The following is a 72,089-nucleotide window of genomic DNA, read 5'->3' on the forward strand; positions in this document are numbered from 1 at the left end:
GCACCAGGACTTCCCAGGAGGTCACCCATCCTAGTACTAGTCCAACCTAAGTGTGCTTAACTATGGAGTTTCCTCCATGGTTAAACCCAAAGCTTGCAACCCCATTTGCAAAACCTTCACCAGGTGTTTATTGATGTGGGTAGAGGCAAGGTGCAAGCTACAAGGGAGAGAAATCTCATTTCTATGAAGAAAATATCAAGAAATGTTGCAAAGACCATCAGAGTTTTAATGTGGGTAGAGGCAAGGTGCAAACTAAGAGGGAGGGAAATCTCATTTCTATCCAGAAAATATCAAGAAATGTTGCAAAAACCATTAGAGTTCCAAGCAATAGCCTATGGTCTATATGGGCATCAACAAACCTAATTGAACTTAATTCTAGATTATGGAGGAACATAGGAGGATGTGGGATTTCTTTTTGAGTTCATTTCTCACTCGCTCATTTATTGCTAGTGGAAAACTAGTCTAAAATATTATAAAGCTAAAGATAATGCCCCTCTAAGTGAGCATGATAATAAATACCATGGACTTCTTTTATATGAATATGGAGGATCTTTGTTAAAATAGATGCCTCTTTTAGGCATTTAGTGAAGTTAATTCCCTAATGAATCTAAATCCAATACTAGTGGCCAATCTCATTGTTGTTTCTAGGAAAATAGTGAGTGTGTCATGATTTGCAAGTGTCATTATAAGTAGATTAATGTGCCCATATTTAAATAATCTTAATGAACACAATTCTCCAACTATGTTTGACAGTGGAGAGATTCTTCCCCCTTATAGGTATCAATTTTATATTTGTCACTAAGGAGCATAGTCAAGCCATTCTCACTATTATTTGTGAATTCACATACAAAATGTACCCCTCCCTATCGTTAGGCTATGTTTAAATAAGGAAAACAGTGTTAGCAAAAGTTACATTACCCCAATATATGATTCTTAAACATGACGTGATAGATAAAGTTCAATCATCGTAGTTAGATTTTACTTGTAGTAATCCTACATATGTTTATATACACATGTAAGTTATTTAAATATTGAAGGGGCCAAATACAAACCAATTTATAACGAGTATACAATGCACATAGTATGAGGGAGCAATTGAACCCAAATGAAAACATAGAGATAAGATCCCCATTAAATAGACCAAATTAAACATTGCATATTGTAGACACCTAAAAATAACTAATGCATTTTTATCTTGCAACTTCATCATTTTCTTATCAAATATTCCATTTTATTAATTTAATAGTGTAATGTCCCCTTTCAAGATCACTTTATACTTTGCCCCAAATTCATAAATCCAAAAAGAAACAAAATTTTAAAAAATGTAGTGAGATTAAATTCTTACATGAATAAGATAAGTTGTATAAATATTTGAATCCTAATTTCTCATAGCTGCATCATCAAAACATTATTTCCCAAGTTGTTCTAGCTTAGGTGTTCTTAAATGAAACACTATCCTCTATCTTCCAATGTGGAGGAGAATTACACCCCTTCATGTTTGCCCTTTGCAAAGGTCACAACCTTCCATAATTATCACCAATTGGATGAGTCTCAACCCTTAATCATTTATGCCCTTCAAAAGAGTCACAACCTTTCATAATTGTTCCTCTTTGAAAGTCGCAAACCTTCATAATTGTCGTATTTTTGAAAAGTCACAACCCTTCATAACTTTTACCCTTTGAAGGAGTCACTTACTTTCTTCAGATCTCTTTTTATCTTCTATTGATTCTTCCTTAGTTCACCTTCTCTATTTTCTTCTTGTTCTACTTGTTTTCGTTTTGTTTTGTTGTACTCAGACATCATTTGGTGGTCTAGCTGCTTTTTGGCCCCTATTTGTATTCTAAGTCCCTTAGACCCGCTTGTGGTCTCCTATTGGACATTAATAAATTATCTTATCTTATCTTATCTTATCATTCTCCTCCTCTATTTTCAAATGAAGTTCTCTACCTTTTTATAATCTCATGTTTGAGAGAATCACAAATTTATATTTCATGCCTTTTGATCATTCATTAACTAAGTTTACCAAATTTAAATTCTATACTTATATTTAATTTTTAATTTAAATTTTATTTTTATTGATAAGTAGGAGATATTTCCATAGCAATCAAATTGAGATATTGCTATCAAGATTTAACCGTGTAGTTTTTTAGTCAAGCTCATTGACCCATATTTCATGAGTAGTGATTCACATGAATCCATCTCTTGTGTAAATAAATAGAACACTTAACACTCATTGGATCTAGGAAATGCTCAAAGAGGTTAAGCATCAAACTTCCCAGGAGGTCACCCATCGCAGTACTACTTCAACTTGAATACACTTAACTACAGAGTTTCCTCCATGGTGAAACCCACTCTACTTGAAACCCCATTTGCAAAACCTTCACCAAGTGTTGTGCCTTATGTACCATTCATTAGAAAGCCCCAAGCTCTTCAATTGATAAGTCAGAGATATTTCCACAACAATTCAAATTGTGATATTGCTAATAGGATTTAGTTGTGTAGTTTTTGAGTTAAACTCATTGACCCATATTTCTTGAGTAGTGATTCACACGAATCCATCTCTCATGTAGATAAATGGAACACAGCACTCACTGGGTCTAGGTGATGCTCGCCGAGGTGAAGCACCAGGACTTTCTATGCGGTCACCCATCCCAATACTACTCCAACTTGAGCGCGCTTAACTACAGAGTTTCCTTCATAGTTAAACCCACTCTGCTTGAAACCTCATTTGCAAAAACCTTCACCAAGTGTTGTGCCTTATGAACCATTCATTAGAAAGCCCCTTAGTTCTTCAATTGATAAGTAGGAGATATTTGCACGAGTCAAATTGTGATATTGCTATCAAGATTTAATTGTGTAGTTTTCGAGTCAAACTCAATGACCCATATTTCATGAGTTGTGATTCATACAAAATCATCTTTCATATAAATAAATAGAACACTTAGCATGCATTGGATCTGAGAAAGGCTCACAGAAGAGAAGCACTGGGACTTCCCAAGAGGTCACCCATCCCAGTACTACTCCAACTTGAGCAAAATTGCTTCTATTGTTATTTATTTTTAAATCATATTTCAAAAAAGAGATATCACATATATTTTTTATTGTTTGATTAAACTAACAAATTCTTTTTAAAATGTATATTACTATTTAATCATCGCAATTTTCCTTAGAGCTTTATTTACTAGAATGTTTGTTATATTTAATTAATTTATCAATCCAACCACTACTAATAAAATCATTTTAATTACTTAATTCATTCACCCAATATTTATAAAATCTTATATATTCAATTAAATAACCCTATTTAGAATTAAATTTTCAATAATTTATTCAATCCCTCCTCCCTGAAACTGTTATTTATTATGCATTTAAATCCTAATTTCACCTCAAAAATCCAAACCTGTCCTTTCATATATCTTTCATCCATTGATTGCTAATCAAATATCAAGTGAAGCATTAAATAGAATCCTCTATTAATTCATTTTTCCTTTGCACATATCTTAAAAGGCTATCTACTACATGAGCAAGTGTTATATCTTTGCACGCTATTATTGCAATCTTGTTCTGTCACACTATTATTATGCTATTTTGAAGAGAACCCCACATATCAAGCATTCAAATAAATATCAAAGAAACAAATAGAGCAAACTAATTGTTCATTGTTCATAGGCTTCTCTGTTTTGCAACAAGCTCAGGCACTTTCCTGAAAAAATATGTAGCCAAATATACTCTTCCAGCCATCTCTATCTCCTGCATAATTAGTACCAAATTTCCTGCTGCATTATTTAATCTCAAGTCCTGTACCCTTGATGTATCGAAGAATTAACTAAGCTTCATGAAGCCAACATGAATGAGGTATCTACATGAACCTCAAAACAAAACTAACAGCAAATGACATATCAGGTTGTGTGTGTAGATGAGACTCCCACCAAAGGAAATAGAATGGGGGAACAACCAAAGCATTGAAGCCTAATGCTGATAAACCATGGGTAGAGGAGTGAGGGCTGGACTATAACCGTAGGAATAATATCCAAGGATACTTTGGTTATCATGAAATAAGAGTACCTATTGTTCTCTTACGATTTGTTTTAATAAGATGTAATGTAGAGAACCCATATTAGTCATTCCAACAGAATCATTAATTTTTTCTCTAAGCTATATGATCAAGTCATCGAAGTACAACACAATTATGAGAACAAAGCTAGCCATCTTGATAGTGCATGTAGAGAACATAGCTACCATCACACCAAATCAAAGCTCAAGTATATTATGAAAATATTAATCTTTCATACCAAGCCCTAGGAGCTTCCTTGAACCCATGCAAAGACTTTTCAGTACTGTACACAAAAGGGATGTCACCTGATTTTTGAAACCTTTGTGGCTAAAATAATCATTGCCTTCATGGTTCTCTGAGGTGACTCCAGCTTGACAACACTTTGCAATTTCAGTATAACCATCATAGAGTATAGCCACAGGAGAATGGAGAGTTCCGTGTTTGATTTTTTTATATGTTTAGAATCACATAATGGAAATTATCATGTAAACAATCTGAAGATACACGGTGAGTAGACATTTAGACAGTAGGACAAATCACAAAGGGTAATCGGTCGTAGAAACAATCTGAGGCAATTTTTGTAGCATCTTGTGATTTAAGTTTTTACTAACAATGTTTTATAGAAATGAAATGTTAAAAATTGGAGTCAAAAATATGATGCACACAAATAGATAATCTACTGGACAGTGATATAATTAATTATTTGATAATAGCCAGGGCTATAGAGATTCAAGTTTCTTATTGATGTGCTATGGAAAAAAGGGTGGGATATTTATTGAGACGAATGAATCAATTAGACTTACATGGAAAATGTAGACATGGAGTAGTTAATTATCCTAATTTCAAAAATATATTTTAATCCTTAAGAACGCTAGCCAGCAGACTGTTAGAAATAGTATATGTATAGCTAAGGATCTTTTCCTCTCATGGATTCTTGCTTTTGCCAAGGATTCAAAGCCTCCCTGATAGCTTGGTTTCTAGGATCAAGCTCTTCAGCTCGTTTCTCTGCCTCCAAGACGGTTACTTTATCATCTGTGCAGAATAAATCATAATAAGTCATTCACTCGGCAACTATTCATAAAGAACAAGATATACAATCATCTGAAAGAAGATAAAATATGAAGATTACATGTGTGCATTTAAAGCAGCGTTGCTCACCCAATTAGAGTACAATTTAGAACTATGAATTAACTATTCAAGCCTTCAAATACAACTTTAAAAAAGAACTATTACTCCAGGAACCTAAAATCTTCTCTCTTCTATTTATGTGCTTGCAACTAATGAACTGCAATGAAGTGATGCTGATTGCTAAATATATCTTGTATGGTTTTTACTTGAGAAAGAAATTAGAGTGACAATGGAAGTTAAGGAGCATTTATGGTATAAATTTTTCATGATTACACATAATAAGGTCGTATTCTTGCTTTATAAATATTATTCATTTTATTTCTAGATATTCTATTTAGGTAATTCCAGGATTATCTTGATATATTTTCTGATTTTCTCTAGAGGCATGAAAATTTTATTTTCTTTCCTAATTTTCTAGGTAGAGATTTAAAAACTATTCTATTTAGAGAGAAAATTTGTATCCTCGTCTCTTTCTTGTACTCACTTAAAATGTGATGTTATTGTATTTTATGCTATGGAATTGGCAAAAAATACGCCAATTCTAGGTACAAAATGTCCCAAACTCGGCCACACTTTTGAATGCCCTATGAACTTCACTAGGATTTCGGATTTCTGTAGCCATAATGTTCTTAGTCAATAATAGACGAACTTAATTGATTCCAATAGTGGCATGGTGATTCTGGAGAAATTCATCCTATTCTAAATGCGAATGTGATTTTTATGCTGTTATTTTTCACGAATGGCCAAGAAAACCCTAATCATGTTGCATTATATTTATTTCATCATTTCCATACACTACAAGAGGGAAGAATGAAGTTTTGCAGAAGAAACCATGATGAACAAAAATGATTTTCAAAACCATATACTCAACTGCTATTTGAACACCTGAAGACTGACTACATTGTACACAACTATGATTACCACACGTCCATGTTGTTTGGTCAAGCTTGCACCAGCTGCTGCCAATTGTTTTTTTTTTTGGATTATTTAATATTTTATGCCAATTCAAGTTTGTAACTCTCTAAGTGGGCAACCGCATTCAATAACAATGACACTAAGCGAAACTACAATTATCATTAGACACTGAAAGTACACTGAATGAAAATCTAGAAAGGAAATTATGATATTCATATTAAAATTATAACTCATCTCTATGAGTCTTACATTAAAAAATATACTAAAATAAAAAAAATCTATATTAAATTTTAATGTAAACAGGTGATCAATCCATAGTGTAATGGTTTAGTACGGCATTGTTGATGTTGCCACCAAGACTCAAACATCTGTTGGGCCCTTGTGATCACAAGCTTGTGGCTTGTGATCCATAGCATTGATACTTTTGGCGTTCATGTCAATTGACACTGCAAGTGTTCATGCCTATGATCAGCTTCATTGTTGGACTTGTGTGCTTGTGAGCTCTCTACTCCTGCTAGGCTAGGGTGCACAGGTATGTGAACAGTTCTCTGTGTTCCTGTCGGGGATGAGATCCCTCGATTGTGGCCTCAGCTAATGCAAGACCAAGCTAAAAATCCCGAATTGAGCCATCACACACACACACACAATCTAATTTATTATTTAAGTTGGAGTAATTGATTTATAAATTCAGTTTTTTGGACTCTCGATTCTAGAACATATTGTTCACCCATCAAGGTTTGTTTTCCAAACTTCTTGCTATAGGACCTTAGGGAGTACTTTTATTACAATGGCAATCAGGCCTGGCAAACCATCCTTCAGAATTGACCCAAGTTCACCTTCATGAAGCCATGCAGAAATGATAGAAAAAAGTCCAAGTGGTAAGATATATGTTTGGATATGTACTCAGAGCTATAAAAATTCATGCAATGGTGCGAAAGCCCATTATGTGTCATCCATATAAGAAGCATTAGGAATTTAAACTATGGCAACACATAAAATAACAAAATATATCAAAAAGTAGAAGGAAGAAAATGTAAGGGTAGTTCTTAGAATAAGGGATCCCTTGAGAAGAGGAAGGGGGTCATAGGGGGAAACTCATTCATCTCATAGTGTAGTCCTTAATGTTGTAGGAGAATACCACTTGGTCTTGTCTAAAAAAGAAGAACCTACTACTATGAAGAAAGCGATAGGGCCACTGGCCAGGTCATCTCAAAATGATGCTACATAAATTGTTAGGTGCCTCTATGCAAATAATTGTTACAAGGTTCATAATTAGCTCAAACTCAACTGACTCATACCCAGACTCAACACTCAAACTGGGCTAAAACTCAACAAATTTTAAAAACCATGAAATATGAAGAGTTTCACATATGTAAAGCTTTTACCATGCACCTTCCAATAAATGAAGTAATGTATGCTAGGATATTGTTGGGATTATTGTAGGAGATTGCATCATATGTGCCAGCATTAATGTTTTGTCATTAATGTCAACATATTTCTTTTTCCCGGCAGTGTTCTTAGTTTGTTAGTGGAGACATTGAATCCGCATGACTCCTGCTTTACATATCAGATTTTGCGCAGTTGCAGATGCTTGCTTGCATATTTGTAGATGATCATTGTTGGATCACAAAGAGTGATACTATGATTTGAGTGAGCTATAATGTGTTGGTCAATAACTGGTTACTACCCTTTTCTGGTTATTCTAGTAAAGACAATGTTGCGGTATTTGGATCCATATAGATCAGTTATGCTATAGCCTATGCTGCTAACCTAGTGGTATGTTTGGGACTTGGATATGTGTCCTCAACTGGAGTGGTTCATTGTTTGGAGACTAGCAAGCTACTTTTTCTCTTCCAACAGAGATTTCTATGGGATGTTCACAATGAACAGTGCAGACTTGTTTGTCAATTTGTAGTCAGATATGTTCTAGCTCTTGTGGTATTTCACGATGCTTGTTGTTTCCTAATGGTGCCCTATTCTTGTTGTTAGATAGCACTAAGTAGAATTCAGAAGATTTCATGAAGCACGTTGAAGTGTTCTTGGCCAACTTGCTGATGTGGCGTGTTGTATTGGATCTTGAGCATGATCTATGGATTGTGGTGTGTTGGAGATTTATTAGTTTGGGTCCTAGTTGTGTTACTTGACATGTCTTGGATAGCAATGGTTATTGCAATTTATTTTTGTAATTAAGATCATGATTAAGGTCGACCAAGTTCATGTTGATGTAATGTATGTAAAGATGAAATCATTTGTGTAATTGGACACGATGGATGATGCAGTGAGTGTATGGGATGCGAAGATGTGTAGCATGTTATCTCAGGGATTGAGAGTGGAGGTATGAGTGGAATCTATTGAGACAGAGAGTTGATGTACTTCATTGGAGTTATATTGGCATATCAGATGCTATCAATCAGTTCATAATTTAGTGGATTGTTGTCAACAGTGGATTGGAGTCCATCTCAAGGTTGTTTCCCTTGTCGTAATCTCAAGGTTGTTGTCCTTTTGTATCTTTGAGCAGTGAGCTCTAGACAATGTACCTAAATGCATCTGCATTCCCTTTCTACCTTTAACAGGGTTTTGGTGCTAGTACATTATCTAGTGGGTTGATCCCCACCATGGTTTTCCCTCTAATGGGGTTTGCATGTAAAAAATCTGGTGTTATGTGTTATGGTGTTGCTATCTTCTATTCATTAATGTTTATCTTTCAGGGCTAAGTTGTTATGGTCCTGAATTGTTTAAAACATCAAGTTTAATCAAATAACTGATTAAGACCTACCCCCCACCCTCTCTCAACTGTGAGTGTTGCCTTGTTGTTCCTAACAAATGGTATCAGAGCTTAGTCCTCTTCCGGAAGCTTGACACCTTAAGGAGATCTATGATGGAAGCCTTTAAGGACAGTCTTAGATTTGATGGAACTATGCGCTATGGAAAGGAAGGATGATAACACATTTGATATACATGGGAATGGAGTGTTGGGATGTGAAGAACTACAAACTCCCTAATCTAGCCACTGCTACTACTGATGAAAAGTAGGAATTTGAGAACAATATGAAAGCAAGAGTAGCGTTAAACATTGTCTTATCAGATCCTGAATATACTAATGTCATGGAATTGGAAACTGCTCATAAGATATAGTTGAAATTGGAATCATTGCAAGAAGGAGACACTTATGCAAAGCAAGCGAAGCTGCAAAGTCTAAAAGGAAAGCTTGAATCTTTGAGGATGGGTGAAGATGAGAATTTCAGTACCTATGTGCAGAAAGTGACAAAACTTGTTTGTGGGATCAAATGCGCTAGTGGAACCATGGATGAAGACGAAATAGCACGAAGATACTAAGATCCTTTTCACTCGTGTATGACAACAAAGTTGCTACAACTGAAGAAAACAGAAATATATCGAAGTTATCTGCTTTTAAAATGATTAGATTTGGTGACAATTTAGCTAAAGTTTGAACCACATTTAAAGCTATTATTTCTAAGGGTAAGAAAAGATATGAATATGGTTAGAATACTTCAAGTTCTTCTAAGTATGGATCTAGATATGCTAAGGATTTGGAAGAGATAGAGGAAGAGGAAAGAAAGTTGGTTGAGCCATGTTAAAGTTGATTAGATCTATGGCAGATATGAATATGTATATTTTCCATTTCTTGCACAATATACTTATTGATAAATGTTTTGTTGCAGATGACAACCAAAATGGGAAAACAATAATGTTTTCAGAATATAAATACTCTTGATCTGCTAATGCTTCAATTATTTCAAACTGAGGAACAACTTTCTGAATATATGAATTGAATCACACTAATGGATTTTGGTACTTGTCAACATTCGATCTGCATTGAATATTTATGTATGTTTAGAGAACTGTATTGGTGGATAGACATGTATCTCCATGTGGAGAGACATGTCTCTCCACTAATAATGATACTATTTCATTATCGATGGCAACATATGCACCGTTTCAAATAGATAACAATTTCTCCCATGTCTGATAATTATTAGCATTATAACAAAGCCAATCTGATTCTTAGTTAATGCTATATTTATCTCTATCGATTTGACATTGATACTTATATATTGCAATGATAATTTTTAATCAATACCAATCATAATGCAGATTGAAAATCCAGATTATACTCGGAATCATATAAATGATAATTTGATCATTTATGGATGATAATTAATTTTACAAATATGATCAATAGAATGATATTTGATTCAACATTCAATATGTATGTATGTATATCAATATACACAATGTAAATTGATATATATATATATATAATTCTATTGATAATACACTCCCTCTTAGCTAGTGAAGATAAAAATCTATCCAAGTATATGTATACAACAAAAGTGAGAAGAGATATCACCTTACTCATGATATCAAGAAGTATGGTATACTTAAGAATATTAAGTCACACAACATTCTTCATTACTCAAAAAATCCAAATTATGATATGTGCACTGACATCAAGCCTCGTGATGTCTACCATAAGGATGATAAATCATGGTATATCCATGGATACAATATCTGTCACGTTTCTCTTAAATATCATTATGATCTACCACATGATATTAGTCTCATGATATCTATCAAAATGTCTAAGAGATATTAACTATCATGACATGTCCACAAATATCCGCTCACATGATATCCATAATGATAGTGAAACAAATCACTGTAAAGTCGTCACCTTACAACATCAAATACAAGTGTTCATTATTTGAAAATTCATCACCTTTCAACATGGATGCGTGGCGTCGAAGTTCCTACCCATGTATAATTAGGTTGTAGTCAAAGTGCTAAGTATTGTTAAAGGAAATGTCATATTAAAAGAAATCAAAAAGCCTAACTACGATGTAGATATCCTAGAAGAAACCAAAGATGTGAAAATAGTTTGTCCTTAATTGATGCAGGAGCATCCTGGGTTGACATGTTATCCTACTCATTTGTGTTCATTCTACCAGTTGTTGCCAAGTTGCAGCAATTGTTGAGTTCCAATATGTTGATGCGAGTTTTGTATCACTTACATAACATATTAGTAATTGGATATCCGATACGAAGTATCAAACATACAATTCCTCTCTTGAAAAGTTATTGCTCATGAGACATGAGTATAACTCCAATGTTCCTTACACTTGTGGATACTCAGTTAATTTTATCGATGTGATTTGTTGATTATCACGTAGGCGGCCTTACGCAAATTGTTGAGGATGACTTGGACTTTGGTGGTATGATGGAGATGGTTGTTCGGTTTGTGAAATATGCGGTTGGCAAATAATGTTGATGGTGGTGATGATGGAGGGTGTGTCTGCCAATGATGATGTTAATGGGAAAGCGATAGTAGTGGAAGGTGAATGGATGTGTTCTAATACTTGACTTACTTCTCTAAACTTCGACTACCCAGCTACTCACTATTCTACTCCTACTCCTACGAATGGAAGGTTGGCAAGTGGACGGGGATCGAATCTAATGAAGGCTTACCAGTGGCCCTACCTCCATAGATGCAAGGATTCAAAGGAAAGTAAACTAGTTTGCCACACAAAGCTTCCCAACCAGCCGCTAGGATGCTAGTGCTCTAGTATTGATCCCTATCAAACATTTACCAATGCTACCATACAACTATCCATCTACTTTAACCTCACTTAAACAACTTCAAATGCAACCAACTTTAACAACTCGAAAGGAAATCTAACTATGTGGAAGTAGAAAACATGCAATAACACCCAATGTTCTTAATCACCATGCAAGTCACAACAATGAAAAAGAGGGGGATTTTGGTATTATTTTAGCAACAATTTCTCCAACAGTTTACAAATGAGAGCAAATGGCCTTATATAGGGGCCAAAAATACAATGGATGGTGGAGATCAAAACAAGATCAACGATCCAGATTGGATCCTAAAAACCCTAATTAGGGTTGCCACCCCATCGGCCAATGAGAAGATGCCACCTCATCAATGGACCAATGAAAAAAGTGCAAAAAGTGGCAACCAATGAGAAGGCACCAAAATGGTGGCCAATCAGAAATAAACACTTGTCCTATTCTAGAGGAAAGAGAAATTGCCACTTGGGCTTACATCAAATGATCTTCTAATATAACTCTTCCCTTTTCTTTCATTTTCTTAGCTAAAGCAATGAACTTAGCTAGCCTTTCGTTAACTTCTTCCATAAGAGGACAAGGTGTGTGCTTCGCCCTAAGTTCCGCTGACTTCACCACACTGCTTGCTACTTGTAGTATCCTTTCATGGTCCTTCTCATATTCCTTCACAAATCCAATAAAAGCATTGAGAGAGGAAAGGGTGCCCAAATGCCTTTTCTTGATAGCAATTTTTCCTAACTCATCCAACCTCGATTCAAAATCTATCTCATTAGCATCCTCTTCTCTGATATCCTCAAAATCAAGTGCCACCCCAACGTTGTTCATCATGGTTGAAATGGAAGTATCGACGCTTGGGCTGTGTCGTGCAATCTCATTATGTATTTCTTCAAGTGTTCTAAATCTGGTAGTCAATGCAACAAACCAAGATTCCACTGTACTCAATCCTCTCTCGTCCACCAACTTGGCCCTCTCCACATATGCTTATGGTAGCCCAATGAATGCTTGTAGCCTAGGAATAGCCAAATCTTTGATGGGAAGGAAACCTTTGCACTCCTCTTCGAGCAATTTGAACTTGTCTCTGACAGTCACTGATGACTGGAATGTCGAGACGAAGGAAGGCAAGAAATTTCGCCCATCTTAGACTGTATCATGGATCCAATCCCTGGCTTCATGTAGCTGAGCTAATATCTCTTCTGAATTGCTCCCACTGTCTTGAGGAAGGGTTGCCTGGTGCAGCTGTTGGATGGGCTGGCAATCTCTCCAATATTTGTTCTCGGCCTCCAACTTTACTATTCTTTCATTTGCCTTCCTCAACCTTTCTCTGATTGATGCTATACCTTCCTGGATCTCCTCACATTCCATATCATCCGTATTTCTTCCCAAGTTGTGTTCTACTATCTTGTATTCCTGGGCCGCAATCTCACTCATTGCCTTATTGACTGTTGGTATAGCAATCTAAACCTTTCGGTGACCATCATTGTCGTTCCTAATTACCTTTGCCACCATTTTTGCCATTTGTTTTTGGTTCTCACTATCACCTTTTTCTATTGATCCCTGGATGTCTTCAACTGTATGGGCAATTACCACCTCCCCTCTTGGCATAAGCATTTGCCTTAACCATAGTGGTGCAATGCATCTCCCCAAGTCTGGATTCAGTTCAACTAACAAAGCATCACCAACGGCCTTAGGTGCCTGACTTGTTGCCTCCCATCTTCTTCTCTACTAGTTTCTGCCATATCATTTCCTTGTTGGTTTTCCAAGAGAGGGGAGTACTCAGTACTCTCACTGTAGCCACTTGATTCTAAATCAAAGCTCACCTCTATCGTCGCCTCTTTATCACTTGAATTGACCTCGACTTCTAGCCTCAATTATACTCTCTCTTGACGGCACTGTGTGCTGTCTCTTGGCCGGAGGTTCCGGATGTTCTTTGCCCTTCTCTACCTCCAAAATTTTCTTCTTGCCGTTTCTAACCATTTTCTGTTGCCAACTACTTCCTTCATTCCTTTATCCAACTGATTATGTTCGTCTCTCCTTTGGCTTCATCATCTTGTAGGTATGTTCGTCTCTCCTTTGGCTTCATCATCTCGTAGGTAAGGGGAATCCTTTGCCTTTGCAGCTTCCTTAGTCTTTCATTATACCACAACTCAATATGTAAATCTACTGCCCTTGTAAATGCCTCCAAGGAAGGATCTTGACGGTCATCCCAATCCACTGGATTCAATTTTGTTCCTTCTACTGTATCATAATCTTCTCTCAGCACATTTCCATCATCCTCCAGTTGATCGGGAATATCAAGGCCCCTCCATCTGATATCTCTCATCATGTTCATCGATAACCTTGAGAAAGCTAGCTTTCTCACATGAAAGTCATCCTTGGCATTGGCCCAAAAATCTTCTATGGTGGGAACATGCTTGAATTCATTTCCATGAGATACCTTGATAAGACCATTAGGATCAAATCTTTGCCTTGCTCTGTACCATCCTAGATGATACCATTCCAATTCCTTCTCCGCAGCTGCAAAGGAGGCCCGATTGGGGCAACTATCATTGCCAATTATGATTGAGAAGGTAACGCCTGTTTTTCCTTCGTTTCTCATTATTCTATCATAGTGCTCAAGTTGCCTAGCCAATTCCATTAAAACTACCTTGTCGGGAGGGTACCTTGGAAGCCTCTTGGGACAAACTGTACTTCCTGCCACTCTAATGTATGTAAATTGTGGAAATTGGATGAACCAACTCCCATACTTCCTAGTTCTTGCTTCTACTTCCAGTGAAAGTCTCTTAGTAGGTGTCCCTTGTAATACCCTTACTGTCTTCATGGTGAAGGCATCACAAAATATCTTGTAATCCTTGTTGTTGTGCAAATGGAGCTGCCGATAGCATTCATGCACCAAATATTGCCCCAACCCACTACCAATTTCTCCTAAAGCCTTAAGTCCTGGATTTTTATACAATCTAGCAATCAAGTAAAACAAATAGGATCCCATGTAGAATTGCCTTTGGTTTTGCACAATTCTAAGTTCTCGCTTATGATCCTAGCCCAATCAAATCTTCCTTTTCCCTTTTCAATTTCATCAATGAAGAAGTACATCCAGTTTTCGAATTGCATACCTTGAGCTAGGCCCATGATCCAGTTGAGAAGAACAACGAGATCACCATATTCTGGTTTAATATCTGCCATTGTGAACCTTGATGATCTGTTAACTCCTCTCTTTCCCTCATGAATCCAATTCTACTTTAGGTGCCTAAAATAGGCCTCTTGGTTATCTTGGAATGATTTAGCTGCTTGGTCCATCATCACAACTGTCATGCTTTTGTACTGAGGAATGTTGAATGTTTCTTGGACTCCTTGTTCGTCGATGTTGGCCAACACTCTCTTCCCTTCATCAAAAATGATGGATTTACTGTTTAGATCAAATCTGGATGCACATTCCATAATCAATTCCGGACACAGTAATGTAGGAGGAAAAGTTATTGTGTGTACAATCCCGCTTTTGTAAATCTTCTTTGCCAAGGGGGACTGTCCTTCTTTTAGTCTGTCCTTCATCAGTATCATGTCCACTATATCGATATTGGTGTCAGTTATTCGCTTCATTTTCGAGAAGAAAGTTGTTTTGAGCATCATATCCTCTTTGTCTTTCTTAGTGTTTGTCCGCTTGGGATTCTTACTTGTACTAACATCCTCCATACTCATCACCCTATTATGGGATGGTAGAGTGGTGGACCAGAAGGCAAGTAGAACTGAGGGAAGCAATCCTTAGACTAGAATGAAAGAAAGATGTCAGCTTAAGGACCCCTTTCAACTATAAATGATTAAAATTCACCTTAACCAATAACTGGACAACGACTTTTCGAAATTTGGGATAAAACCTCAAGAACTTCAAATCCACTTGCAAATCAGAAATTTACCATGTAATTCATCGCCAAATAAAATTGCGCAACCTAGGGCAAAATCGCAGCTCCTTGCAAAAATCAGAATTTGCATAAAACCGCCAACACCATGAAAAATCTGCCCTCCAATAAAAATCGCCAAGCAAGGAAGGGCCAAATCTGCCCAATGAAGAAATCGCTAATGGAAGATAAATCTGCCCTCAAGACAAGATCGCCCAAAATGGAGGAAAATCTGCCATGCAAGGAAAATTGCCCAACACCAAAAGCTGCTCCAAGAAGAAAATTTGCCCAACTTAGGAGAAATCTGCTCTTAAAAAAAAAAAAATCGCCCACAAGCAAGGAGGAGGAGATGAGAAGTGAGGAATGAAGAGGAAGGGGCTTCCTCTTATAGCCAACTCCACATGTCTTCCCAGCTGGCTGACTTGGACCTGGAGGGGAGAAAAAACAAAATTTAAATCAAAATTATGGCCCACAATTAAATACTTAGCTGAGAATTAACTTTGCCAAATGAAAATTGTCTTTTAAAATTTGCCAATTAGCTCTAAATTGCAAAGAGAAATTAAATAATGCCTGGGGGGGTTAAATATTTCCATTTAATGAGGATTTAGTAATTAATACGTCATTAAAATTGGATTTTGGCTAACTAAAAAGCCATTTTTCAATATTAAATTACCAATTTCATTTAAGGAAAAAAGTTTTCAAGGCAATTTTAATCTATTAAAACAATTTTTTGCAATTTTATATCTAAATCGATTTTGCTATGCCATTTAGATTTTTTTTTTTTGACAAAAAAAAAAAAAAAAAATTGCCTCTAGAGTCAAAAATCAACTTTTGCAATTTAGCCTCATTTCTACAAAATTAAATTTTTCACCAAAGAAAAATTTAAGATTTTCCAAAACTCAAGTCTAACAAAAAATTCCCTTTTGAAAAATTATCCAAATTTACACAGTTATATCCAGATTTCAAAAGAACACGTCTAAGTACAAATTTACAATTTTATCCTGCCAAATGTTGCCTGTTGAATTTTGTCCGACCTAAGTCTTTCCTGCATTTGGCCTGAAGGTGTCCAAGGCTCAAATTTTTTGAAAAAATCAAAATTGTTGGACAATCCGAAAAGTTGCCAAGGCGACTAAAAAAAAGGGGGTCCCCAACATTTTGGGGTGATGGTGTGAGAACCTCACAACACAATACTATAAAATATAAGCCAAGTTGAAGTTATCCGACGTCATGTTAACACTCGAGTTAGTGTGTTATCCCATCTCACTCTGCAATGTGTGTCAAGTTCCACAGTGTGTGCCGAGCTATCCTTCATGTGCCAAGTGTTCTTGTTGATGCCGAGTGTTCCTCTTGATGCCGAGTGTTAGCATTTTGGACGGGTTTTCTGCGTTTTGATTATTAATGGGAGCCGACTTGCAGGATTAATTTTGATCGTGACTTTTATGTTTAGATCTTGTCTTGAGATGTGTGCAAACTTGGAGATTTAGGAGGACTGAGAAGTCTATTGCATATGTGTCTAGAAGTGTGAATTTGAAGCAAGATCTTGGATCTTGAATGTTTATTGTATCTAGCTGTAACCTAGAAGACCTTACAGTTGGGCATGCATGCTGATATTTTGATGAATCAATAAAAGTTTTGTTTTCTCTATCTATGGTGTTGTTCTCTTTATGTGTTTGCTTCCGTTGTGTTAACTTTGCAAGGGTGGTTTGGATTGTTGGGTGTGCCTTTGGCCCTACTAATTTCCCTCCTTGCGTCAGGCGGTATCAAAGCTTGAGATTTGTCCTTGTGAAGATTGGATCGTGTAAAACCCTGATTCAGATTTGGTTGTAGGGTTGCAAATCTGCGGATTTGACCTATAACTTGCAGAGGGTTACAATCTTGCAAGAACCTGATTTATAAAGATGGTTCGAGGTAGAGGAAATGCTGACAAAGCCATGTTAGATATACTGAGACAAATTACAACCAGATTAGATGCTATGGAGACAACCCAGAGGAGAGGAGCGCATATTGATGATGTGGGTGATGATGAAGCAATAGCACCAAACCCTAATCTAGAATCGAAAGAAGATCAAGATGAAGAAAGATTGCTAACTATTGTTTAGGGCACATTCGAAGCCTACTGTAGAAGTTGTTCCTTATGATGGAAAATTGGACACCAATGTTGTGTTGGATTGTATCTCTGATATGAAGAAGTTCTTTGAGTATGAAAACACTCCTGATAATAGGAAGGTGAAAATTGCAGTTACTAGGCTAAAAGGTCATCTTCATTGTGGTAGGAGCATTTGCAAACTGATAGACAAAGGAGAGGAAAGGAAAATATCAGAACTTGGGTGAAAATGGTGAGCAAGGTAAAGAACAAATTCCTTCCTGCTGATTACCAAGTTCGCTTGTTGAGAAAGATGCAAAATTTGAGGCAAATAGACATGACTGTGAAAGAGTAAACTGAGGAATTCTATAGATTGGACATCAAATCTAGACATGTGGATAATGATGTTGAGAAAATTACAAGATAGTTAAATGGATTGAAATCTGGAATTCAAGATGAGATGAGTTTTGTGAAATTGGAAACTGTGGAAGAAGCATATCAATATGCCTTGAAAGCTAAGGAGATCTTGACAAAGAAGCATGAACAAAGACAAAGAGGTAGATGTGGTAGATTCCAGAGAGGCAAAGGTAGATCTTATAGTGAAGGTGGCAGATCTAACAGTTCTGTGCAAGATAAAGGAAAATCTGAATGGAAGAATGATGACAAAGACAAGACCGAGTGGAAAGGTGGTAGTTCATACCAAGGAGGTATTGGCTCTTACCAAGGAAGAGGTAATTCTTATGTTAGAGGTGGTTTTCATGGTAATTGTTTCAGATGTGGTAAAGAAGGGCATAGATCTTTTGAATGTAGATCCTTTGAAAGTGTCATGTCCCCTTTCTAGAGTGGACATCAGAGACGATAGAGTTGGCCTATCATCAGAGTCTCGTAGGCTGGCAGTGGTGTTTAGGGACTCAGTCAGGGTACACAGTGTTCGGATCTGGAGTTTCAAACAGTAGGAGAGCAATTGAGAGCAGTTCCTTAATTGTAGGAGTTTCCTACATTTTAGGAGGTGGAAATGAGTTACATTCTTGAGTCTCTACGAGATCATTCTATGGTTTTAGTTTTGGGAGATTCGAAGACATTCCTTCTTTTTAGGAGTATCTCTATTTTTTGAGGGATGAGACTGTCAGTTATTTCAGATTATCCGGCATCAGTCACAAGAGGTGACGAGATCAGTTTCACCTTGTAGAGGTGTTTTGGGCTATCAATTCGCTATTTGGGAAATATTTTAATATATTTAAATATTACCCTAAGTTAGCATTTTAATAATTTAAATAAGGCTAAGTTATAGCCATTCTGGAGTAATAAGGGGTTTTTTGGCCTCATCTGGATAAGTATCCCTTGGTGTAATAGCTCATTGGAAAGGTCCTGAACTTTTCTAAATATTTCTCTTTTGACTCAGAGCATTTTGGTGAACGGATTTCTTTCTATTGGGAAAAAGGTCAATTTCTGGATACTTGAACACTTTAAAAATGAGAAATATATTATTTTATAACCCAATGCCACATGGAGACATTTTTAGGGTTCGAGCTAAGTATGGTGGGTTATAAGGAGGTAAAGAGAAAGTTCTAATTCATTATTGACATATTACATCTTGGATTTGTGATTTGGGCTTTGATTGAGCTTTCAACACTTGGGATGCCAACCCCACTTGCTTTGCTTGTTTGGGACGTAGCCCCCCAAAACAGTGGTTTGGATTTGTTGCTGCCAGAGGCATCTTGGAGATTGTGCATTGTTTCTTCTTGGGAACGCAATATTGAATCAGAGTTTTAGCTAGGATTTGGGCATTCTATCTACGTGTGGGCACTTTGCAGCGATACGACAAAATCTGGCAGCCATATTCTTTCCCACGTGCAACACTGGAGAGCTGGAATCTGGCTGTATCTTCTTTTTGGGTTCATATTTCTTCTTCACGCCTTCAGATTGGGTTTATCCTTGGTTGTAATCATCTGGATATTATTGTAAATCTTCATTCGGTTACAAACTAGGTTTTATATTTAAAAATCTGCTTGAAGCGAAATTACTTTGGCTGTATTTGAACTATATTTTCACAACTGGTTCAGGTTATTGTACTTCTGTTATTACTCATTGCAAAATCATCAAAAACATAAAACACTCAAACCCTTCTGCAACTTCTGTCTAGCTTTGCAAGAAAATATTATTAAACAAGGAAAACAAATTTAAAAATAATTATATTACAGCACATCAACAGAAGAGATCCATAAGGGATCTTTCAGTGGTACCAGAGCTTACATCCTGCCTACCTGTAGGGTTTGTGAGAAATTGTCACAACAGATTTCAGCAAAAGTCTTGATATTTCATTTCAGCATCTAGGTACTAGCTAAAAAGTTTTGATAATTCATTTTGGCATCTGGGTATTGGATAAAAAATTTTGACAATTCATTTTGACATCTGGGTGCTAGCTAGAAAGTTTTGATAATTCATTTTGGCAAGGGTTTGGAATAGACCAGGAACCTGCCATGGCTAGAAATAAAAATGAGTGCTCTAAGGTTTCATCTTCGTTAACAAGCACAAGTAAGATGCCTCTTACCAAGACATTCAATGTTGCAGTTATGAGCAGCTACCATCAGTATTGTTCTCTTCCTAAGGAGATACGCAACCTCCTTTCCTTTACAGAATTTATGGGTGTACCTAAAGTTGATGATAACTGAGTATCTACAAGCACCTTTCAACAGCAAAAAGAGAAAGAAATATTAAATAAAAATAAAGAAGCCATTGGTCACAAATTGGAAGAAGAGGTCAACGTTGATTTGGATGGAACAAGTAAAACAGAGGGTCAAGATTATTTTGGTGAGTTTGCAAGAGAGAGTAATCCAGACATAGGTATTTCAGAGGCATTGGGTGATGAGACTTCATGTCATGATGAGTCTGATTTCTTAGACCATACCCTAGAAATCAGAGTAGTGTGTATTCATAATGACACTGAACCCCAAGATCGTGATTCGGTTGTATGTGCAGACACATGGGGAGTTGATGAGAGTGAGCATAGTGTGGTGACAGCAGTTTCATCATTGACAGAGGAGGTGGTCTTAGAGGTACAAAGTTGCAGTACTATAAATGAGGATACATGCATTAGTGAATGCATACTGGATACTCTTACAGTGATGTACATGACTCCGACATAGTATTCTACCATATTGCAGATTTAGAGGAAGTACACATGCCTGAGAACTATCATTTTTTGACTCCTCATCGCTTGATTAGACAACTCAGGGTTGATGACAGGAGGGTAGACGTAGTGGTTGAGCACTTTGATGTCAGTCGATTGATGTTATCTACACTCAATTGGAGTGCTCTTATGATTGATGAGCAGGATAGTGGTGGATTTTCCATGGCAGATTTCCATGCTCTTCATAAGGCTATGGGGATATTGAAGCAGGACTTATACTATCCCTGTTGCGATAGTGCACTTCCATCTTCAGAGGATAGAGTTATTGACTATAGGCACCTGACTCAGCAGTTTGGGAGGATTGGTTGGTGGGACCAGCAAACAATCCGGCAGTATGTCAAGCAGTTTCTAACATGGGCTATCACATCTATATCACAGAGACTTCATCGGGGATCATGGTTACAGGATGATGTGGGTATTAGAAGACATGATGCTTTGGACGATTATTACTTTCGTGGTGGTATCACAGTGGTTGCGGAGAGATATGGCATGATAGAGGTTTCCAGTTATCCCTATTTATACCTGATGGATGGGTTTAGATGGTGTTGGAATCCAAGTGTTGTTTTGTTTGACGCCGTGTCTCATAGGGATTCCAGTATGTTACCACCTTGGTTGTGGGAACACTCTCATCCAATGTGGGATCCTAGTATTATCCTATGATGTGCATTTGATTGGGTGATCCTTGATGTGTTGCTTCATTTCACACACTCGGGAGTGTATATTAGAGTGGCACAACAGGAGTTTGTTCATTGCTTGTGGACAAGCAATCTTCGGGAAGGGAGGATTATCATGTCCCCTTTCTAGAGTGGATATCAGAGACGATCGAGTTGGCCTATCATTAGAGTCTCGTAGGCCGGCAGTGGTGTTTAGGGACTCAATCAGGGTACACAGTGTTCGGATCTAGAGTTTCAGACAGTAGGAGAGCAATTGCGAGCAGTTCCTTAATTGTAGGAGTTTCTTACATTTTAGGAAGTGGAGATGGGTTACATTCTTGAGTCTCTACGAGATCATTCTATGGTTTCAGTTTTGGGAGATTAGGAGACATTCCTATTTTTTAGGAGTATCCCTATTTTTGAGGGATGAGACTATCAATTATTTCAGATTATTCAACATCAGTCACAGGAGGTGACGAGATTAGTTTCACCTTGTAGAGGTTTTGGGCTATCAGTTCACTATTTGGGAAATATTTTAATACATTTAAATATTCTCCTAAATTAGCATTTTAATAATTTAAATAAGGCTAAGTTATAGCCATTTTGGAGTAATAAGGGGTTTTTTGGCCTCATCTGGATAAGTATCCCTTGGTGTAATAGCTAGTTGGAAAGGTCTTGAACTTTTCTAAATATTTCTCTTTTGACTCAAAGCATTTTGGTGAATGGATTTCTTTCTATTGGGAAAAAGGTCAATTTCTAGATACTTGACCACTTTAAAAATGAGAAATATATTATTTTATAACCCAACGCCACATGGAGACATTTTTAGGGTTTGAGCTAAGTATGGTGGGTTATAAGGAGGTAAAGCGAAAGTTCTAATTCTTATTGACATATTACATCTTGGATTTGTGATTTGGGCTCTAATTGAGCTTTCAGCACTTGGGATGCCAACCCCACTTGCTTTGCCTGTTTGGGACGTAGCCCCCAAAACAGTGGTTTGGATTTTTTGCAGTCAGAGGCATCTTGGAGATTGTGCATTGTTTCTTCTCGGGAATGCAGTATTGAATCAGAGTTTCAGCTAGGATTTGGGCATTCTATCCATGTGTGGGCACTTTGCAGCTGTACGGCAACACCTGGCAGCCATATTCTTTCCCACGTGCAGCATTGAAGAGCTGGAATCTGGCCGTATCTTCTTTATGGGTTCATATTTCTTCTTCACGCCTTCAAGTTGGGCTTATCCTTGGTTGCAATCATTTAGATATTATTGTAAATCTTCATCCGGTTACAAACTAGGTTTTATATTTAAAAATCTACTTGAAGCGAAATTACTTTGGCTGTATTTGAAATATATTTTCAGAACTAGGTGGTTGAAATATATTTGACATAGCATCTTTCCATACTTGATGTTTGAAAACTTCTTCAATATAGGTTGGTTCTTATTTTTATGATCTCACTCATCAAGGTAACATAACTACAGAATTTGTGGGGTCTCTTACTTTCTTTGCAAGTTCTTTTGGGTGCTACATAATCTTCAACCTCTTGAATCATCTTTCTCACCCAAAGTGGTCTCTTTTTGTTATTGTTGGGTTCATCTAATGGAGCAATCTGATTTTCACTTAGGGCCCGTTTGGTGAGCGGAATAGGAATACGTATTCTGGAATACGTATTATGGAATAGAACATATTCCTGTTCGCCGTTTGGTTCAGCCAATATTTGATGGGAATTCACGGACCCAAAAATTTATGTTTTCTAAAATTAAAAAAAATGGAATAAGAATACGTATTCCAATACCACCTATTTTGGTGGAATTGCAAAACCCCATTTTTGGGCCAAAAATGGAATACGTATTCCATTTTTGCTTCGTATTCCAATCCCGTTTTGGTGCATCCAAACAAGGAATTCACAATTTTTGGAATATGTATTCCTATTCCGCTCACCAAACAGGCCCTTATAGTCTCTTTGGAAGACTCCCTTTGAACCTTAGAAGCGTGATCCTACTCCATATCTTTCAGAGGATCTTGAACTTCTATCTCATGAGAGCTCTTGGATCTCTTGAAAACAATGTCATCCTCAAAGATGACATCTTTGCTAAGTTCAATCAATTTTTATTCAGCTATGTATACTTTGTAGGCTTTAGATGTTTCACTCTAGCCCACAAATATTACTTTCTTGCCTGAGGGTTCTATCTTAGACATCTTTTATTTAGGCACATGAATGTAGACATGACAACCAAAGATCCTTAGATGACTTATATCAGGTTTGATGCCGGTGAATGCTTTGTCAGGGGTTTTATTGTCGAGAAGTGAATGAGGACATCTATTTTGGATGTAGACTATTGTCCTAGAGGTTTCAACCCAAAATGAAGTTTCTATGTTCTAATCATATCACATAGATCTAGCAATTTCTACAATGGTCCTACTCTTTCTTTCAACTACTCCATTTTGTTGTGGATTATAAGGTATAGTAAAGTCCCTCGATCCCAGCATTCACACAAAACTCTTTAAAAATGTCTAAAGTATATTCCTTCCCATTATCTATTCTTAATGGTTTGCTTTTCTTCCTATACATATTTCTTGCAAAAACTTTGAATTCCTTGAGCCTTTTAAGGATATCTTCAAACTCTTTACATTTAAGAAAGTATATCCAAGTTCTCCTAAAGAAACCATCTACAAAAATTATATAGTATAAGAATCCTTGCATGGAGGTTACAAAAATGTGTCCACATAAATCAGAATGAACTAGTTCTAGTACATTTTTAGTTTTACTTATACTATTTTGAAAAGTCACCTTTGTATTCTTTGTCAGAGTACAACCTTTGCATGCTCCATGAGTTTGATTTAGTTTGGGCAACCCAATCACCACTTTCTCTATTGAAGATAGGGTGTGAAAATGTTGATACCCTAGTCTTTTGTGTCAGATCTCATTTGAGTTAAAAGTCTCATGGATTAAGGCTTAATTTGAATCACTACAAAGTTTGTAAGACATCCATGTCTCATTCCTATAGTATGTGTTGTCTTGACAGTGGAATTCTTTCATCATATCTGAACTTTTCTATCTATAAAGGTTATTATATACCCTTTGTCTTCAATTGCAGAAATGGAGACCAGATTTCTTTTTATCTTGGGCACAAATAATACTCCAGTGAGTTGTGTTAAATAACATGGATTTTTTTTGCAAATGTAATAATATGACCATTGTGATTGATATGTTCCAAATGCAGATTTGGATCTCATGTAAATATAAGAGGAGGAGACATGTCTCTTGAAGAGGCATGTCTCTAAGGTTTAATCATCATTTAATTAATACATATATATATCATAATATTTAGAATAATATATATGTATGTCTATATATGCATATACATATGTATGTATGTATATATTTGTATGTGTGTGTGTGTATATATATATATATATATATATTATTACATGAATATGCATATATATAGAGAATGATGATTTACCAATAACAACAATGTATCTCAGATCAAATTTATCCGACTGAAGCTACAACTTTTAACACTCCCTCTTAGCTAGGGAGGATTTCAGAAATTATAATACAAGATTTGAATACCACCTTAAGTGTGGTCTATGATAGATTTAAGTTAGGGTTTCCAGCAAGATCCAGCCCGAAGAACCATAACAAATTGATTTTCATAGTGTCCAGCAAAATCTAGCTCGAAGAACCATGATGAGTTGATTATCAAGGTGTTCGGCAGAATCCGACCCGAAGAACCAAGATAACGCTTGCTCCAACACATTTTGGTGTTAGGAGATAGGTCAACTATTGATAAGATTGTCACCTTACAATAGTTACCTTCTGTTCGTTATCATAACTTCCAGCACTCCGGAACAACTTAATGTAGTCTGTTATGATAACAGGTCCAGCTATTGATAAGATCGTCACCTTTCAATGGCTCCCCTCTAAATATATACATCAATGAAATATTGTCGCCTTTCATGACATAATTACAACAGCATCATGTAGTGACTCACATGATATCCACCATGAACCAAGTCAGAGGGTGGACCCACGATAGCTGCTACTAGAGGGTGGAACAAGGGTTTTCACCTCAAACTTCTCTCTCATAAAGGAAAGCACATTACAAAAAATTTCACTTCAAACTTCTCCTCATAGAGAAAATATCATCCACAAAAGATTGCATTTCAAAATTTCTCCCTCTAAACAACGATCCTGGGAAGTCAGGTCTTGTAGTTACTCCCTTTGAGACTCTCTTCACCCAAGGATGCCTCTCGGACTCTCTTTGAATTTGATGTTAATCTTTCAACCTTCAATGATAAGTCATTATTTCCTCATGATGCACTCAAGAGAAGGCCCATCAAATTCATGCAGTCATACACATGTATTTCTAGACTCCCTCTAAGTATTAATCTTCTAAGCTCCCGCGTTGCCTTAGAAGAAGTGACATACTCCCTTTTGATGTAGAAGAATCTCATAATCTCAATAATCAAAGATGTTTGCTTTAGGAGCCTCCCTTATCCATCTTGATCATCAGTCTTTGGAGCTACTGTTGATTAAGTCTACACAATACTGGTAGCATATGTAAAGTACCAACCTTCTTTTCCTATAAGAATATACTCAACCACAAAGGAAAATATCAAGGCAAATAACCCTTATAGTATGTATAGAATTACAAATAAGAGAGAGACTACAATAAATAGATAAGTATAATTGATAAGAATACTTATCTGCACATAAGGATCCATAGACATTTGAGAACAGAACATCTCCTTTTTAAAGATGGTTCAAGTGGGAATGGAACATTTGTTATTATCCCCCCCACAATGTAAGATTCCCACTCATTCAATTTTATAGAGTTTCAATTTCGACCAAGTATTCAATATTTATTGGTCAAGGCAGATAGGGTTGCGCCTTTTAGAATTGTCAACTTTGGCTATCTCCCTTTCCAACTTTCCACTATACTTTTTGCATCTGTCTTTGCCAATTCTCCAATTCACAATGATTTCATATGCCTTTGTAGTTATTGTTTGAATCCAACGCCAAACACTTGTTTCTCCATAACCATCTCCAATAGAAAGTTATAACGATTATAAAAAAATTGAAGTTCTTCATCCGTATAAATGAAACATAGCTCCCCAAATCTTCATCATCAATTTCATGCTTTAGAAAGTGTGTTGTATCCTTGCGAATGGCAGAAAAAATTATTCCATTAAATGTGTTCAATAATAGCTTCTCTCATGTGGTCAAATCATTGTCATAAGATCTTCCACTAATTTAAGTCAACCCATTATTGCATCAAATAGTATGAACAACCAACACAAGCCCATTGTCTTGTCCATATCAGCATTCAATATGGTACAATATATCCTCTGTGGATCAAGCATCTGTTTGGTGGTTTCATCTACAATTGTATGGAAGACATAGTCCATCACCTAAGTACTCCTCCTTACTTTGTCTCTAATACGTTGATTGAAATGATGATATATCTCATTATATACTTTATTCATTTCCACTGTTGGGTTGTGAGCTCTTCTAGATTGTGCATGAAATAACTAACAATGTATGATCTTCCTTCAACCTCCATCCTTTATATATTTTTCCGATGTCAAAAGAAACCTCTCGATTGTCGATTTGAGGGAAGATTGTATATTGAAGATGGTTTGGATAGGTGTTAATATCAGACACTAATTCTGAGGTATTTTAAATGCACGCATTTCGATCGTATACTTAAAAAAGGTGTGATCTAGAAATGATATGAAAGATGTCTAATTGCGACAATTCATAAGACCTCTTTCCCTTGTTTGTGATTTGTCTCCACACCTCTACTTTCTTATTAGTTACTTATTATTAATTTTCTTTCCTGGTATAAAAGCATTGACATGGAGGATCATTATCGATTATATATGATCGATGTAGAGAGAAGATCTTTATATGTATATTCTTTGTCAACATGTCGATATGTTCAACCTGTAGTTGTTACTTATATGCTTCGGAGTCTACCATATATACATGTGTGATATGTATAATTTTCTCATTCCACAAGTATAGGGTTTGGATGCTTTATGTTGATTTCCCTATATCCTTCAATTACTGGACTATTACGTGTCCATTGTGTTTGTCACACACTTTTGCATCAGTCACCTGTTACTATGTAATCCATTCTTTAGTTTCCTCTCTAAACAGTAGCTTGTATGCAAAGTTGTTCTAAACTCCAAAATACAGATCTTTTAGATTGGGAGAAATCAATTTTGATGATATTTTCCTTCCATATTGTGTTGTTTGAGAAATATAAATATTCTTGTAGCGTCAATGACTATTGCCATTCTCCAAATGTGCCAATATCTGAAAAATCTATCAATTTTGGTCAATAGTAATATCTAGGAGCTTGCTACATATATCTATCTTCCTTGTTAGCAGTTACTATCTAATTAAATTAGTTTATGTCGCACTTAATATTACTTTTCAATAATAGTTGTAGATAAATTTCTGTATAAGATTACGATGCAAGTTTGTTTGTCACCATCTACTTCCCTCTGGTTAATATCTAGAATGCTTCCTTTGATTAGTTACCCAGATCATATTTACGAACCCATCTCCATGCTTGCAAATCCTTCAGGATCTTTTATGTGATTCCCGTGGGTGTGTCTTTGGCAACGAAAATATATGAAGAAGACCAATGAATATGCCAAGTGAATATACATACTCCAATTTCATAAATAAGTGTGAGATTCATTAACTCTGTTGTAATTGATATTGACAATTCCTTCTAACATTTCTGATAATTCCTCCTTGCTCAGTGGTCACCATCAGCGCCCTAAAACATAGTCAAATGCGATAATATTGATCTTCTTATCGACTCTTCCTCAGATGAATAGGACAAGGTAAACTTTAAACACAAGTTAATTGTCTTCAGACCTTCTCCATTCTCATGACTGTCTATTTAATATTAATAGTCATCCAAAATCAAAGACATGAAATGTCACATGACACGTCCTTTCTCTTTTTGTTTCGTCTTTTGTTGTTCGAAACCGTGTAGAGATTTAATGATTGATACTTTGATGACTTCACCATTGAGATGAAGATGACTTTTCTTATATTCTTCTCTCTATGTATCCTATTTGGATGATTTATACTTCATATGAACCTTCGTATCATTGTGACCTTTAGCCACTCACACTCTATATCAGGACCCATTCTATACATGCAGGAGGATGATATCAAAGGTTTCATTGTGGATCTATCGGCTATTTGCCCTAACATATACATATAAATATGAGAGGAGGAGACACGTCCTTGAAGAGACATGTCTCCAAGGTTTAATCATCATTTAATTAGTACATATTTATCATAATAATGATTAGTATAATATCTATGTATATATATATATATATATATATATATATATATATATATATATATATATATATATATATATGTTATTACTACATGAATATGCATATATATAAAGAATGATGATTTACCAATAACAACAATGTATCTCAGATCAAATTTATCCCACTGAAGCTACAACTTTAACAAGTTGAAGGGATATGCCTAATTTCAAATTTATGGTGCACGTTCCAATCCCCTTTACCAAACAGATAGAATCATCCCCAATAGTTACTTCTTCGTCAAAATCCTCTACCAAAGTGTATCGATGTTCAATGAATCCTGTAATATGTTGTTAGGAGCCACTATCAATCACCTACATGTTGAGTATATTTGAAACTAGGCTTTGTCAGGCTGAATAGAAAACAAGTTTTCTTTGAATCATTTTCTATGTTAGCTTTTCCAACTTCAACAAAGGAGGGTGGTTGTTTTGTTCCATCAAGGCACTTTATTGCATAATGTCCATATTGGTCACATTTGAAACATTGTATTTGAGATATATCCCTCCTCTTCTTAGAAGAACCTTTTCCATGGGTATTTTTCTTCCTTTTGAAATTCCTCTTCTTTCCTTTCTTATGAGAGTTAGTGTTTAATACATGAATATCCATCTAGATTCTTCTTGTAAGCAATCTTCTTTTAACCTATCAAATTTGGGGAGTTTATATTGTGCACTTATTCCCTGAATATATGGTTCCCATGATGTTGGGAGGCCCCCTAGGGCTATCAATGTCAACTCCTTCCTGTCAATCTGATGAGCAATTGTCGAAAATTGATCTCTTAATTTAGTGATCCTCATAAAGTATGTTGTGACAGTTTCTCCTTTATTCATCTTCACATGGTGAAGTTGTCTTTTCAATGTGAGGGCTCTACTAGTGTTGTTTATTTCATATTTATTTTCACAAGATTTGAACATGTAGCATGCAGTATCACATTTTGATATAACTAGTACTATATGGTCCCTAACTGCATCCACAATTATTTTCATAGCTTTTTCATTGGTCTTCATCCATTGAGTTGTCTCACGATCATTCACTGGTTCAAATGTATTTCCTTTCACAAATGAATCTACTTAATTTTCTTTCAATATTAGCATGGCTCTGAAACTTTCATGATACAAAGATGGATGCTCCTTCAAGATGATCCTCAAATCCAATTACACTTGTCATTATGAAGAATGGAATGTGATTACTCTGTCAAGAGAAAATTTATATCTTAAGTAATCTGTACTCTCAAATCTAATCAGATCTTCCTTAGCAACGCTTTGATACCATGTTAAAGTTGATAAGATCTATGGCAGATTTGAATATGTATAGCTTTTGATTTACCATTTCTTACACAATATACTTATTGATTGATGTTTTGTTGCAAATTACAACCAGAATGGGAAAGCAATAATGTTTTCACAATATAAATACTTTTGATCTGATAATGCTTCAGTTATTTCAGACTGTGGAACAAATTTCTAAATATATGAATCGAATGCTTATGACTTGCACTAATGGATTTCAGTACTTGTCAACATTCGATCTGCATTGAATATTTATATATGTTTGGAGAGATGTATTGGTGGATAGACATGTCTCTCCATCTCCAATAATAATGATACCCTTTCATTATCGGTGGCGACATATGCACCGTTTCAAACAGATAACAATTTTTATCATGCCTGATAGTAATCAGCATTAGAACAATGCTAATCAGGTTTGAATCTGATTCTTAGGTAATGCTATATTTGTATCTACCGATTTAACATCAATACTTATATCGTGCAATGATAATATTTAATCCATATCAATCACAATGCAGATCGAAAATCCAGATTATACTTGGAATAATAAGAAGATTATTTGATCATTTATGGATGATAATTAGATTTACAAATATGATCAATAGAATGATATTTGATTCAACATTTTACATGTACGTATATAAATCAATATACATTGTATGTATACATGCATATAATTATATCAGTCTATTGATAATTATTATCCATAATTATCTGAACGAAGCTATCATTTCAACAAGCTGGAAGCATTGATTGCTAAGAGAGTATTCAAAGGTGCAGGTAAGTATGAAGAGAAATTACCTTTGAAATGCTTTTCATGTGATCATTTTGCCTCTAGATGTCCAGAGAGAGTACCGAAACATAAGCCTAAAAAGTTTCAGCCCAAATATCACTAAAAGACGTTACTGTGCTAGTCGAGGATTGCTGATGATGAATCTGAAAAGAGTAAAGATGAGATTGAATTCATTGCTATTAGAGATGAGAATCCTATTTTTCAGAATAAGGAGAAATCCCTAGCAAACATGTTGAAAAGAAAGATGAATGGATGATACATAGCAGATGTTGACGTCATATAACAGGAGATGAGACCAAATTCTGTGAAGCTGGATAAATATGATGGTAGTGTTATTAAATTTGGTGATAACACACCCTGCTTAATCAAAGAGAGAGGTCCTATTACACTTGATGGTAAAAATAGTATTGATGATGTTCTATATGTTGAAGGATTGAAGCATAGTCTTTTAAGTGTTGAACAACTTGTTGACAAATGTTACAACTTACAATTCAAAGATGGAATGTGCCAATTATTAATGACTCTGGAATTGACGTTTCATCTGGAACCAAGACAAGAGATAATGCTTTTCATTTAAATAGTGCAGAGAAAAGATGTTTGATTGCTAATATTGATGACAATTGGTTATGGCATAAGAGATTTTGTCATGAAAACTTTGATAACATTGTGCAGATAAGTACTACAAATGTTGTCAAAGATTTGCTTAGATTGATAAAGCCTACTAATACAATATATAAAGAATGCTAGTTGGGAAAGCTAACAAGATCTACTTTTAAGAGCAAGATATATTCTTCAAATGGATTGTTAGAATTGGTGCATATAGATTTATGTGGTCCTATAAGAACAAAGAGCTACAATGGAAATAAGCATTTTATTGTTTTCATTGATGATTATTCTAGAATGATGTGGGTTACATCTTTGGAAGAGAAATCAGAAGCTTTTGACAAATTCAAAAAATTTAGAGCTCTGGTAGAGACTGAGACAGGATTAGATTTAAAATGTTTGAGATCAGACATAGGTGGAGAATTTACATCAAGTAAATCAACTATTAAATGTGAGGAACACAAGATAAGGAGATAGATGTCAGCCCCCCAGACCCCTCAAAAGAATGGGATTCGAAAGCAAAGGAATAGAACTATCCTTGATACAACAAGGACTTAGATGCACAGGAGAGAAGCCATTAATACCGCAATTTACATATTGCACAGAGTTCAAATTGAGCATGGAATTGGTAAGACACCTTATGGGCAATGGTATGATCATATCCCTACTTTGAAAAATTTTAGAATCTTCGGAAGTAAATGCTATATTAAGAGCAATGAAGATTTAGAAAAGTTTGATCCTAGAAGTGATAAAGGAATTTTCTTGGATATTCAACAAAGAGCAAAGCCTATAAATGTTATAATTTACATTAGGTGAATTTGTTGCTTACTGTGGCAAACATGAGATAAGGGGACAAATGTCAACCCCCCGGACCCCTCAATAGACTGGAATTGCAGAGTGAATGAACATAACTATCCTTGATTCACCAAGGACTGTGATGTTGGAAGGAAAAGTACCTCAGATGTACTACACAGAAGCAGTTAGTACTGCATTTTACACATTGAATAGAGTTCATATCAAGCATGGAACCGGTAAGACACCTTATGAGCTATGATATGGTCATATCCCTACTGTGAGATATTTTAAGATCTTTAAAAGTAAATGCTATATTAAGAAAGACGAAGATCTAGGAAGTTTGATTCTAGAAGTGAGGAAGGAATTTTTCTTGAATATTTAACAGAGAGCAAAGCCTACAAATGTTATAATAACATTTTGAGGAAAATAATTGGAACTGCTAATATCAAAGTGGATGAAAGCTATTAGATACAGGACAGATTTTGCAGTTATGGATCAGATGATGAAGAAGAGAATCAAATTGTGGTTGCGCAAAATCAGATGGATAAGTTGAACAAATTGAGGGAGATGCTCATGACAATGAGATTGGCACACAAGTCTACCACAAAGGTCATCCAGAAGACCCCAAGGTATGTAAAGTTGAAAAATGCAGAAAATTAGATTATTGGTAATAGGAATCATGAGTTATGACTAGAGGAAGGATTGGTAGGAATGAAATTTGCTTAATTTTTCAAGTTGAACCTAGTAATGTTCGTGAAGCATGCAAAGATGAAAATTGGATCAAAGATATGAAATAAGACTTCGAACAAGACATGGATTTTAGTTCCCATACCTAAAGAAGAGAATGTAATTGGAGCTAAATGGGTTTTTCAAAATAAGTTGAATGAAGATGGATTGATAATAAAGAACAAAGCAAGGTTAGTTTGAAAAGGATGTTCACAGATGGAAGGTATAGATTTTGAAGAGACTTTTGTCCCTGTTGCTAAAATTGAAGCAGTTAAAATGTTTCTTGCATGCGTTACTTAAAAAAATTATCAGATATATTGAGTGGATGTCAAGTCAGCATTTATGAGTGGTGATATAGAAGAGGAAGTTTATATTGAACAACCGGATGGTTTTCCTTTGACTGATTAGTATGATATGGTTTGCTGATTAAGGAAAGCTTTGTATGGATTAAAACAAGCCCCAGGAGCCTGGTATGCAAGGTTAGATAAATGTTTTTTAAGACTTGGTTTTAGCGAAGGAACTGCAGACAGTAATTTATACTTCAAGATTGACACTAACAATATCTTGATTGTTGAAGTATTTGTGGATGTTATCATTTTTGGTGAAAATGACAAGATGAGCAAAGATTTTGCTGATGAGATGCAAAAAGAATTTGAGATGTCTACGATAGGCAAGATGAAATTTTTTTTTTTTGAGATGTCTATGATAGGTGAAATGAAATTTTGTCTTGGTTTACAGATTATACCATCTAAAACTGGAAATTGCATATCATAGTGTAGATATGTGAAGCAAGTGTTGAAGAAATTTAGTATATAAGACAAAAAGCCTGATGGCAAAGAATGATGATTTACTTAACACTTATTAGACAAGATACAGATCAATGATCGGTGGATTGCAATATCCAACTCGCACTAGACCTGACATATCTAATATTGTTGGAATTATTAAAAGATTTGAAGCCAAACCTAAGGAATCACATGTTGTTAAGAGGATATTCAGATATTTGAAAGGTACAGTTAACTATGGATTATGGTATGGTAAATATGATAATTTTACTTTAAATGCTTATACTAATGCAGATTGGGCAGGAAATGTGGATGACAAGAAAAATGCTAGTGGTTGTGCATTCTTTTTGGGAAAGAGGCTAGTTTCATGGTCAAGTAAGAAAAAAGATTGTATAGCGCAATCTACTAAAGAAGCTGAAAATGTTGTTGCTGCTATCAATTATACACAAGTGGTTTGGATGAAGTAAATGTTGAAAGATATCAGAGTGAATATTGATAAGTCTATTACTATTCATTGTGATAAGTCTAGTGCTATTAATATTTCAAAGAATCTTGTGTTACATTCAAAGACAAAGCGTATAATCTATCAAGAATCATTTCTCAGGGGATAAGGTGAATGATGAATGAGAAGGAAATGAGATTGGAATATGTGGCTACTAAAGAACAGATTGCAGATATTTTCACGAAGCCCTTACCTAAAGATGCCTTTAAATATCTTAAGGGTATGCTTGGGGTGATGGCCCCTCTTGATCAGAGCTATGCATAAAATTGCATCATTCTAGTGATTTCAACAAAATTGTCCTTATTCTGGCTTAGTATTTTTGGATGCTCCAACTCAGGGGGAGTTGTCAGTCTTGTGAGGTAGGATTTTTCAGTTTGCAGAGTTTTTTATAGTTGCTTTAATTTCTTTGACTTAGTGCATACATGTGCCTTTGTTATTGATGTTAAAGGGGGAGAGATATCAATATGAAAAACATGAAGATTGGGGAGAGATAGTGGTAAGGGAGATGATGAATTTCTCTAACTTTGAAAGACATATCCTACATTGTTGATGAGTTTGATCCTTGTGCATTGACTTGGTTTTTCACATCATATGTTGCCATCAATGCCAAAAGGGGGGGATTGTTAGGACATTGTTGGTATTGTTGCTGGAGATTGCATCATATGTGTTGGCATTGATGTTTTGTCATTGATGTCAACCTATTTTTTTCTCCCGACAGTGTTCTTAGTTTTTTCAGTGGAGAGATTGAATCAGCATGACTTTTGTTTTATGTATCAGATCTTGCGCAGTTGCATATGCTTGCATGGATGTTTGTAGATGATCATTGTTGGATCGTAAAGATTAATATTATGATTTGAATGACCAAAAAATAGTTACTAGCATTTTCTGGTTATTCTGCTAATGACAGTGTTGCAATATTTGGATTGGTATGGATCAGTTATGCAATATCGTATGTTGCTAATATAGTGGCATGTTTAAGAATTGGATATGTGTCTTCAGTTGGAATGATTCATTATTTGTAGACTAGAAAGCTACTTTTTTTATGATAGATATTGCTATGCAATGTTCATCATCAGAGTTGTCCATGGATTTGTAGTTAGAGACTGTGTCACAGGGTTTCCCGAACTGTGTGTATGAAGTTCGAAGATCAGCGAACTTGTATAAAATTTAAAAAATTTGTTCAAGTTCAGCGTTAAATTCGTATGCCACAAAGTTTGTGTGCTTTTGTATTCAGGATTCACAAAAAAATCCATTTCTAATTTCTTTGATAAAATATGAGCCCATTTGAGATCCAGAATCTGCGACAGAAATGAACAGTTCACAATTTAATTTTGCCCAGAACAATTCTAAGTAGCTTACATGAGAGACAATTTTGGGCAGTAGGAAAATAGTGAGGGCAAAAATTGTTACAAGATTCAAGAAGAGTTGGCAGATTAACGGATTTCCGGATGATTAATTGATTAACAGAGGAACAAATGTGTTCCTTATAAAGAATTACAAGGACGTTGTTTCTAAAAGAAACAACGTAGACTGAAGACGGAATTAGAAACAAAACTAGAGACAGGATAGGAAACATTCCTATCTGGACTGAAGAAAAAAGAGACAGGATAGGAAACATTCCTATCTAGACTGAAAGACGGACTACAGACAAGTAGTTGACTATTATAGAAAGTATAAGATATTATCTTAATACCCTCCCTTAATGGTCAACATACGGATGTCAGAACATTCTGTGATAATTGAGACCCTCCCTGGATCTATAGAATGTTGAAACCAAGAAGCTTTGCCAGAAGAGTGCTATGACTCAAAATAGGTTGCATTTACAAAACTTCGTTTTTGTGGAAAAAACGGTAAAACCCAGAATCTCACACAACCTTGCGTATTACAGACAACTTGAAATGATTTTTGAGGAGAAAATCAACAAACCCAGAATCTCACGCAACCTTGTGTATTACAAACAACTTGAAATGATTTTTGAGGAGAAAATCAACAAACCCAAGAAAAACAAAAACAAATTCAGAAGGCAAAAAATGCAGCTTCGCCTTGATCAGGACCCGGAGAAGTCGGACGTTGCTTAACACCCAGAACAAGTTGATCAGTGTTTCGATATTCGAAGATTGCGATGATGCGCTGCTTCCAGGTTCCATAATTGCGACTATTGAATTTGGAATTATGTTCGAGCAGAATATTTGTCAGAGATGCCATGGCACGTTTTCCAATGAAAACTGTGAAAATCTGTGAAGGCACGTTCTTCGAGGCAAAAATACGAAAGACCCAGAAGAATCAGAGAATGACTCAAAAGAGAGCTTGAAAAACCCAGAAGGAATCTGCTGTCATTTTTTGGATCCGCTGGCTCGAAAATCGAGGCACAAAAATCGAGGCACCCAGGAAAAACAGACGACAACCCAGTTGAGCTCTCGAAAAACCCACCAAGAATCTGCAAACAAAATATTTTTTCGACCCCAAAAATTAGGGTTTCGAAAAAAAAGGCCCTAGCTGAAAAAAGCTTGAAAAAACTTCAGATTTCTTGATAAAAAATGGCAGATTTTTCTTCAAGGATCGATGTGCATGGACAAATGGGGATAGAGTGTGCTGAACAAACACAGGCAGACCCGAGTTCGGGAATTTCTCTAGGCCGAAAACCCTAAGCGGGTTTTAGAGAAATTCAACAGAAAAAATTTTGAAAAAATTTAAACAAATAATTTCAAGAAGAAATTATAAATTTTTTCGAAAAAATTTAAGTAATAGCTCTGATACCATGTTACAAGATTCAAGAAGAGTTGGCAGATTAACGGATTTCCAGATGATTAATTGATTAACAGAGGAACAAATGTGTTCCTTATAAAGAATTACAAGGACGTTGTTTCTAAAAGAAACAACGTAGACTGAAGACGGAATTAGAAACAAAACTAGAGACAGGATAGGAAACATTCCTATCTGGACTGAAGAAAAAAGATACAAGATAGGAAACATTCCTATCTAGACTGAAAGACGGACTACAGACAAGTAGTTGACTATTATAGAAAGTATAAGATATTATCTTAATAAAAATGAAGTACTCCATGGAAGTTTTCATCATGCCCTCTACAAAAATACTTGCCGTGTCATGGACCATATGACGGAAAACTCCATCACACTCTACATATGACGGAACTGAATATCCTTAGCGACCACTTCTATTAAAACCTTAACATATTATTACTGGTATATTACTTTTGACTATTTTTATATTACATAGTTTTTAAATTTATTATTATATATCTAAATTTAATAATGTTATTTTATTTCTAATAATTCTTTTATAAAAACTTTTAACATATTCTTGATACATTAATTCTAAAACTTATTATTATGTATCCAAATTTAATAATATTGCTTTATTTTTTATAATTATAATTGAATAAGGGACTTATATTCATTTACAATTAATATAGTATTATTTTATTTTAATAAATAATACATTTGACTATTTAATTTTATAATATTATATAATTTCATATTAGTAATTTTAAAATTATTTTGACAACTTAATGGATTTATTAATTATATATTTTTAAAATATTCATAAATATATATATATATAGCAAATTTAATGTCAATTTTTTTCCCCTTGATGAACTTCATCCGAATTTCATTGTTGTCGAACTCGAACCTTGTGACATAGGTTAGAGAAGTTGTGGTATTTCAAGATGCTTGTTGATGTTTCTTAATGGTATCCTATTCTTGTTGTTGGATTGCATTGAGCTATGTGATCGAATTTAGAAGATTCCATGAAGCGGGTTGAAGTATTCTTGGTTGACTTGGTGATGTCACATGTTGCATTAGATCTTGAGCGTGGTATTAATTATGTCTTAATTGACATGTCTCGGAAAGCATAGGTTATTATACTTCACTTTAGCAATTAAGGTCACAATTAAGGCCGATCTTGTTTATGTTGATGTAATGTATATAAAGATGAAATAATTTGTGTAATTGGAAGCGATGGATGATGCGATTGAGTGTATGAGATGTGAAGATGTGAGAGCATTTATATCAGGAATTGAGAGAAGAGGTATGAGTTGGAATCTATTTGAGACAGAGAGCTGATGTACTTTATTGGAGTTGTACTGGCATATCAGATGCTATCATTCAATTCATAATTCAGTGGATTGTAGTCCATCTCAAGCTTGTTATCATTGTTGTAATCTCGGGGTTGGTCTCCTCAAATTTGTTGCTCTTTTGTATCCTTAAGCAGTGAGCTCTAGGTTGTGTGCACGCATATGTATTCCCCTTCTACCTTTAACAAGGTTATGTGCTAGCACATTATCTAGTGGGTTTGATCCGCATTGTGGTCTTTGTCCCCAACAGGGCCTCTACATAAAAAAAAATCTAATAGTATGTGTTATTGTGTTGCTATGTTCTATGCATTAATGTTTATCTTTTAGTACTAAGTTGTTATGGTGCTGAATTATTTAAAGCATCAAGTTTAATTACGCAATTGATTCACCCCCGTCCCACCCACCCAATTGTGAGTGTTACCTTGTTATCACTAAAAACGTAATCAAATAGAATCTACTTTGACCACATACACAGGTGTTCATTGTTTACATGACCTTAAAAATGTATTTTAGGTCAAGGAAACAACATTTTAAATATATTATTCAAGTGTTTTAGGTATACAAACTCATGGACTACGATATCCATCATATCAAAAATGAAAATGGATATAAGGCTATGAAGTATGAACTATAGTAGAGGGCCTTATATCACTTGGCCCAGCATTGTGGATTCACACACTTGTATGTCAAGGAAGTATGCAAATGGTGCTACAACCAAAGGAGCGGTATTGAGGATCGAATTGACTCAACAAACAAAAAATATCAATATGATCCGATTATTTGGGACTTTTGTCAAAAAAAAAGGAACAAAAGCTTATTGCTTTTTCATCCAACATGACCCATAATGATTTTTATTTTTTGGGCATGCAGACAATTGTTGTCACACCACGTACCAAATTGTTACAAATCAAAGCATATATAGTTGCCCATTCCAGTGAGTGGTAATTAAAAATAGGAGCCAACTAAAATCCTAACAAGTGGCACTAGCAAAAATAATGGATTAAAATTGAATTATGTATTCAAAAGCAGCAATGGTGTAAGAAATGTTGTGAATCTCTCTCTCTGGGTGTGTGTGTGTGTGTGCACGCACATGCACACGTGCGTGTGTGAGAGAGAGAGACATTCCATGAGAAGGTGTCAATTGGAAGAAATATTGACTCGCAAATATATTATAATATAACCAAACAAGATCCATACCCTCCAAGGATAAATTAAAAGATTTAAGCATGGAAACCCTTACTTCTCATATCAAGTTACTGGGACAAAAACCCATAACTTACAATAAATTGGAGTTGAACATTTAAGAAAAAATAACTACAAAATGAAGACAAACCTTGCAGAAAATCAAGTTATTTGCAAAAGCATCTGAATAATATAATAAATTTTATGATTTTGAATTTAATTATATATATATATATATATATGCAATTATCATTCTACAATATCAAATATTGCTTTGAGCCAAAAATAAGCAATGTCTTAGAAACGTACATTACATTCAGGTGCACGCCATTTTTCATTATTTTATCACTTTTAATTATCCTCAAAGTATTCTAAACCCTTTCAAAAAATTGACTTTCATAAATATAATTTCAGGGTTTCAAATTTTTTATTCTCTTTTTTCTAAACTTTTTCCTTGTGTGGCCAAGTTTGTTAATGAAACTTGTCAAGTCCGGCAAGTTTGACAAACTCAGCAAATACCCGAGTCACAAGTCTACAGGCCTTGTCTACACTTTCTCACCTCAAGACTCTCCAACTCTCTACAAGTATAGGTGAGCCTTGAAACATTGATGCAAATGATACCCTCGATGTTGTTCGATCACCGAATTTACAAGATATGAGGAGAAAGTAAACGAAGCTCCAAAAGTGTATGTGTGCACAAGTTATGAGAAGCTTCATAAACCTTGTTGTCAAAGGAGTTCAAGATATAGAAAATTTATCAACTCCATTAGGCATACATGGAAACAAACAAGAGTGTCCATCATGTCTAATGGATGGAAGGATGTAAAAAAGATGTCAACACTCAATGTGATTGCAGTGTGCCCCAAAGGGGCAATGTTTATGAAAGATGTAAATAGTAAATGACAAGTGAAGGATTCACAATTTATAGCTAATGTTCTTATGTGTTGGAATCAAGAAGTGGGTCCTTGGAATTGTGTCCAAGTCGTAACAGACAATAAAAAGAATTGCAAAGCAGCTAATATGATGCTTGAGACACATATCTCATATATATATTGGACAACCTTGTGTTGTCCACTCACACAACCTAGGCTAGAAAGGTTGGGAGGGAAAATAGATTAGATCAACAAGTCTATGTGGAGACCAAGGAGATTCAAAAACACAATCATCTTGAAACACCCAAATCTAAACACACAATCATCTTGAGACACCTTGTAAGGTGCAAAAGGTGCATTCTAGCATGGTCATCAACCACTCTTGGTCCATATAGAGGCAATCCAACAAAGAGAGAAAACAAAATGTAAATCAAATGAACGCAGATGACACTTGTGGAATGGCATAGAATATCTTCTTAGTTTCAACATGCCCATAATGAGTATTGTTTTCTTTACTGCCATATTTGTAAGAGGTTTCCAGAAAGATCCACACAACAATTGAGAAGATGAAATCTGTCATAAGTAGAAAGGATAAAATCCAAAAGAATCATTCTTCAAAAAATTGCAGTTGATTTGTGTTGAGCAATGGAACTAAATCAACACCCTACTCCAATTTCTTACCTTTGTATCAAATCACAAATATTTAGAGAACAAATCCTTGCCATGCTTATGAGGGTACTGCCACTATGGCATGTAGAAGTTAACCAAGGGTATAGGAATGCACTTGCTAAACTCTTCCTTGATCCTGATATGGAGAATGTAATCACGAGTGAGTTTGTTGATTATGTAGCCCCCACAAATCGAAGTGTTTCTTCTCTTCATGACAAGTAAAGGTAGTATACTTGCTTTTGGTGGTACCTCAATGGCCATAAATTTCCACATATCCAAACTATTGCAATCAAAATTTTATCACAAATTTATTAGTTTTTACCATTCTAAATCAGATTACTTTAAAATTGTGAAGTTCTACTTACAATTCATTAAATCAATAACTCCAACATTTAATTTGCTTCAATAGATTGCCAGATCTTCTTCATTTGACTAATGGAGTACATCCACTGAATCAAGTGCACTAATTGGCATCAAACAAGCCGGTTTACATGCATTCCAACTTGTGCCTTCTAACTCAAAGATAATGACACAAGGGACAACAAAGTTGTGGGATGTAGACCCAGAGTGAACTAACTTGGATATGTCTGTTAGAATCATCACTTTTTAAGGAGTTGAGGAGCCAAAATGCTTTCACTACAAGTAGCAGTGGGGTTCCATGTGTCCTTCAAATCTACATACATCAGCTAATGTCAGTAATGATGACAAGTAATGGTATAATTTAATATGGAACAATGATTGTTTATCATGACAGGCAAGTTTGACAAAATGATATCGAACTGTTCTTAATTATTTTAATTTTTGAAATGTCTAATAGTCTTGGTGGTTTTGTGATGAGCATTACAAATGTTATTCTAAAGGTTGTTCTATTTTTTGCTTGCAAATGTATATATAGAATTTTTATATTTATTTTATAGAAATGTACTCAACCTCACAAAAAAAAAAGTGTTGCACGTACCAGCATATTGTACCCATAATTAGTACCCAATCTTAATTCAAGTTTGTGGATATGGATACTCAGCTTGCACATTGTTGATGAATATAATTCCTTGGTTGTTCATTATTATTTTGCTAAACCTTTTATTTATACACTGTATTCTTCTCTAATTCTATTTTATCTTTGAGCATGGGTTATTTAACCCCACTGTTAGGTCAACCATAATAGCTATTCATTAACTCTAGAGTAAGAACTCAACTGCATAATTTTATCTTACTTCATGGAATCTTTGTGGTTGAAATGTAAGAAATCAAGAGTGGGTAATTAAGGAAATATAGCAAAAACGGTGAAAAGTAGAATGGAGGTTCCTCACACAAAAGCCAGTTCGTATCATAAAGTACTCCATAGCAGCACCAATTGAAGTAAATCCAACGGCAAGCTTTACGTACCAATCCAGAAATTTCATTTTTCAAATGTTAACCCAGATATTCTTTCTTTCCTCCTCACTCTGGAAATTGCTTCTGAAATCAACAGATTGAATAATTAGAATCCAAAAAAAAATACAGAAAATTGAAGTCAATAATGAATGTCTATATGCAAAAATCATGTAACATGTTAACATTATAATTTAGAGAAGGAAGATGTCCCTAATATAATTTGTGACACATAACAAAAAGTAATTTAAGGCAGTGAAAATTATTATATTATTACATGTTTAAAATCCCCCAATCTAACAAAGAAAGAGAAACTATATAAATGTCCATGGATTACCAATGCAGCTCAACAGGACTTAGAAGTAAATCCCATAAAAGAACAGCACATGGACCAATCAACCAATAGAAGACAAATAGGAAAAAGAGGTGTTGGTAAGAGCTAGGAGGCATTCAATAGAAAATTTAGGATACAAAATGATGGAGATTTTAGTGCAATTTATATCCATGAGAGAAGAACAAGGAAACAACCCTCAAGAAACAACATTGTTTGATTTCAGTTCTTTTTGCCATAAAGGAGTTCTTTGGGATGTAGAAGAGAAACTAGGGTAATTTATTTTGAGGAAACAAAGGCAAGGAGACGAATAAGTCCAGAATGGTTGGCGTTGAGCAAAATAATAGATTTAAATATTCATGTGAATTAGGATCAGATTATTTGCCAAATTCTCTATGCCACCAAAACGATTAAAAACTAGCAAGTATCCTCTTTAACTTTGAGTTAATATGGAGCCAACACTCAAAATTTGATAATAAGCTGAAAGAATAGGAAAACTAGATGTATGGAGATAAAAGCAGAATTATTTAACATGGAAGTTGGCATACAGAAAGACCAAAGCTAAAGAGTGGAGCAAACAATTTTTTTGGCACCATGTTTCAAGTAGATAAAGAAGGAAGGGCTAATTAAAAAGTGGTTCAAGAAATCACAAGGGTGCCATCTGATTTCTCCAGTGACTAACTTTACAAAATCTACTCGGCTATAATCGTGTAAAAAGGACCAATGATCATCCAAAGACAAGTAGATAATTTTAATAATAAAAAGTGGTTCAAGAAATAACAAGGGTGCCATCTGATTTCTCCAGTGACTAACTTTACAAAATCTACTCGGCTATAATCGTGTAAAAAGGACCAATGATCATCCAAAGACAAGTAGATAATTTTAATATTTAGATTCTTCTCCTCCTTTTTAAGGAGAACAATGCGAGAACTGATTAAATAGGATATAAAGCTATTTAATATTCATAACCCACAAGGAAAAAGAACAGTTTTGAAAGAATGGAACAATGAAATGCCTTAGCTTGTCAAAAGGGATGAGCTCAAATGGTAACTCACCAAGTCTTTCATGATGGAGATCTGTGTTCAAATCCACAAGAGATGTTGCAGATGTTGGAAATTAGTGTCTGCATGTTTAACCATGTATAAGAAATATTAAGTTGAAATACAACTTGAGATAATAGTAAATGTTCGTTTGCATCATGAGTATTTTTACAACTCGTATAATTAAGAGTTTGTTTATTGTTAGTCACAATTGGTTCTGGGATGTTCCCTGTAATATAGGAAATACAGTCCTATATATATGTAAAGTGTATTGAAGAAAGAAAGAAACATGGCACTACATCCTGTTTAATATTATTTGCTTCTATTAACTCTGTCCCATATCTTTCTATATAGTACCAGTGCAATATAGATTATGTGCCTATTAGCTGTGTTGCATGGTTGTAGCAGCAGATTTTGTTGTGGCTTATGACTTCTTGAAGTCCACCGTTGAAGCCTAAGATAAAAGAGGTAAGGCAATAATGATTGCTGCTAGAAGTTCTCATTATTAAGATTCACATCAATCACATGATGCAGTCTCATTGAAATGATGGGCTCAAGGCAACCATATGTAGTGCCGGTTCAGATATCTGAACGACAAACAGATATCCACCTGGAACATCAACTCTCCAACCAGTTATATTGACCATGGAGACACCTCCTGCAGAAATAATGTCATTGATTTCTGGGCTAAAAACTTAACATAAGATTCCGAATTTTCCATTAGGAGGTTCGAATCAATTTTGATCTAGACCTAGTACAGGTGTGGTTCTCGATTCACCCAAGATACTGCTTGGGTTTGTTGTGGGTTCAACTAGGGTATTGCCCGGGTGGTACCCTAGGTGAGCTAGGCTGCACCTAGGTGAACCCAAGTGTTCTTGGAACTGTAGGCATCCAAAAAACAGCCCCACAACTTAAAAAACACATTCAAAAATCAAAAATGCCCCCCAACCTGATTTTATGCTAACTTTCCCATTTTCTGCTATTTCAACTCATTTCTTCACCAAAAAACACAGTTCTCACAATCTTTTTCCCTAGGCTAGTGTTGAAGGTTGCTGCATTTTTTTCAAAGATGAAGGCTATGCAAAAGTAAGACACATACCAAAGGCTTAAGAATCAGAGGAGAAGGAAAATTTAGCCATCAAAAAGTGAGCAACTCTTCTTTTTCAAGTTTCTACAAAGTTTTCCCAAAACATTTAAGTTTTTATTATAATTAAAGAAGTTTTGGAATATTTTGTAGCTTTTTATACATAATAAGGGGTTATAATGCCGAATTTTGTACTTTTATTTCAATAATGATTTTCATTTTAGGTTCAAGATTCATAAATAACGATTGGAACTGGAAGCTCTAGTTCAAATGCCCAAGGCCAAAATGATGTCTTTTTAGAATTGCTGCAGCTTTGCCACTTTGGCATTACACAACAATGATTAAGAAAATGATATCCCATAGTGGGAGTTTTCTTTGAAAGTGTAATGATTGCAACAAAGAGCATAAAAGCTCATATTATCGAGTGAAAGCTCACTTATGTGCTATACCTCAATGATGAATAAAAGCTTCTCAGGGCAAATGAAAAAGAACTACCACAAGATATAATAATGGCTTATATTAAAGACCAAGAGGATGTCCACATGAGAAGCGACAAATGAAAAGCTAATAATCATCCTTTTGCTAAGAAAAGCTTGAAAAGACCTCCAAGTGCACAACTAGCTGGCACACATCCTTTTATGCCAATGCCACAACCTTTTAAACTTGACAATGTTCTGGTTACACGCAAAAGAGGAACATTGGAGAAGGCCTTCAAAAATGAAAGCACCAAGGCTACGGATTGAAGCATTGCTCAATTAATTTATGGCAACGTGTTTCCTCTCAATATTGTTAGATCACAATATTGGTGGGAGATGGTGAATACCCTTTGCAAAACACCTCCTAATTATGTCATTCCTAGGCATTAAAAGGTACAAACCACCTTATTGGTGAAAGAGAAAGCTTTAATGGAGACATCATTGAGAATGATAAAAATTACATGCCTAGAAATAGGTGTGTCTATTTTTTATGCATGGAAAGATTATAAAACAAGACCATTTAACCAATGTTTAATAGTGTCCCCCGAAGGATTATGTTTTTGAAGGTAGTGGATTGTGAGAGGCAAGTAAAAGATGCAAGTTACATTGTCAATATAATCATAGAATTCAGTAAGATGGTGGGGCCTGAAAATGTTGTTCAGGTCATAATGGACAATGCTAAAAATTGTAGGACAGCTAGGTCTATAGTGGAGGTTACATGTAATTACATTTTTTGGGCAGTGTGCAGTCCACTCAATTTAATCTTGTAAGAGATTAGCACACAAATTCACAAGGTCAAACAAATCTACACACAGATCGAGGAGATTCAAATGTTTGTGACTAATCCTCATATGTAACAAGCCATTTTCAAGACCTAATAGTTGGAATTGTTGATGGTAATTTAAATTTTGTTTTTTTATACTTTGGTTTTTATCTTTTTAGTTGATAAAAAACGTGATTTGCATCTCACACACTCATCTTAAGACAAATAGTGAAGATGTGAGAGGCCTTGAGTTCTATGGTCATCTAAAGCATAGTTGAAAAACTCGGTTTCAGCAATATCTCGGCTAGCTCAAAATTTTTGAAAAACTCGGAATCACCAAAAGCTCAGCAAAAAAATTGGCAATAAAACGACACTTTTATCGAACATTTGAAAAATATAATTTTTTTATATTTATATTAATAAATAATTATGAATACAATAAATAAATACATTTGTTCTCTATAATGAATTTATAATTTATAAACACTATAAACTTATAAATTTATAAATGTTGTTAATAAACCATGCATATGCATATTAGCATTAAGAATAATATACAATATTATAATTTATTAGATATGCAGTTATTAATTTATACTGATTTATAACTCTCTATAATGAATTTATTAATATACAATATTATACTACTTTAGTATTAATATATAGTATAATAGTATTATAAATCTATATTATACAGTATTATAAATTTACAAAACCAATTCAAATAGATTAAAATTTGTATATCATAAACTTATCTATAAACTCACGATCATCAATTCATAACTTATATAAATTTACAACTTATAGCTCTATAGAAATATATATAGTGATGCTAATGTGTACACACGAGCATAATAGTGATGTGTATATGAGGAGATTTGAACACAATGCGTTGACTTTCCAATTCATTCATTGGGGATGAAATTTGGCATACTTAGACAAATTTACATTAAATTTTCAAAAATGTTTTCTATAACCTATTGAAGAGCAAAACCATTATGTGTGTATCCTACAATCAGCACTCCATGTGATGGCATCTTTGAGGTATATCGTCAAAATAGTTCCTATGTCTGAATCTGTCCTACATTTTCTCAACAGTCTGAATCTGTGCTTCTACATTTTCTAATCAGTCTGAATCTGTGTGCCTTAATAGTCCTCAGCAATTGCACCTTTCCTCAGCCGCCATTGCAGCCCTTTTGTTAGCCATCGCAGCCTACGGTAAATGAAAAAACTCTAAACATTTTTTAGAAAACTTCATTGCTTTTCAAGTTGACTTAATCAGTGATTTTTTGACCTGAAGTATACCAGCTTATGAAATAAAGAGTTTTGAAATAATATTCTATAAGATGAAGGAAAATGTGTATACGCAACTCAGAACATAATCAACTCAACAACAACAATTGGAATAAAGAAATCATTCAGAATATATGTCATTCGTCAATTCAAAGTTTATATAAGTGACAAAGACCGCTCAATGCATATCTATTAATCAGACCATCACCCAATACATATAACTGATTGTAAAAACTCCTACACACAAGAATGCCTTCAGCCCAGTGGCAGCTCCTAAAGTATTCAGTAGAAGTTATTGACCTGGGTCCTCCAGTCATTACCTTAACCAATATGAATGCTGCTTGCTCAGAAGTTTGGATCCATATTATGCTATGTACTGCCTACAAAATTCTCCTTTAATACACTTATCCTATACCTTGTTGTGTCCCAGACAAAAGCAAATGTAATGTGTTTCCCTTCCACTGCTAACAATCTTTTGATCCTGTGTTTGTTCTCCCAGGGTTCACATCCAAGAAGAATACAAAAATTACAGAAAACCTCCTGAAAGCAAGCAATAGGATTGTCATCCTGCTACCGGGTGCTTCCTAAATTGGTGTCTGAGGAAGCAAGGGGGTTCATTTAATGCATAAAATAAAATCCGATTCCATACTACTCTGGAGCTGCACAAACTCTCACCATGGTATTGGTCAGTAAAGTGGTAATCACTGCTGATCATCCTAAGAGCAGTCTTGTTATTAAATTTATTTACTTAGAAAACCTCCCTCCTTGGTCAGCCAAGACAACCTATTAAAATATTCAAAATTTTCATTTATTGATATTTTATTTATTAATTCAATTAAAACACACATATGGATGACCTGGATAACCTAGGTCTATAGTCAAGGTCATTACAATTAGCACATCCTGAACGTAGCTTGCCCTCAAACAACTTTGAACTTGAATCCATACTGCCCCATTTTTGAAGGCCTTCTCCATACATCATGAAAATTTTATAGATAATTCGGATGATGATCGTGAAGGCAAAAAACTATGTAAGGCCTTGTATACAGTATTTTAGAAAATTATGTAAGACGAACTTATTGTCGAATTTATTTGATTTTTTTTGCCTTGTCGAACATCATCCGAATTTCATAGTTGACGAACTCGAACCTTGTGACTTAGCCTTCATCTATGACTTCATCAGAGATGACTTCTATGTTTTGATTTGCTCTTTGCTCAAACAACTAAGACTTGGTTGCCACGATTCTCTACATGTGAAGCATAACCTTTTTTCATTACAGCTCAGTTTTAGACATCTCTTCTTCATTTGGCTTGGGTGCAAGTGTGATCTTCTGAGAAGACTCCTTTGATAGCATTGGATATGTTTGCTTGAGACTCCATCTATCTTTAGCCATTGCATGTTAAAAATTCAAAGCCCTACTGACGGCTTCTTGTAAGGTGCTAGGATTGAATGCTCTTAGTAACCCTTTAAGGGGTTCAGCCAGACCTTCTGTAAAGAAGACTATAAGCATTTGCACTGACAAATCAGAAACCATTACTGCTAGCCTCTAAAGTTCTGCTGCAAACTCTTCCATCTTACCCTCTTGCTTCAACTGTGCTAACTCTCTAAAGAACCCTACTATCAACCCTCTCCATCAATCTTTGGCTGAAATCTTTCAAGGTGGTGATTAAATCAAGCCCTTGGGTTACAATGTTATGAAGCCACCATTTGTGAGCCACTCCTTCAAAATGCAAGGTAGAATATTTGAAAACCTCTTCTTCAAGCATTGGATTCAATAAAAAATATTTATCTATTTTTTGCAAACAAACTCTTGTTGATGAGCTTCCATATCCATCAACTTTGGGATGGTAATCTTCTCCAAACACTGTTGAATGTCCTTCCTCCATACCGTTCTTCCCATGCCCCATTGCTTTTTTCATCTCATAATAGGTATGCATCACCAAATCTTGTCATGTCTTCCTCTAGATCGGGTTGTTCTTCCCCAATACCCTCAGTTGTTTCTTTGTCAAGAAATTTAGCCTTGAAGATTACTGTATTAATTGAAGCTCTCCCACCATAAGCAGAGGCTTTTTCACCACCTATTGAAGTTTTTTCTCCACCCAAACAGCTGCCTTCAGCACCATTTTAAACAGGTTTATCAGCACTTAGTTGCCGGTCCGTTCCTCTTAAAGGTTGAACCATCTCTCTCTTAGCACCCCTCACTCATGTATTAATCTCTCTCATCTCCCTGATGAAACCTTGGGAATTTGCCTCTTCCCTATCACCCATTGCCTTCTTCTTTTCCCTTTGCTTGTGTATTTGATCCCTGCCACTCACCAACCCACAGTCTAGCAAGAACGTGGCTCTACGACCGTTGACAATGCCAACTTATGAAACAAAGAGTTCTGAAATAATATTCTCAAAGACAAAAGAAAATGAATATATGCAACTCAGAACATAATAAACTCAACAACAATCAGATTCAAGAACCCTTTCAAAGTATACACCATTTGTCAATTCAAAGTTTAAATAAGTAACAGAGGCAACTGAGTATCTATGTTACACAGGGACACATACCCTATTGTTGGCCCTCTAGGAAACATCTTGAAAATGTGTCTCCTGCTGTACCACCATCCCTGTCCCCGTCCCCAAAATATTGTAGAGCATTTAAAAACCAACACAAGTCAACTTTTTTCTTACGACCGCAAATTACACACCCAAGTAAGCTTTGACATTAACTAATGGTTCTAAGTTGGCACTAAGTTGAATCTATGTTTCAAGCATGCATCGAAGTGATGGATTTGGGGGCTTATTTTTGCCTCAGACAAGACATTTTGTGAAGTGGTGAATGTCAACAGATTTGAAACATGAGAGGGAAAGGTTGAGGGATTTCTGGCAGGAATTCCAACAATAACACTTGGGATGAGAACAGAGGTAACAACAGGAATGACAGCAAAAGAAATAAACCTGAGGGCAATCAGGGACCCTGAGATGGTTGTTTTGTTTGTGAACACTACGCTAGCTCATGTCATCAGCATATAGCCCAAAATGATGGGAAAGGTCCACAGGCATATTGATCAAGGCAAGCTGATTTCCAAGCTACTCCCATTCAATTGGTTGGTAAGCTTTTTGGTCATAATGTTACCATTTTAATTGATACTAGAGCTGTTGAATGTTTTGTAGATCCTAGAGTTGTATCTTGCCTACCAGTTAGAGTAGAATATATATCTGAACAATGGATAGTAGAATATGGAATAGGGCAGCACATAGGGTGGACTGGTGTTTATCTTGCAGTGAGTTGAAACTTCCAAGTTTTCTAACCCAAGTAAACCTTTATGTAGCCCCATTGGGTTCCTATGTCATTTTGGGCATTAATTGGTTAACCAAGCATAAGGAAATTGTATATTGTATAGAAAAATCAGTTGAATGCCTTACTGATGTAAAAAACCTGCAGTAGTTAGGGGTGTGAAACAACCCACTAAGCTAAGAGAGATTTACGCTATGCAACTAAAAAGGGTAAAAAGGAAAGGGCGTATGTTGTATGTAGCAGATGTTAAGGATATGGACAACACTCCTTATTGTATACATGGTTATCCTATATTACAAGAATTTTGGGATGTCTTTCTGGAGCAATTAATTGAATTACCTCAGAAGGGGGAATTTGATGATTTAATGTGTGGAACCAAGCCACAATCTAAGGCTCCATACATAATGAATACCACAGAGATGTATGAACTGAAGGCGCAACGACAAGAACTATTAGATAAAGGGTTCATACGCCCAAGTGTACCCCTGTGATCTTAGTAAAGAAAGATGGTGCCTTACGATTATGCGTTGATTAAGCATTTTCTTAGTAAGCTTAATCATCAAAAACAGATACTATCTCCCTTAGATGAACTATTGAATCAAATGAAAGGAGCAACTATGTTCAAAACAAATCAGTAAAAGTTCAAATAATAAGAAAAGACCTCAAATAGTTTGGATGAGCTAGAAGGAATAACCCAAACCCCGTCACACACTCGATAATAACAAATGAAGGGGCAGTAATGCAGGAAGCACGATCAATTCATGTGGAGGTGGGCCTTAAGGCAGAAGAAAGCTTTACCCACTCTCCTTTGCATTTGAAGACTATGGCATGGAAGATGGAAAATTGAGAACAAGAAAGGGATGGAAAGGATTGGAAAGGGGGGAGAAAACTTTTGGAAAAGGAGAGTTCGTGCTAAGTTAGAGATTATGACAAGTTGAAAAGACAAACTTGCATGATACACTGTCAAACATTCAGGTTCCAATTTTAACTTTTATTTACTATTTTTTTTTGTATTCATACAACTGTCTGGATATTACATGGTCATTCTTATCTAAATACCCTGTTTAATTAGCATATTTATATTATGTTTTCTTGATATGCTATGAAATGCCATCGTAGAATGAGAACGATAGATTCTTTTATTTAACAACGACATGTAAAGATCGAAATAAACAGATAAATTGTCCATAAAAATAATTGAAGAAAATATCTATGCATATCCCCTACATCCTCCCAAGTAACATTATCAACAAAGAATTGCTCCTACTAGACCTCATACTACAAAATATCTTTGTCATGTACTCAAATGGTATGTGTAAGAATGAGGTGGGTAAGCTCTACTAGCAGCACCCCAGGATCCTAAACCTGCAATGTACATCAATTTAAGATATGAGATGCATCTAGAGGATGAGGCTTAAGAAAGAAAATGCTTCGGGCTAGAAAGGGTGATAGAGAAAGTCAATAAACAACTGAGTTCATAACCTCCACTGCATCAAAAGGCCCCACATATCTTGCTGTGAGTTTTGAAAACTTGCAAAAATTGAACTCTTGTGAGATCTCACAGCTAAGAACACTCTGTCCCCTTTCTAGAACTGCCTGAAAGTGTGGTTCTTATCTGCATAACTCTTTTGTCGATCAACAGCTTCCTTCAATTGGTTGAGAATCAAAGTCATGTTTCTTCATCTCACTCAACATATAAAGACCAAATAAGATCATGTCCTCAAATCTGTCCCAACTAATAGTAGTGTGACACATTCACCTGTACAGTGCCTCAAATGGTATAATTCCCAAAGAACCATAATAAGAGTTTTTATATGCAAACTCAACAAAGGACAAGCATTCTTCTCACTTGAATTGTAGATCCATTCAGTACATTCAAAGTGAACCCTCTAATACCTAATTTATTCCCTCCATTTGCCCATCTGTTTGAGGGTGATAGGTCGTATTGAAGTTCATTCGAATACCCAAGGAAGCATTCAAGGTTGTCAAAAACCTTGATGTCACCAATGTATCCCTATCAAATATAATAGTCTTTAGCACACTGTGCAATTTGAGAATTTCCTGCACAAACTTCTCGGCCAAAGCCTTAATTCATCTCTCAAACTCCCTAAAAAAAGTGAGCTACTTGAAATGTTTAGATTGTGTGGTATGTTAGAGACTATTATATCTAATAGGAATACAGATATGATGTCAAAGTTTCGGACAATGCTTGACGCTTCCTTGGATACCCAACTGAACTTCAGCACTGTCTGTCACCCTCAGACAAATGGGCAAACAGAGAGAGTAAATCAGGTGTTAGAGGATTTCCTCCAAATATACTATATGGATTAGTTGTACAAGTGGGAAGAGTACCTTCCCTTGTTAGAGTTTGCATATAACAACTCTTATTATGTTTCTTTGGGAATGGCACCATTTAAGACACTGTAGGGGCAAAATTTTCACACTCCTATCAATTGGGACAGAATTGAGTCCTAAAATGTTGAGAGAGAGATAGAGGAACATATGACTTTTATTTGTAGTTAGTTGAAGGAGTCATTCATCAACAAAAGAGTTATGCTGATAAGAACCACAATTTCAGGCAGTTCTAGAAAGGGGGCGAAGTGTTGTTGCACGTAAGACCTCACAAGAGTTCAATTTCTTTGACAAGTCGTCAAAACTCACACGGAGATATGTGAATCCTTTTGATGTGTTGGATGTTATCAGCCCAGTTGCATATCGAATTGCTCTACCACCCACTCTAGCCCAAATCCATAATGTGTTTCATGTTTCCTGGCTTATGCCATATCATTCAGATGCATTGTAGGTTCAAGATTCGGAATGTATCATTCAAGTACAAGACAAAGATGTTTTGCAGTATAAGGTCTAGTGGGACTAATTCTTTATTGACAATGTCACTTGAAAGGATGCAAAGAACGCACATGGATCTTTTCCTCAATTATTTTCATAGACATTTATTTGTTTATTTCAATGTTTACATGTGGTATCAAAGATATACACTACTAACTCAACTACCCTCACATTTTGTGAAGCTAACCATTCAAGAATAGCTTTAATCTTAGCTGGGTCTACTTCACTTCCATCTACAGAGATGATGTGATCCAAATAGTGTATCTTTTCTAATAGACAGAACACTCTGATAACTTACCATAAAATTTCTTGTCTCACACACTGTAAAACTACAATCAATTGATTTTTCTCTACAATTTACAATTGTCTTATGCTCGGTTAACTAGTGGATGCCCAAAATGACATCATATGAACCTAATGGGGCTCCATAAAGGTTTACTTGGGATATAAAACTTGGAAGTTCCAACTTGTTGCAAGATAAACACTACTCTACCCTACACTTTGCCCTGTTTCCATATTCTATTATCTATTGTTCAGACAAATATCATGCTCTAATTGGTAGGCTTGATGCAACTAAGATCTACAAGACATTAGTAGCTCCAGTATTTATTAAAATCGAAACATTATGACCAAAAAGCTTACTAGCCAACTAAATAGGAGTAGCTTGGAAATCAGTCTACCTGCGATCAACAGCTACATGAACCTAATGTTGTGCCTTTAGACTCTTCCCATCTTTGTGGATTGTATATTGAGGACATAAGCTAGCATAATATTCACCTCCACAAACAAAACAACCATCTCAAGGTCCTTCTCTACCCTCAGGTTTATTCCTCTTTCTACCATTCTTATTAATTACCGTTCCTCTTGTTACCCCTATTCTGATTCTGAGTCTTACTTTTGGAATTCTTTTCGGAATTCCCTTGAATCTTTCCCTCTCATGTTCCGGATCTGTTGACGTTCACCACTGTCCTGCTTGTTATCCTGAAATTTCCTTTTGAATCCATGGGAAGTGTTAGGTCTCCAGATTGTGCTTACTGTGGACATCTGCTGCAACCTCTATTCCTGAAAAAGGGCCTTCCTAAAAGCAAAATTCATTGTTTCTGGTTCATGCGTATCAACATTTGAACCTATTTCAGGATTCAACCCTAGACTGAACTTGTGAGTTCTAAATTGTTTGCCCTGCTCGTATTGAAGAACATACATTACCAAGTGACAGAACCTCTCATGATACTGTGTAACAATGGAGAAACCTTGTATTAAATTCTGAAACTCGGCCATCTTCCGACCAAAATATAACTATGGTAACCAACATTTACGGAATAGCTACAAGAAAACTTCCCAAGAGTATTTGGAGATGATTTTGGTTTTGATCCTAGCACTGTAACAAGCACTTCTGATCGTGTTCAATCGACAGGTGCTATATCAGTATAACTCAATACCGTCTACAGGTTTATCTCGTTTTGCAAACCACTCACATGAGGTGCAAACATTGAGAAAGTTAACTCAGAACGTCTTCTATTTATACTTATCATAGCATATTTGACAGTGAATTATTCAATGCAGCTCTGTGTTGAGCATGTCTCCTAAACAAAGTGCCTCTGCCGCCGACAAATGCATCCAAGTTTAAATATCACATAGCCTGTAGGTAGCATCAGAGCAGTTGATGCATTTATGTGTCTGTGGCTGTGCATGAAATATATGCATGCAATAAAAATTTCAAGTCCTGCAAGCCTTATCAATTCAACGAAAAGAAATCATACGTTTCCTGGAAATATATAAATAAATTTATTCATGGACGGAAAGCCTAATATTACCCTAAAAAGTGTTAAATTTGTCGAAGCAAAGTGTGCCAACCAAAACAATACACATTCTCGCAAAGTCAAGTTTACATTCAACATTCTCGCAAAGTCGAGCTTAGATTCAACATCATTTAAAAGACATCTGTTTGAGTAAAGAGTAGGTTATTGGATCGAAAGCCTATTCTACTGAATCTTCTCAATTACATATACAATTTGAAGTAGGGCATGAGAATAGAGTACAATCAAAATCCCTAGTTGCTGGAGCAAAAAACTCACCAGGTAATTTTCCGCCAGCCGTTAAGCTTTCAACAACATAAACAATTTAGAAACAGCAGAAAAAAAGTGAAGTTCGTCTGTTGGGAAAATCTGGTGTTAAATTCGATGATCAGATTTATTTAATTTACTTCACTGAATGTAGGGTTCTATGTCCGTTAATATTAACACATGCAACTAGCATACTTAAAAATTTAATTCAATTTTTTTGGTAAAATAAACTGAGAGGTATCTAATTTGAAAAGAATTAATATAAATTTAGTAAATATTGTATTCAAATGAAAACAAAAATTTCATGAATAAATTATTGCATTTATTTTGATATATTCTATGCTTGATATTAATACATAGAAGTTTTTTTTTTTTTTTTTTTGTATTGAAGAAAGCTGAAAGAATTACAAAAAAATAATTATAGTTATGAATATCTAGAACAAAACGTGCTGAACTAACATAACTTTAACCAGCCACAAGGCTTTAGAACAGTAGACTTGCTGAGACAAATAATCAACCAAGTTGTCACATAAAGCTAAAAAGCAACAATTAGACTCTAAAACTAAGAAATTGCTGAAGCTCCCTGGAGCATTTTATTTCACCTTCCTGTAGCTGCAAAAACTGATATTTAATCTCATCCACCTGTCTCTGATATCGTGCTCCATCTTTATGTTTAATCTTCAGCTACAAACATAGATAAACTAGTTCAAACAACATGTCTGAGTAAAACACTAGAATATATATTGCCTGATGCAAACAATGATTAGTAAAAAGTGCTCGGCATCTTCTTTTCCATATATGTAACAAAATGCATTGCCACATAGAATCTGAAACTATGTTCTTATGAAAACCAATCCCGAAGATTGCCTCCTTCCATTTCAAAGTATGATAAAAAATAGTAGGAAAACGTTGAAATATAACATTCCATTTCTTTCTTACTCTAGGATAGCTCCAAAAGATATGTTTCAAATTTTCAGGTTGATGACAAAAAGGGCAAGAATTGGCTTTCACGGACAAGAATCTTAATCTATCACCGACTGGTAATTTCTGATGTAAAACTTTCCATGACAAAATCTGAGCATTTGCCTCTGCTTTGGATTTCCAAATTTGCGAACTCAAGTTGATCCATGTCTTCTCTAAAACCCTACAGTTCCACTTATTGTTAAGTCGAGGGTTCAATTTTAAGGCTGGGAGGATTTGAAGGTAGATTTTTTTTAAGGAGAAGCTACAAAACGAAAAATTTCTCCAGCCACCACCAATCCTTGAGAACGTTACTTTGCAAGGGAGTACACATCTTCATTAGGAGATCTTGGGGCACTAGTGACCTGATGAAAATTAAAAATCCTTCAAACATGTTAAGTAAACCAAAGCAGAGCTTGATATCTATCCAATCAACCCAGCCAAGAGTATTAAAGTCCCAAATGTCACTAAAATGTTTAATACCTTTGTTGAAAAGATAACGGGCTTGTTTAGGGAAACATACAGCTAAGGGTTGTCCATGGTATTGAACAAGCCTATTCCACCAAATTAAGGAACTAGCAAAGCTAAAACCCTGTTGTAAGGAGCTTTTTCTTCATTCCAAACAACTGCAAACTAGCTACCAGGCCTGCCAAATGGATTGGAAAGATGGAGAACCTCTAATACGGAAAAAAGGAGCAAGTAGAATTTTATCCAACTAACCCATAGAATGCCACCTCTTATTCATATCAGCAAGAGCAATTTTGTTACATACCAGGATCTTCCATGGTTCATCACCTGAAACAACTCTAACTATCCATTTGGTGGATAAACAAACCCCCTACGTCTTAGGATCTAGTAGTCCCAATCCTCCTCTGTGTTTAGGTTGAATACAGTAAAGCCATGAGGCAGCCCTAAAGCCTACCTTGCCATCCCACTTAGCCTACAAGAATTGGTGGATAATCTTAGTAAGATCGTCATAACATTTGGTAGACAGCATCCAACAAGAAGAATAATACATGTGTGAAGCTAAAAAGATTAAATTAATCACTTGTATTTTCCCAGCTAAGGAAAGATATTTGTTGCCCCAATTAAAGAGTTTGTTCTTCAATTTAGTAAGGAACCAATTCCACATGTCACAAAGAGTGATCCCCAAACCAAAGGGAATACCAAGATAACGGGTAATTTGTCCATGTTTAATAATCTTCCGTTGATTAGGAATCCAAGGAGGTATAGGGTCAAACTGAATCATCAAGAACTCTATTTTGTGTTGTGCAAGTTGAGAGCTTGACACATAACAATACAGGTCCAACACCTCCATCACATGTTCAATTTCAGATTCAAAGTTCTAAATAAACAACAAGCTGTCATCAGCAAAATGAGAATTGATTACCGCTGAATTATTGGGAATAGATATGCCCTTAATAAGACCCATTTGGTTGTATTTATGCAAAAGATATCCAAGAGCATCGGCAGCTAAAACATACAAGAACAAAGACAATGGACATCCTTGCCTTATAGAGCGTTGTAAAGGAAATGGCTCAAACAACGAATTATTGACCCTTAATAGAGCATTAGCATCATTGAATAACATCTTAACATGCCTACAAATATTGGGCCCAAACCCCAACAACTGCAACATCCTTATAATAAATGCCCACCGCATTCTGTCATAAGCTTTATCAAAGTCCAACTTAACTAACAACGCATTTGTCTTGATTGTCGGGCCCATTCACATGCCTCCCATGCTAACATAAGAATATCCAAAATGAATCTGCCACCAAGAAACCCTGTTTGTTCATATCGAACTATCATTTAGGTCGCTGGTTTAATCCTAGTTGCCAAAGCTTTTGTAATAATTTTGTCAGACGTGTTCAACAATGTGATGGGGCGCCATACGGATATGAAGTCTATATTTTTCCCTTTAGGCAAAAGCTTAATCAAACCTCTATTAATCTCTGGACCCAAGGATCCTTCCTTGATAGCTTCAAGGTACGCATAATAGAAGTCTTCCTTAATATGCTCCCATAAGGTTTGATAGAATTCAATTGATAATCCATCAATCCCAGGACTCTTGTTACGGGCCATTGAAAAAACATCATGTTCTAAGTCCTCAATAGAAAGGTTGCGATCAATATAATGACCATAATCTAGGTCCACCTTCCTCGGGATAACATCTTCAAGGATATCTTCTAAGACCAAATGCACATCCTGCATATGTTTCTCTTCCCTGAAAAGTTTTTCATAAAAAACTCTGAAATACTTTTTGGACGTCTGTTGGATGAGAATGCACTTGACCGTCCTCATCGAATATAGGTCCAATGAATTCCTTTTTATGCTTATAATTTAAATACTAAAAGAAGTATTTAGAACCTATATTGCCTTCTTTAAACCAGTGTAATCTAGCTTTGATTTTGGCTCCTTGCCCTCTATAATAGTCAAGATTACGAAGTCGAGTTTCAATGGAAGCTATGGAAGATTGGATAACTATATTGCTTGGATTAGAATTCAACAATTTTTGTTGTAGTTCAAGTTTTCCCTATAGAGATTTCTCTTTCCTTTTTCACTGCCATGCTAATCTTCTGCCAAATGCACGCAGAAACTCAACACATTTAGAGATAGCTAAATGCCACCACACTCTATAAGACTCTCCTTCTTTCAACTTGGGAAAAGAGTTCCACAACCCAACCAAGGCATCAATGCAGGATGAAATCTTTAGATGGGAGGTGTTAAATTTAAATGGCAGTTGTGATTCAACCACTTTCAAATTCCCCTTAGTAATGATGGAAACAATAGGAAAGTGATCTGAAAGTGTGGTAGAATAATCTACATTAATCAAGTTACCCGTGTGACCTTCAACAAGTTGCAAGTTAGGGGAGATGTAAAATCTATCTAATCTACTAAGTTTTCATTTAGCTCCAATCCTGCAGTTAGTCCAAGTAAACCAAATTTGATGGTGATTGGAATATTTTTTACTGGTTGGATCTATGACCCCAATAGTGTTGCGACAAAAAAGCCATTTATCAAACTCATCATTGTTAAGTTTTACACAGTTGGACCAACTGTGATCTAAGTGATGTTCAACCATATTAAAATCACCTCCAAAAACCCAATCAGCCTGAGGTAAATTATTCGACAACCAATCCCATAAGTCACATCTTTCTTTAGCACTATTAGGGGCATAAATCGAACAAAAACCAATAGGTTGTCCATTGATAAAAGAGAGGACCCACACACAGTTATGTGCAGGGTCCTTCCCTCTATCAATGACAAACCTATTGATCCAAGAAGCCACCCCCAAGACTGCCCCCCCTCTACCTTCACTATGCAATGTATAGAAGAAAATTCCCTCTCTCCAAACATTGAGTAATGAAGCTACAAGGCGGGGGCCATTTAACTTGACCTCTTGTAAGAATACAACATCAGGCTTCCATTTAACAATGGTTTTCTTAACCTTAAATTTGCGGTGCGGGAGGGATAACCCTCTAACATTCCAAGACACAATTTTAAAATTCATAGTTAGACTGAGGTAGAAGAGTCATCCTCCTATGGCAACACATCAAAATGGTTTGCATGTACAATAGACTTCTCAGAATTCTCCTGATCCTTAATCTTAGGACTGGGTGACCTTGATCGATGTCTCCCAGGTTGAACATAATTGGTTATCTTTGAAGGAGAAGGAGATCTATGCCTTGTGGAAGGACTGGACAGGGTTGTTTCCTTATTCTTGGCATTGGCTCTGGTTGACGATGAAGAATGATTATGAAAAGGTGAAGATCTCATATTAGGTGTAGCAGCAGACCCAGGATGGTCTTTTCTTTTCCTAATCAACCTCTAGCTATCTGTCATTATGGCATCTTTATAGGTAGGTGATGTAACATTGTCATTTAGGATCTCTGGTTCACTAGTAGATTGATTAGATTGATTTAACTGGGTAGTTATATTTGACCTTACCAAAGGTTGAGAAGATTGCAACTTAGGGTTTGAGGTTGGAGCTATGGCCTTGGAGAGACTAACTTTTCTCTTACGGGATGGGCAGTCTCTTATCAAGTGTCCCTCCTGTCTACAGAAAAAATAGGCATTGGTTTTATTAAGGTAGATTACTGGTTGACAAAACTCAAAGCTTGGCCCAACTAGCTTGATATTTTCTGGCAACTGGTTATTCAAATCTATCTCAACACAAGCCCTTGGATGTACTCTTAGGCTAGAAAACTTATCAGCATTATTTTTGCACCAGATAACTCTCCCAAGTTGCTCCACTATATTTTTCAAAAATGGGCTGAAGGCTAGATTAAGAAATGGTAACTCAATCCACATTGGGTATTTTGATCTAGAATGGCCTTCAGGATGAAAATCTAATGTCCAAGCCTATAAATAACAAATCTGTCCACATATTACCCATGTCCCATATTGAAGAATTGCCTGAGCAACATCAACAGATTTGAATTTACAAGAAATGCAACCCTTACCCAGCCCTCTCATGGCTTCAATTTCCCACCCTTTGCTTTCCCAGTTTAATTTTGCCCATTTAAAGAAATCACTTTCAACATGAATGCCCTTCAGAAAGAACATAATTATAGATCTATATTGGCAATCTTCAATAGATTCGAGCACATCATCAGGAAGTATATATTCTAGGGTTTTACCTTCACTTTTCGGCTCCTCCATAGTTTTGTCACCTTTGACTTGTTGGGTTTTACTTGCGTCCATAAGCTCTTCCAACATGTTGGTGTCTTTACCCTGCCCCTTTTCCTCTTTACTTGTTGTAATAACAGAGACCTCCCTGTTATCTGTACCATTACTCTCCCTGTTATTATTGATGGCGTTTACATTGTCCCCCTGAACTGATGAGAAAGCCCCACCTTCAGAAGGATCTCCAGCTGTTTTTCTAGCCTTCGCCTTGAGGCGCATCGATTCGTCGTTATCCTCAGCCATGACCAAGAGATAAGAGGTGTCCAAATTTCTAACTGGTTGACGAGCTAGGGTATGGACCAACAAACCGTTCTGTTCACGAAAATGACAAGCTAGGGTTTGGTCCAATAATCGCTATTCTTGTTGTTTTTTTGGTGTTCCTATCACTGCATCCAAGCCTTGTAATCCCTTCAGGTCAAATCAGATCACATCGTCTAAGCATTATTCGAAAGATTCAATTCGCAGGCACTTTGTCAAAGCTTAGAACTCCTACATAGAAGTTTTATTCAGCAAATCAAATTTAAACAATGATTTATTTCACCATATACAAATTTTTAAAAAATCATATTCCATAAAAATCATAGCAATAAAAAAAAAAATTCTATTTTGTTTTTCTAACATGTAAATGAACGTCAATTTTTTTTCAAAATGGAAAATGTTTACATTCTGCCACTGTACAAAGCCTCTCAGCTTAAAAAATTCCATGAATAAACTATTGTATTTATTTTTATATATTCTATGTGTTGATATTAATACATAGAAGTTTTATGAGACTGGAAAATTTAGCAAATCAAATTTAAACAATGATTTATTTCACCATATACAAATTTTTAAAAAATCATATTCCATAAAAATCATAGTAATAAAAAAATGCATATTTCTACTTTGTTTTTTGGCATGTAAATGAATGTCAATTTTTTTTCAAAATGGAAAATGTTTACATTGAAGATTGTTGCCGTTGTAGAAAGCCTCTCGGCTTAATTATTTAAGAGGGACAGGCTTGGAATTTGATGGTCATATTGGATGTTTTTGCACTTTTGAACTGATAAGTTAAAAATTTGTAAGACCGTATGATTTAATACGTTAATTTTTTAGAAAACTGTCAATATGACAACTAAATTTATTACTAAACCATCAATATTTATTATAAGTAACTTAGTATTATATTTAATATTATACATAAATGTGATTTCATAATATGTATACTATATATGTATGATAAATATATAGTATACATATTATAGATGTTTCTATTTTTATTTTCTTTTTGTTTAGTTATGTTTCTATTTTGGTGAATGCATATTTATATTAATTTAGAATATTGTTGAAATACAATATAATAAATTTTAAATTTTATTTTAAAAATCATAAAATTAAAAAATCTCTTAAAGTAATATAATGAACTTAGAAACTTGCTTCTTTCATGATTTTATATATAGTACTAATTTATAATTACAAGTTATTCATAGAGAATTTTACATATATTACTAATGAATATTATTATTTTCTAATTTATAGAATATTTAAATTTAAAATGAAAATTGATAATCAATTTTTTTACCAAAACGTAGAATGAGAGGCATCAAATTTTTTAGCCATCATAAAAAAATCATATGACAGGCAAGGGTGACCGTCAAATTCCAGGCCCACTTCAATGGCAAAAGCGGGAGTGAGTCACTATGTTAATGTTAATTTTTGAGATTAAATTTAACAACCATTTACATGTCAAGATTTTTAATTTAATTATAAGTAGAATATACTTTTTAAAATAATTTAATAAACATTATATAAAATATTTGTTAAAATTATAATGTTTGGAACTTTAGAGATATAAATCATCATTTTGTTTTAGAAATTAAAATAAAAAGATTAGGTTGGTACAAAAAAGTAAATGGAGATAAAAGGAAATATAAATAGTTTTGGATGTAGTAAATTAAATTTTATTCATTTTGTAGTGGATATCTATTAGCATTTCTTTAGATGGATTTATTTATCTATACTAGTGTGTGTGTGTGTGTGTGTGTGTGTGTGTGTGTGTGTGTGTGTGTGTGTGTGTGTGTTGGTTTTGATTAAATCATTAAATCATGGAATTATGGGCCCACCCCTTTGTTCTTTATGTAAAGAACCTGATGTGCAAAGTTTGACTGTAGTATAATTGGTCAAACTGATGTGGAGGCACTGATGACCAATATTGAAATATTAAAGACTTTGGAGAATGTGATTGATTCAATGTCACTTCAATGTTGTTTGTCTACATATTAATAAGACAGGGAAAAGTTTAATGTGGAGACCCGTCAACGAATGGATGTCTCCCACATTAGAGGCACATATAGTCATATGAAATGGGGATCCATAAAGGTTTACTTAAGATAGAAAACTTGGAAGTTCCAACTTATAGTCAAGAGGTATTCATGAATCACAGTCCTCTTGACTACAACAATTTACTGATCACTGAAGAATCCATCTCAACATGGTTTACTCCCTCTGAATCAACATGATTGAGATGACTGGAGGTTCACTAAATCATATCCTCTATCTACTCCCTCTCTTTCAAGGTTGTCTTTAATGAAATGCATGCATCCCTCTAAATAGCAAACTCCCTTTTCCTACAATAACATTCTTGGAGGAAAAGATCAAGGTACATAGCTCTTACAAACAAATGAATGTGATTTAAAGGTTAGATTTATATATAAAAGTATATTACAATAAGTTGGTATTCTGAGAATCCCTCTTAGAAATGGTTACCAAGACAAATTCACTTTAAAACATTTCACATTTATTTTACAATTTCATGAAGATGATAAGAAAATAGAGAACTCCCTCTTAATCCAATATTTCACACATGTTATGGATATTTGAAGTTCTTTAGAATGGACATCTTTCTAAATCTATATATGAATTGCTGACTTTGGCAAAGGATGCTTGATGTTTCAATCTATTGGGGAATTCAAATGTTGAGTGACCATAGTTGTCACATCTAAAGCACTACGTTTTAGAGTAGTCTTTATGTTTCATTTTAAGATGATACATCAATGATACTTCTATTGGAGATGATACTTAGGATATGAGAACCTGAATATCATCTCCAGTAGAAGTATCATATTGAGACATTAACAAGCACTCCTCTTGTATGCAATCAGCCTTTAGTCGAGCAAGTTTAGGAAGCTTGGATCTTAAACATACTCCTTGTCTAAAAGTTGTACATGATGGTGGTAATCCTTTTAGTACTATCATGGTCAATTCTTTGTCATCATAGATGTGACCAATTGTAGAGAGTTGCTTCCTTAGTTCAATTATCAGCATACAATATGAAGCATCGGGTTCTCCTTTATTCATCTTAATATTGGAGAGTTTGTCTTTCAATGTCAGAATCCTAGTTGTATTTTTTATCTTAAACATTTCTCTAAGTACTTTGAATATTTCTTGCATCGTGTCTAGTTCTATAATAACGGGAACTAGATGATCCTTCACCCCATCCGCTAGTAATTTCATAGCTCTGGTATTGTCTTTTTTCCATTTATTCAATTCATCACTCCCTTTGGGTGGTGGGTCTGATTTTTCCATAACCTTTTTAAAATCATGCTCCTTCAAGATCAACATTAGTCACAATTTCCAAGCCGCAAAATTTAAGTCACCTTTGAGTTTGTCTTCTAGTCTCATACCATTCATTGTTTTGATAGATAAGAAATTTGAGTGCACGTCGTAGATAAATATGATCAATCATCTCTTTAACGAGACTTTGATACCATGTTAAACCCAGTGATCATATTATTTAGTTTACTTCATTGAATTTATACCAGGGTTCTTAAGTCCTTTAATATTTTATACACACACACATATGCAATTAATAAATATATTGATTTTGATTAAATCCTTAAACCATGGAATTACGGGCCCACCCACTTTGTTCTTTATGTAAGGTTGAACCTGACATGTAAGGTCTAACAGTAGTATATTTGATAGAATCGATGTAGAGGCACTATTAACCAATACTGAAATATTAAAGACTTTGGAGAATGTGATTCATTCAATGTCTTTCCAATACCAGTCGTTTGCATATTAATAAGGGAGGGAAAAGTTTAATCTAGAGACCTACCAGCGAATGTATGTGTCTCCCTCCATTTACTAATGTGATCGTGATTACAGTTAGAATTAATGCCACTATGATTTTATTTTTCAAAACATGCGATTATGATATGAATTGACATAATTTATATAATATGTCCAAAATAATTTTACATAATTCATATGTCCAAAAGAAAATCATAGTGGCATTAATTCTAACTGTAATCATGATCACATTAGTAAATGGAGGGAGACACATCCATTCGCTGGTAGGTCTCTAGATTAAACTTTTCCCTCCCTTATTAATATGCAAACGACTGGTATTGGAAAGACATTGAATGAATCACATTCTCCAAAGTCTTTAATATTTAAGTATTGGTTAATAGTGCCTCCACATCGATTCTATCAAATATACTACAGTTAGACCTTACATGTTAGGTTCAACCTCACATAAAGAACAAAGTGGGTGGGCCCGTAATTCCATGGTTTAAGGATTTAATCAAAATCAATATATGTATTAATTGCATATGTGTGTGTGTATAAAATATTAAAGGACTTAAGAACCCTGGTATAAATTCAATGAAGTAAACTAAATAAATATGATCACTGGGTTTAACATGGTATCAAAGTCTCGTTAAAGAGATGATTGATCATATTTATCTACGACGTGCACTCAAATTTCTTATCTATCAAAACAGTGAATGGTATGAGACTAGAAGACAAACTCAAAGGTGACTTAAATTTTGCGGCTTGGAAATTGTGACTAATGTTGATCTTGAAGGAGCATGATTTAAAAAAGGTTATGGAAAAATCAGACCCACCACCCAAAGGGAGTGATGAATTGAATATATATATATATATATATATATATATATATATATATATATATATATATATATATATATATATATATATATATATATATATATATATATATATATATATATATATATATATATCATATAAATGTGAAATCATATACACATAAGATTTGTATCATATTTTATTTAATAAATATAATTTTTGTTTATTCTACTAGACTATAACATTAACATATGGCAACTAGGCCTCGAATATGATCGCTTGGTTTCGTGTGTTACTATTTTAGTCTCTGTTACTATAAATTTCATCAAAATATTTCATTATCCTTCCACTATAATTTCGAAGAAGCATATTTTTCCCAAATGGCTCATGTTTTTGTTGGCTCCCGTAGACTATTATAAGGTGTTGTAACTCTAACGCCCAAATTAATTCATCCTTTTATTGTAGTAATTTTGATGGGAAATACATTGATTAAGTGACAAGCATACTTAAAAGATATACATGCTAGCACTTGCACCTGAAGGAGCAAGCGATACGTCGATAGTGACAAAAAGTTATGGTTGCCCATGCATTATTTTCTAATAAAATTAAAAATATTATGACCATTTGAGATTATAAATGAAGAATGATAGTCATTTTAGGTGTTCTTTGCTTAAAAGATTACGAACCAACATTTTAAGTAAGTTTTTGTTACTTTAGAAGATTAGGTAACTATAGTGATAAAATACCACAATAAGGTAAAGAGGCACACAAGTAATGATTTCTTTTTTCTACATATCTCTTCACAAGCATATATTTGAGCTTATACTTGATGCTAAATTTGTTATACATTCTATTAATTTACAACACATGGATCTTTTGAGCAATGTAATAAAGAGAAGAGAATGGGATAAATATTATCAAGTTCAATATTTGTAACATAATCTGCTACAGACAAAGAGTATCCATCCAAATTCCATGTCTAGATGTTATTTTCATAGTTTTGAAATACAATCTCAATAAGCACCCTCTACACTCTAGAGATCACAGTAGCCTACTAGTAAGGAGATCTTCTATTTGGTTTATCGAGGATGCCACTTAAAACAAACTATCTACCTATGTTGTAGTAATCTACAAGCTTCTATGTTGTATCAGGTTGTACAAAGGGAATACCATCCATTGTACACTTTTGTTTCCTATTCATGAAGGGACCCTTTCTAGACATGGTAACATTTCCATAACGGTGTGATCCTTGGGGATCAAGATTAGGGCCTTGCACTATCAAGCTCCATCTACACAATAATTGCATTGATCTATTTAAGACATTATGCAGAAATCAAAACAACAATGGACTCATTTGAATTCCCTAGCCATGTTAGAGAATACCATTGTCCCAAGCTGCCTTTTCAAAACTACCAGATTGGATCTATTTCAAGAGTATTATTCCATATTTCTCCATATTTTCATATCCATGTCAAGATTTCCTTATTATTGTAGATATGAAGACATCTTGCAATAATATCAAAAGAACAAGTTAGTTCTTCATGATGCACATCTATATAATATTACCTTTGCATACTACAAACATGCTACATGTTATACATTGTACACAATCCCTTTAGGGCATTTTTCATGTAAGTAAAAGAACTTTTAGGGTAAAATTAAATTTGGAATTTGCTTTTAGCATAGGTATATTTTGTGCCATAAATATATGTTTACTTTATGAGTATTAAAATATAAGTATTACTATAAATAATATTAAGTTATAATTGACTCAGATAAAAAGTTTAATCACTAGGTAAAAGCTATTACTTATAGAATGTAGGAGCAACCCCTTCTTTCATATTATTCTTCATGAGCCGCTTATTGAAATGGTTATTGATGACTACATCCATGAATGGTTCAAGCATGTGTTCCTCTATTAGAAAAAGTGGCTAATAAACCAAATTGGTCACGAGTGACTTAGAATTGTTCAAGGAGGAGAAACTACTAGGAAGGCTAATTTAGACTTATGGTCAGCCATCGACACTTACTTAGTCATCATTTGTAATTGATGTGTCAGAAGAGTGAGTAGTCGAAGGAGTATTGGAATAGGAGTCTGAATGAGGAGTAGTGGTGTCTTGAAGGAATGAACTTGTGCACTTACATCAGTCGATCAAACTACTACTTTAAGTCCTCCTTTCTTATCGTTTGACCGAGTGCGACACACATCACTACTCAGATGTGCATTGGACACCTACCATTCTATGGCCTCTAAAATTCTATGGGGTTGCATGAGCACCTTCTATCGACTCTCACCCTGTGCATGCAGCCATAGTTTGGCCCTATTGTCCCCTCCCCCCCAACTGCCCACAAGTATTTATTATTATCTTTAAACTTTTAAATCAATTTATAAATTGTAAAATATTTCAAAAATTGATATTTTATCACATTTTTTACAGAGGTTAAAATTTTTTGAATATATTATTCACGTACAAATAAGCTATATATAGATTAATATATTATATATTACAATACTTAACAAATGTTGAAGTCCATAATGCATGAAGAGATAATTGCTATAAGGAAACAGTGCATGCCAAACTGTATAATTCATTATATACTAGAAATCACACTTTAGTGTTCAATGGGTACGTTGAAGAGGTATGGAAGCTTAATTAGGGAGATTTTTTTCTTAATTTCTTGCATAACTTTATGTAGTACATGTGCTTCATTTGGTAATCCTTGTAGCATCAAATCATATAGGCATCCACTAATAGGGATCCAAACATGACTAATATAAAAATTTATGAATATAAAGATAATTAGACTTCAATACCAAGTATGAGGGAGAAATAGTGATAGAAAGAGGAACATAACTTGCATTTATTAGAATTTTATATTAATATATGTATATTATTAAGTTTTTCTTATAACTTGCAAGTTAGTAGAAATTTACAGTATCATGTATGTTAAGATGTTTTTCTTATAACATGCATGTTATTCAAAGTTCATAATATTTTGTATGTTAATAAGTTTTTCTTATAACTTACATCTTTTAGCTCTTGAACTAGTACACATACCACATACTACATACTACTCTGTCAAGATAGAACTTTTGGGTTCACATGGACATTGATCAAATGCTATCATGTCTTTTATGCTTTGCAGTATGAAGATATCACCAATTGGTATGCCCCAAACCTACTCTATATAAATTATTATTAACATATATGTGCTAATATACATTATATTTTTTATATTTTAAAATCTACTAGTATTGTATATACAATAGAATAGTTTTATGTTATATATGTTATGGTATCTATGTATTATTTTCTATTTTCTTTTAGGGATTCATATGTTGTTGTTTTTATAGGTAAGAGGTTGAAGCCAAGATTAATTATTAGTATTATTATGATTGATTATTATTATTTATTAAACTTGAGTAAACTCGAACCCAAGACCTCGAAGATAAGAGGCTCAATTTATTGTTGTGTTGTAGGCTCTCACCTTACGAATTCATATGTATTAGTATATCTTATATGTACCATTAATATATGAACTCTATTTATTATTATCTATCACATTCTATACAATATATATTACACTTCTAATATATATTAATTCTATTATTACTAAGTTATTATTAAATAGTAATTCAATTATTTGTTTTTTTTTTTTTTTTTAATAATATAAGATTATATGATTATATTACTATATACCATTTTATTATTGACCTCTCTTAAAACTTCATGATAAATCATAAGTGGTCTTAAATATTGTTGTAGATTAAGATCCATTTATTTTATTGAGCTCTCTTAGATCTCCATGAGCTATAACTCAAGCTTAGCTAAGTTATGTCCTAGATGGAGTTTGGTAATGCATAAAATTTTGATCATTTCAAACCCCCTACAGAAAGGCTATATGAAATCACTAGGAAAATGTGTTCTCATGAAATATCATGACTGCATAATATGCACAAAATTCATTGGGACTCCCCTTCGTGTGTCTAATATTTTCAGTAGACAAATAAATGGTTATCGTTATGATTTCATACATCCTCAAAACTTGTAAACTGGGCTTGTTGGCAGTCATGGATCATTGCCTTATTGGATCTTTATGTTTCCATGTCTTTTTAGATCTCTCTCTCCTCTCTACCTCTCTTTCTCTTTGTATTTAAATAGAATAAATATAGTAAAAAGTAAAAATATATCAAAGTTCACATATTATTAGAAATAATGATTTCATATAAATTAATAATAATTTCAAATAAATTAATAATAAATATCAAACTTGGAGTTAATAAATATTTTAATAAAAATATTTTTAATTTATTTATTAAATTTTAAATATTAACAAGTATACACTTAAAATACACCTAATATATAACAAGAAATATTAACATTGGCTGCAAGAATTTAAAAAAAAAAAAATATATATATATATATATATATAGTTAAATTCTCAACGTGAACAATATTATCAAATTAAAAATGAGAACAAAGTGAACTCTTCTGCTTATGCGAACAAAGTAGGAATTAGTAGCAATCAATTTTGAAGCCCTAATTGGGCAACTATCAGCAAGAGAATGATGTTTCCACGCAAATCCAAGGCATTCAACCAGTAAGATTTCCTCTCTATGACCATGAGAATCAAGTTTGAAGCCTTGATCAAACTCCACAAAGTTCATAATGCAAAGCTCATAATTCGCCTAGAGTATCAGAAACTAGTCATCCATAGGCACTCAAAATCAACATGTTCAGGAAATATAGAACCGAATGGAGTGAAAGAGGGATGAAAAATCATCAGGAACCCTAAAAATATTAGAAAATGATAAATATCAATAGTTAGGAATTCGGGTGAAGGAATAATTAGGAAAAAGAAACAATTAGGAAGCAACACAACAAATACAAAGTTAAAGAAGAAAAATGTTTTTTTTGTTAAAACAGAATATGAAAACTAGACTCAAATCAAAATGGGATCACAAAGTGGAGCTAGGGAAAAATCTATCAACATGAAGGAGACCACAATCGCAAAGCCATCCAAGGTATTAGACGCTAATAATATACCATTAGGTGGCAATTCCACTCCCTAAGATCTATATATCCTGCCACATAGGAAAGCTCCATCATAGAAATCTGCTCTAATTAAATTTGGTTCATTAAATGATGAAATCTTAGAAGATAAAACTGACATGTCAAATTTGTTTAGGAAACCCTTTTATAAGAAAACCTACAAACATGCAGAAAAAAATAAAATTCATAATCCATCCTCAGATCCAGGACACTCTAAAATCCAAATCCATAACTCATCCTCAGATCCAGGCCACTCTAAAATCGAAATCAATAGCACAGTACTTGGAGCAAAGGTGGAAAGACTGTCAAAGAGTCGGGATAATATTGGAATGGCCCAGGTCAAAAAATCCACAAATTAACAAGCCAAATGCAAGGAGGATGCAAATATTAGGTAAGTATCTCTGTCATCTCAAATAAAGTAATTTATTTTCATTGTAAAAATAGTAGTCTTAGAAACAATATAATTTCAAATTCGATACGGTTCTTTAAAGGCCACACCTTAAAAGTTTTTCCCCTGGGAACCCAATTTTAATGAACTCAAAGAAAATTTGAATATGATTCCAACATGGCTATCTTATAAATCCATAGCCCCATAATTAAATGAACTACATATTGTAGAACAAATTGGTAAAGACTTGGGCAATATCATAGGTTTAGAAGTGGGTGATCACTCATCGAGTGACATCAAAGTATTATTGAATTTAGATGGAGAAAATAAGGAGATTAAGAAAAATATTATAGCAAATGGGTCTATATTTAATC

At 34.8% G+C, this 72,089-nt stretch overlaps 1 protein-coding gene across 2 annotated transcripts; it reads right to left on the minus strand.

The window, feature by feature from the left end:
• Positions 1-4,722: 4,722 nt before the first annotated feature.
• On the minus strand, positions 4,723-55,934 carry LOC149540234 (DNA mismatch repair protein). 2 transcript variants are annotated; one of them, XM_089799528.1, is made up of 4 exons: positions 55,768-55,934; positions 43,958-44,025; positions 42,513-42,658; positions 4,723-5,086 (listed from the first exon to the last, which is right to left on the minus strand). In XM_089799528.1, the coding sequence occupies exons 3-4, from the start codon at positions 42,601-42,603 to the stop codon at positions 4,962-4,964; spliced, it is 216 nt and encodes a 71-aa protein (XP_089655654.1). In that variant the 5' UTR covers positions 42,604-42,658; positions 43,958-44,025; positions 55,768-55,934; the 3' UTR covers positions 4,723-4,961. The 2 variants fall into 2 exon arrangements, with proteins under 2 accessions (XP_089655654.1, XP_089655653.1); XM_089799527.1 differs by lacking the exon at positions 43,958-44,025 and having other exon boundaries at positions 55,768-55,932.
• Between the last annotated feature and the right edge of the window lie 16,155 nt (positions 55,935-72,089).

Source organism: Cupressus sempervirens, chromosome 9 (genome assembly GCF_028749045.1).
Source record: "Cupressus sempervirens isolate cs-2001-9-10 chromosome 9, ASM2874904v1, whole genome shotgun sequence".
In the NCBI taxonomy this organism is placed as follows: Eukaryota; Viridiplantae; Streptophyta; class Pinopsida; order Cupressales; family Cupressaceae; genus Cupressus; species Cupressus sempervirens.

Bases quoted from the DNA above. Each gene is read 5' to 3' on its own strand.
- LOC149540234 (XM_089799528.1), bottom strand. From the start codon at position 42,603: ATGAAATTTCTGGATTGGTACGTAAAGCTTGCCGTTGGATTTACTTCA. The intron at 5,087-42,512 runs GTGTGAGGAACC...TATTCTGCACAG, and splicing joins TATGATACGAACTGGCTTTT to ATGATAAAGTAACCGTCTTG.